Genomic DNA, 72089 nt, shown 5'->3' on the forward strand with positions numbered 1-72089 from the left:
TCTTCATGGATGCCTTTTTAGTATTTGGAGACTCATTCAGCTCCTGTCTTGACCATCTAGCACTTGTTCTAAAGAGGTGCCAAGAGACTAACCTCGTTTTAAACTGGGAAAAATGTCACTTTATGGTGACTGAAGGAATTGTTCTTGGGCACAAAATTTTGAACAAAGGAATAGAGGTGGATCAAGCTAAGGTAGAGGTAATTGAAAAATTACCACCACTTGCCAATGTTAAGGCAATCAGAAGCTTTCTGGGGCATGCAGGATTCTATAGGAGGTTTATAAAAGATTTTTTGAAAATCGCCAAACCTCTGAGTAATCTGCTAGCTGCTGACACGCCATTTATCTTTGATAAGGAGTGTCTACAAGCGTTTGAGACTCTGAAAGTTAAGTTGGTCACAGCACCAGTTATCTCTGTACCAGACTGGACACTACCATTTGAATTAATGTGTGATGCCAGTGACCATGCCATTGGTGCAGTGTTGGGACAAAGGCATGACAAGCTTCTGCACGTCATTTATTATGCCAGTCATGCTCTAAATGGCGCACAGAAGAACTTCACAACCACAGAAAAAGAGTTACTTACAGTGGTTTATGCCATTGACAAGTTCAGATCTTATTTAGTAGGATCAAAAGTGATTGTGTACACTGACCATGCTGCTCTTAAATATCTACTCACAAAGCAGGATTCAAAACCCAGACTCATAAGATGGGTGTTGCTTCTGCAAGAGTTTGATATAGAAATAAGAGACAGAAAAGGGACAGAGAACCAAGTAGCAGATCACCTGTCCCGAATAAAACCAGTAGAAGGGGCGTCCCTCCCTCTTACTGAGATTTCTGAAAACTTTCCGGATGAGCAACTCTTTGCCATTTAGGAAGTACCATGGTTTGCAGACATTGCAAACTACAAGGCTGTGAGATTCATACCCAAAGAATATAGTAAGCAGCAATCAAAGAAATTGATCACAGATGCAAAGTACTATCTTTGGGATGAACCATATCTCTTTAAGAGATGCGCAGACGGAATAATCCGTAGGTGCGTGCCTAGAGAAGAGGCACAGAAAATCCTATGGCATTGCCATGGATCACAATATGGAGGACATTTCGAAGGTGAGCGAACAGCCACCAAAGTCCTCCAATGTGGCTTCTACTGGCCTACAATCTATAGAGACTCCCGAGAATATGTACGTAACTGTGACAGTTGCCAGCGAGCTGGTAATCTGCCTCACAGTTACGCCATGCCTCAACAAGGAATCTTAGAGATTGAGTTGTTTGATGTATGGGGTATTGACTTCATGGGGCCTTTCCCACCATCTTACTCAAACACTTACATTTTTGTGGCAATAGACTATGTATCTAAATGGGTGGAGGCAATTGCAACACCCACTAACGGTACTAAGACAGTACTGAAGTTCCTCCAGAAATATATCTTTAGCAGATTTGGTGTCCCTAGAACACTAATCAGTGATAGAGGCACTCATTTCTGCAATAAACAGCTTTATACTGCCATGGTCCGATATGGAATCAGCCACAAGGTGGCAACTCCATATCATCCACAGACCAATGGGCAAGCTGAAGTCTCTAATAGAGAACTAAAAAGAATCCTGGAACAGACTGTAATTGCCTGTAGAAAGGATTGGGCAAAGAGCTTGGATGATACTCTATGGGCATACAGAACAGCATTCAAGACTCCTATAGGAATCTTTTCATACCAGCTTATGTATGGGAAGGTGATGAGCGGATAATTTGTACGCTTTTTGGCATCGTTTTTAGTATGTTTTTAGTATGATCTAGTAAGTTTTTAGTATATTTTCATTAGTTTTTAGTTAAAATTCACTTTTCTGGACTTTACTATGAGTTTGTGTGTTTTTCTGTGATTTCAGGTATTTTCTGGCTGAAATTGAGGGACCTGAGCAAAAATCTGATTTAGAGACTAAAAAGGACTGCAGATGCTGTTGGATTCTGACCTCCCTGCACTCAAAGCGTATTTTCTGGAGCTACAGAAGTCCAATCGGCGCGCTCTCAACGGCGTTGGAAAGTGGACATCCTGGGCTTTCCAGCAATATATGATAGTCCATACTTTGCCCAAGATTTGATGGCCCAAACCGGCGTTCAAAGTCACCCTCAGAATTTCCAGCGTTAAACGCCGGAACTGGCACAAGAATGGGAGTTAAACGCCCAAACTGGCATAAAAGCTGGCGTTTAACTCCAAGAAGAGTCTCTACACGAAAATGCTTCAATGCTCAGCCCAAGCACACACCAAGTGGGCCCGGAAGTGGATTTTTATGTCATTTACTCATCTCTGTACACCCTATGCTACTAGTTCTCTATATATAGGACCTTTTACTTTTGATCTTTGAGAGCTTTTGATCATGTTTTTATGATTGAACCCTCTTTGGGAGGCTGGCCATTCCGCCATGCCTAGACCTTGTTCTTATGTATTTTCAACGGTGGAGTTTCTACACACCATAGATTAAGGTGTGGAGCTCTGCTGTACCTCGAGTATTAATGCAATTACTATTGTTCTTCTATTCAATTCCGCTTGTTCTTGTTCCAAGATATCACTTGTTCTTCAACTTGATGAATGTGATGATCCGTGACACTCATCATCATTCTCACCTATGAACGTGTGCCTGACAACCACCTCCGTTCTACCTTAGATTGGGTGAATATCTCTTGGATTCCTGATACACGATGCATGGTTGATCGCCTGACAACTGAGTGCTCGCCTGACAACCGAGCCAGCCATTCCGTGAGATCAGAGTCTTCGTGGTATAGGCTAGAACTGATGGCGGCATTCAAGAGAATCCGGAAGGTCTAACCTTGTCTGTGGTATTCTGAGTAGGATTCAATGATTGAATGACTGTGACGAGCTTCAAACTCCTGAAGGCGGGGCGTTAGTGACAGACGCAAAAGAATCACTGGATTCTATTCTGGCCTGATTGAGAACCGACAGATGGATAGCCGTGCCATGACAGGGTGCGTTGAACATTTCCACTGAGAGGATGGGAGGTAGCCACTGACAACGGTGAAACCCTTGCATAAGCTTGCCATGGAAAGGAGTAAGAAGGATTGGATGAAGACAGTAGGAAAGCAGAGAGACAGAAGGGACAAGCATCTTCATACGCTTATCTGAAATTCCTACCAATGAATTACATAAGTATCTCTATCTTTATCTTTATGTTTTATTCGTATATGATCATTTATATCCATTTGAGTCTGCCTGACTGAGATTTACAAGGTGACCATAGCTTGCATCATACCAACAATCTCTGTGGGATCGACCCTTACTCGCGTAAGGTTTATTACTTGGACGACCCAGTACACTTGCTGGTTAGTTGTGCGAAGTTGTATTTATGCCATGGTATTGAACACCAAGTTTTTGGATTCATCACCGGGGATTATTTGTGTTGTGAAAAGTATTGATCACAATTTCGTGCACCAAGTTTTTGGCGCCGTTGCCGGGGATTGTTCGAGTATGGACAACTGACGGTTCATCTTGTTGCTTAGATTAGGTATTTTTTCTTCAGAGTTCTTAAGAATGAATTCTAGAGTTTCATGATGATCGGTTGAAATCTGGCTGGCTGTGAAGCCATGTCTAATTTCATTGGACCGAGGTTTCAACTTATCATCACAAGAGCTTGTTGATTTCTATCAATCTTGCTATTGGAGCAGTGATCTGCTAAGGCTTGGCTGGCCTTTGGCCATGTCTAGTGTTTTGGACCGAAGCTTTCTTTGAAAGCTTGGCTGGCTGTGAAGCCATGTCTAATTCCTGGACCGGAGTCTTAGACTAAACATTGCATGATTCCTGGAATTCCCATTAAGAATTTTGATACCTTCATTTTCTTTTTCCACTTAATTTTCGAAAAAGCAAAAAAAAAATATTTAGAAAATCATAAAATCCAAAAATTTCTTGTTTGAGTCTAGAGTCTCATTTTAAGTTTGGTGTCAATTGCATGTTTCTATTTTTCTTGCATTCATTCATGTGTCTTAGTGATCTTCAAGATGTTCTTGATGATTTCATTACTCGGATCTTTAATTCCTCTTGACTTGAGTGTTTATGTGTCTCATATGCATTCTCATTAGTGTCAGTAGTATACAAATTGCTAAGTTTGGTGTCTTGCATGCATTATTATTTGATTTTAGTTGCATTTTGATTATTCCTCACAATTAAAAATCCAAAAATATTTTTAATTTGTGTCTTTTCAAGTCAATAATACAGAGAATTGAAGATTCAGAACATACAGCAGAGGAATTATACAGAAAAAGCTGGGCGTTCAAAACGCCCAGTGAAGAAGGACAGACTGGCGTTTAAACGCCAGCCAGGGTGCCTGGTTGGGCGTTTAACGCCCAAAAGGGTAGAGTTTTGGGCGTTAAACGCCAGAATGTGCACCATTCTGGGCGTTTAACGCCAGGATGGCACAAGAGGGAAGATTTTGTTTTCAATGCAAATTTTTTTCAAGTTTTCAAAATCTTTTCAAAATCAAATCTTTTTCAAATCATATCTTTTCAATCAAATCTTTTTCAAATTCAATTTCTTTCTATTTTCAAAGATACTTGCTATCAATTAATGATTTGATTCAACATTTCAAGTATGTTGCCTTTTCTGTTGAGAAAGGTTTAATGTTTGAATCATATCTTCTCTTGATAGCCAAGTCATTAATTTTCAAAATCAAATTTTTTTAAAATGTTTTTCAAATCATATCTTCTCAATCACATCTTTTTAAAACCAATCATATCTTCTGAACCACATCGTTTTCAAAATAACTTTCAATCAAATCTTTTTTATTTCTAATTTCAAATTCTTTTTCAAAAATCACTTGATTTCTTTCCCACTTTTATTTTCGAAAATCAATTAGTGTTTTTCAAAATGTTTTCAAAATCTTTTACTTGATTTTCGAAAATTACTTCCCCTCTTCTCACATCCTTCTATTTATGGACTAACACTATTCCTTAATGCAAAATTCGAACTCCATCTTCTTTGATAAGTTCGAATTTTCTACTTCTGCCTTCTATTTTTCTTTTCCTTTGACACCTCAAGGAATCTCTATACTGTGACATAGAGGATTCCACATTTTCTTGTTCTCTTCTCTTTCTTATGAGCAGGAGCAAGGACAAAAGCATTCTTGTTGAGGCTGATCCTGAACCTGAAAGGACCTTGAAGCGAAAGCTAAGAGAAGCCAAGGCACAACTCTCTGTAGAGGACCTAACAGAAATCTTCAAAGAAGAAGAACCCATGGCAGCCGAAAACAACAACAATGCCAACAATGCAAGGAAGGTGCTGGGTGACTTTACTGCACCTACTCCCGACTTCTATGGGAGAAGCATCTCTATCCCTGCCATTGGAGCAAACAACTTTGAGCTTAAGCCTCAATTAGTTTCTCTAATGCAACAGAATTGCAAGTTCCATGGACTTCCATTGGAAGATCCTCATCAGTTTTTAGCTGAGTTCTTGCAAATCTGTGACACTGTCAAGACTAATGGGGTTGACCCTAAAGTCTACAAACTTATGCTATTCCCTTTTGCTGTAAGAGACAGAGCTAGAATATGGTTGGACTCACAACCTAAAGAAAGCCTGAACTCTTGGGAAAAGCTAGTCAATGCCTTCTTGGCAAAGTTCTTTCCACCTCAAAAATTGAGTAGGCTTAGAGTGGAAGTCCAAACCTTCAGACAGAAGGAAGGAGAATCCCTCTATGAAGCTTGGGAAAGATACAAACAATTAATCAGAAAGTGTCCCACTGATATGCTTTCTGAATGGAGCATCATTGGAATTTTCTATGATGGTCTCTCTGAACTATCCAAGATGTCTTTGGATAGCTCTGCTGGAGGATCTCTTCATCTGAAGAAGACGCCTACAGAAGCTCAAGAGCTGATTGAAATGGTTGCAAATAACCAATTCATGTACACTTCTGAAAGGAATCCTGTGAACAATGGGACCAATCAGAAGAAAGGAGTTCTTGAGATTGACACTCTGAATGCCATACTGGTTCAGAATAAAATATTGACTCAACAAGTCAATATGATTTCTCAAAGTCTGTCTGGAATGCAAAATGCACCAAGCAGTACTAAGGAAGCTTCATCTGAAGAAGAAGCTTATGATCCTGAGAACCCTTCAATAGAAGAGGTGAATTACATGGGAGAACCCTATGGAAACACCTATAATCTTTCATGGAGAAATCATCCAAATCTCTCATGGAAGGATCAACAGAGACCTCAACAAGGTTTCAACAACAATAATGGTGGAAGAAACAGGTTTAGCAATAGCAAGCCTTTTCCATCATCTTTTCAGCAACAGACAGAGAGTTCTAAGCAGAATACCTCTGACTTAGCAACCATGGTCTCTGATCTAATCAAAACCACTCAAAGTTTCATGACTGAAACAAGGTCCTCCATTAGAAATTTGGAGGCACAAGTGGGTCAGCTGAGCAAGAAAATTACTGAACTCCCTCCTAGTACTCTTCCAAGCAATACAGAAGAAAATCCAAAAGGAGAGTGCAAAGCCATCAACATGGCCAAATTTGGAGAGGAGGAAGATGCAGTGAACGCCACTGAGGAAGACCTCAATGGACGTCCACTGGCCTCCAATGAGTCCCCCAATGAGGAACCATGGGAATCTGAGGCTCAAAATGAGACCATAGAGGTTCCATTGGACTTACTTCTGCCATTCATGAGCTCTGATGAGTATTCTTCCTCTGAAGAGGATGAGTATGTCACTGAAGAGCAAGTTGCTAAATACCTTGGAGCAATCATGAAGCTAAATGACAAGTTATTTGGAAATGAGACTTGGGAAGATGAACCCCCTTTGCTCACCAAGGAACTGGATGACTTGTCTAGGCAGAAACTGCCTCAAAAGAGACAGGATCCTGGGAAGTTTTCAATACCTTGTACCATAGGCACCATGACCTTCAAGAAGGCCTTGTGTGACTTAGGGTCAAGTGTAAACCTCATGCCTCTCTCTGTAATGGAGAAGTTAGGGATCTTTGAGGTGCAAGCTGCAAAAATCTCACTAGAGATGGCAGACAATTCAAGAAAACAAGCCTATGGACTTGTAGAGGATGTTCTGGTAAAAGTTGAAGACCATTACATCCCTGCTGATTTCATAGTCCTAGAGACTGGGAAGTGCATGGATGAATCCATCATCCTTGGCAGACCCTTCCTAGCCACAGCAAGGGCTGTGATTGATGTTGATAGAGGAGAATTGATCATTCAAGTGAATGAAGAATCCTTTGTGTTTAAGGCTCAAGGATATCCCTCTGTCATCATGGAGAGGAAGCATGAAGAGCTTCTCTCAAAACAGAGCCACACAGAGCCCCCACAGTCAAACTCTAAGTTTGGTGTTGGGAGGCCACAACCAACTTCTAAGTTTGGTGTTGAACCCCCACATTCAAACTCTAAGTTTGGTGTTGGGAGGTTCCAACATTGCTCTGAGTATTTCTGAGGCTCCATGAGAGCCCTCTGTCAAGCTACTGACTTTAAAGAAGCGCTTGTTGGGAGGCAACCCAATGTTATATTTTATCTATTTTCCTTTGTTATTTTATGTTCTTTTGTAGGTTGATGATCATGAGAAGTCACAAAATCAATTGAAAAAGCAAAAACAGAATGAAAAACAGAAAGAAAAACAGCACACCCTGGAGGAGAGCGTGCTGGCGTTTAAACGCCAGTAAGGCTAGCTGTTGGGCGTTTAACGCCCAGTCTAGCACCATTCTGGGCGTTTAACGCCAAAAAGGGGCACCAGACTGGCGTTAAACGCCAGAAAAGGGCAAGCATTCGGCGTTAAACGCCAGAAATGGGCACCAGCCCGGCGTTTAACGCCAGAATTGGCTCAAAACACATTTTTGCTTGCCACTTGGTGCAGGGATGACTTTTCCTTGACACCTCAGGATCTGTGGACCCCACAGGATCCCCACCTACCCCACCACTCTCTCTCTTCTTCACCCATTCACCAATCATCTCAACACCTCTTCCCCAAAAACCCTTCACCTATCAAATCCCATCTTTCTCTTCACCACTCACATCCATCCTTCATAAAACCCCACCTACCTCACCCTTCAAATTCAAACCACTTTCCCTCCCAAACCCACCCATACATGACCGAACCATGAGCCCCCCCCCCCCACTCCTATATAAACCCATCTTCGCTCCTTCATTTTCACACAACCAAACCACCACTTCTCCCCCTTTTTGGCCGAACACAAAGCCATTCCCTTCTTCCTCATTTCTTCTTCTTCTCCTCTCTTCTTTCTTCTTTTGCTCGAGGACGAGCAAACCTTTTAAGTTTGGTGTGGTAAAAGCATTGCTTTTTGTTTTTCCATAACCATTTATGGCATCCAAGGCCGGAGAAACCTCTAGAAAGAGGAAAGGGAAGGCAAAAGCTTCCACCTCCGAGTCATGGGAGATGGAAAGATTCATCTCAAGGGTGCATCAAGACCACTTCTATGAGGTTGTGGCCTTGAAGAAGGTGATCCCCGAGGTCCCTTTTTCACTCAAAAAGAGTGAATATCCAGAGATCCGACATGAGATCCGAAGAAGAGGTTGGGAAGTTCTTACCAACCCCATTCAACAAGTCGGAATCTTAATGGTTCAAGAGTTCTATGCCAATGCATGGATCACCAAGAACCATGACCAAAGTGTGAACCCGGATCCAAAGAATTGGCTTACTATGGTTCGGGGGAAATACTTGGATTTTAGTCCGGAAAATTTAAGGTTGGCATTCAACTTGCCCATGATGCAAGGAGATGAACATCCTTACACTAGAAGGGTCAACTTTGATCAAAGGTTGGACCAAGTCCTCACAGTCATATGTGAAGTGGGCGCCCAATGGATGAGAGATTCAAGAGGGAAGCCGGTTCAACTGAGAAGGCATAACCTCAAACCCGTGGCTAGAGGATGGTTGGAGTTTATCCAACGCTCAATCATTCCCACTAGCAACCGGTCCGAAGTTACTATAGACCGGGCTATCATGATTCATAACATCATGATTGGAGAAGAAATAGAAGTTCATGAGGTGATATCCCAAGAACTTTATAAGGTGGCGGACAAGTCCTCTACCTTGGCAAGGTTAGCCTTTCCTCATCTCATTTGTCACCTCTGTTATTCAGTTGGAGTTGACATAGAGGGAGACATCCCTATTGATGAGGACAAGCCCATCACTAAGAAGAGGATGGAGCAAACAAGAGACCCTTCTCATCATCAAATCCCTGAGATGCCTCAAGGGATGCACTTTCCTCCACAAAACTATTGGGAGCAACTAAACACCTCCCTAGGAGAATTGAGTTCCAACATGGGACAACTAAGGATGGAGCACCAAGAACACTCTGTTCTCCTCCATGAAATTAGAAAAGATCAAAGAATCATAAGAGAGGAGCAACAAAGACAAGGAAGAGACATTGAGGAGCTCAAGCACTCCATAAAATCTTCAAGAGGAAGAACAAGCCGCCATCACTAAGGTGGACCCGTTCTTTAATTTCCTTGTTCTTTATTTTCCTGTTTTTCGAATTTTAGTGCTTATGTTTATCTATGTTTGTGTCTTGTGATCATTAGTGTCTTAGTGTCTATGCCTTAAAGTTATGAATGTCCTATGAATCCATCACCTCTCTTAAATAAAAAAATGTTCTTAATTGAAAAAGAGAAGAATTGCATGAATTTTGAATTTTATAACAGTTTAATTATCTTGATGTGGTGGCAATACTTTTGTTTTCTGAATGTATGCTTAAACAGTGCATATGTCTTTTGAATTTGTGGTTCATGAATGTTGGCTCTTGAAAGAATAATGAAAAAGGAGACATGTTACTGAGGATCTGAAAAATCATAAAAATGATTCTTGAAGCAAGAAAAAAAAAAGCAGTGAATACGAAAAAAAAAAGAGAAAAAGAAAAAGAAAGAGAAAAGAAAGAAAAAGAAAGAAATAAAGTTGTGATCCAAGGCAAAAAGAGTGTGCTTAAGAACCCTGGACACCTCTAGTTGGGGACTCTAGCAAAGCTGAGTCACAATCTGAAATGGTTCACCCAATTATGTGTCTGTGGCATGTATGTATCCGGTGGTAATACTGGAAGACAGAGTGCTTTGGGCCACGGCCAAGACTCAATAAGTAGCTGTGTTCAAGAATCATCATACTTAACTAGGAGAATCAATGACACTATCTGGATTCTGAGTTCCTAAAGAAGCCAATCATTCTGAATTTCAAAGGATAGAGTGAGATGCCAAAACTGTTCAGAGGCAAAAAGCTAAAAGCCCCGCTCATCTAATTAATACTGATCTTCATAGATGTTTTTGGAATTCATTGCATATTCTCTTCTTATTATCTTGTTTGATTTTCAGTTGCTTGAGGACAAGCAACAATTTAAGTTTGGTGTTGTGATGAGCGGATAATTTGTACGCTTTTTGGCATTGTTTTTAGTATGTTTTTAGTATGATCTAGTTAGTTTTTAGTATATTTTCATTAGTTTTTAGTTAAAATTCACTTTTATGGACTTTACTATGAGTTTGTGTGTTTTTCTGTGATTTCAGGTATTTTCTGGCTGAAATTGAGGGACCTGAGCAAAAATCTGATTCAGAGACTAAAAAGGACTGCAGATGCTGTTGGATTCTGACCTTCCTGTACTCAAAGCGGATTTTCTGGAGCTACAGAAGCCCAATCGGCGCGCTCTCAACGGCGTTGGAAAGTAGACATCCTGGGCTTTCCAGAAATATATGATAGTCCATACTTTGCACAAGATTTGATGGCCCAAACCGGCGTTCAAAGTCACCCTCAGAATTCCCAGCGTTAAACGCCGGAACTGGCAAAAGAATGGGAGTTAAACGCCCAAACTGGCATAAAAGCTGGCGTTTAACTCCAAGAAGAGTCTCTACACGAAAATGCTTCAATGCTCAGCCCAAGCACACACCAAGTGGGCCCGGAAGTGGATTTTTATGTCATTTACTCATCTCTGTACACCCTAGGCTACTAGTTCTCTATATATAGGACCTTTTACTTTTGATCTTTGAGAGCTTTTGATCATGTTTTTATGATTGAACCCTCTTTGGGAGGCTGGCCATTCGGCCATGCCTAGACCTTGTTCTTATGTATTTTCAACGATGGAGTTTCTACACACCATAGATTAAGGTGTGGAGCTCTGCTGTACCTCGAGTATTAATGCAATTACTATTGTTCTTCTATTCAATTCCGCTTGTTCTTGTTCCAAGATATCACTTGTTCTTCAACTTGATGAATGTGATGATCCGTGACACTCATCATCATTCTCACCTATGAACGTGTGCCTGACAACCACCTCCGTTCTACCTTAGATTGGGTGAATATCTCTTGGATTCCTGATACACGATGCATGGTTGATCGCCTGACAACCGAGTGCTCGCCTGACAACCGAGCCAGCCATTCCGTGAGATCAGAGTCTTCGTGGTATAGGCTAGAACTGATGGCGGCATTCAAGAGAATCCGGAAGGTCTAACCTTGTCTGTGGTATTCTGAGTAGGATTCAATGATTGAATAACTGTGACGAGCTTCAAACTCCTGAAGGCGGGGCGTTAGTGACAGACACAAAAGAATCACTGGATTCTATTCCGGCCTGATTGAGAACCGACAGATGGATAGCCGTGCCGTGACAGGGTGCGTTAAACATTTCCACTGAGAGGATGGGAGGTAGCCACTGACAACGGTGAAACCCTTGCATAAGCTTGCCATGGAAAGGCGTAAGAAGGATTGGATGAAGACAGTATGAAAGCAGAGAGACGGAAGGGACAAGCATCTTCATACGCTTATCTGAAATTCCTACCAATGAATTACATAAGTATCTCTATCTTTATCTTTATGTTTTATTCGTATATGATCATTCATATCCATTTGAGTCTGCCTGACTGAGATTTACAAGGTGACCATAGCTTGCTTCATACCAACAATCTCTGTGGGATCGACCCTTACTCGCGTAAGGTTTATTACTTGGACAACCCAGTACACTTGCTGGTTAGTTGTGCGAAGTTGTATTTATGCCATGGTATTGAACACCAAGTTTTTGGATTCATCACCGGGGATTATTTGTGTTGTGAAAAGTATTGATCACAATTTCATGCACCAGAAGGCCTGTCACCTGCCCGTAGAATTGGAACATAAAGCCTATTGGGCAACCAGATTCCTAAACCTTGATGCCAAATTAGCTGGAGAGAAAAGATTGCTCCAGCTGAATGAGTTAGAGGAATTCAGACTCAATGCTTTTGAAAATGCCAAAATTTACAAGGAGAAAGCAAAGAGATGGCATGATAAGAACCTGTCATCCAAAGTCTTTGAGCTAGGACAAAAGGTTCTGCTGTTTAACTCTAGGCTCAGGCTATTCCCTGGGAAACTAAAATCTCGGTGGAGAGGATCATATGTGATTACAGGTGTGTTACCATATGGATATGTAGAGCTTCAGGATATTGATTCTGACAAAAAGTTCATTGTTAATGGACAGAGAGTCAAACAATATCTTGAAAGCAATTTTGAGCAAGAATGCTCAAAACTAAGACTATATTAAAGCTCAGTAAGGTCCAGCTAAAGACAATAAAGAAGCGTTTGCTGGGAGACAACCCAGCCATTACTGTAGTTTATTTGTTATTTAAATAATAATTATAGGAGTTTAATAAATTATCATTAGAACTAATTCTCATTTACAGGAGTTCACAAAGTTACAGAAGAATTCAGAGCAGAGAGCAGAGAAAAGAAGCTCACTGGCACAAAAACGCCAGTAAGAGGCACTTTTGGGCGTTAAACGCCAGAATGGGCACCATTCTGGGCGTTTAACGCCAGTAAGGATATCTTTCTGGGCGTTAAACGCCAGCATGGGTGCCATTCTGGGCGTTTAACGCCAGAACTGCAGCATCCTGGGTGTTTAGAAAAATGCCCAGTGATAAAGACTTTCTGGCATTTAACGCCAGCCAGGTATTCTGCGTTTAACGCCAGTTGGGCGTTAAACGCCCAAAACAAGCAGCAAATGGGCATTAAACGCCCAAAAAAAGCAACTCCTGGGCGTTTAACACCAGGAATGTGGAGGGGAGGTAGTTTTGTTTTCCAACTCAATTTTTTTATTTTTTCATATTTTCATCCATAATTTCTTGCATAAACATATTACAAATCCTCATCTTTTAATTTCAAATTTCAAAAATAACTCTTAATCCTAAAAATCTTTTCTTCTTTTCAATTTTTCTTTCATATATCTTTTTTATTTCTTTTCAAATTTTTTGCAAAACCCATCTATCCTTTTAATATCTTTTCAAATCTTTTTCAACTCATCATAATATCTTTTCCAATTTAAATTTATCTTTTTCAAAATTCTCTTATATCTTTTCAATTTTAAAATTATATCTTTTACGTTTCATACTTATCTTTTACAAATCATATCTTTTATCATATCTTTTTCAAAAAATTTCGAACCCACCCCTTCCTTTTAAACTAACATTCGGCCAACCCCTCTCCTCCATAATTCAAATTTGGCTCTCCTCCTTCTCCTCTCCTTTCCTTTCTTTTGCTTGAGGACAAGCAAACCTCTAAGTTTGGTGTGTTTTGCGTGATCACTGAGCTAAGACTCACTAAGATCATGGCTCCTAAGGGAAAACAAACAACTTCAAGAGGCAAGAAAGAGAATAATCCAAAATCACTTTGCAATCAAGAGAGGTTCTTAACCAAGGAACATTCGGACCATTACCACAAAATAATAGGTCTAAGGTCAGTGATCCCGGAAGTTAAATTATATCCAAAAGAAGACGAATATCCGGAGATCCAAGAGCAAATTTGAAACAGAGGCTGAGAAATTCTAGCTAATCCTGAGACAAAGGTGGGTAGAAATATGGTTCAGGAATTCTACTCAAATATGTGGCAAACAGAGAGGCAGAGAATGACTGGAACCGCTTTTTATACCTTTCGAACCATGGTCAGAGGGAAGATTATTTACTTCCACCTTGACAAAATAAGAGAGGTCTTCAAGCTGCCTCAACTACAAGATGATCCGAAATCCTTTAATAGGAGAATGGTGTGTGATGATAAGTGCTTAGACTAAATTCTAGAGGACATATGCATCCCTGGAGCCAAGTGGATAACCAGTACAAAAGGTGTTCCAAACCAACTCAAGAGAGGGGATCTCAAACCAGTTGTTAGGGGCTGGCTAGATTTCATTGGGCGTTCCATACTGCCTACCAGCAACCACTCCGAAGTCACTATCAAGAGAGCAGTGATGATCCATTGTATTATGCAAGAAAACAAAGTGGAGATTCATCATCTGATTTCTTGTGAGCTCTACACAATTGCAAATAAGAACTCCAAGGATGCCAAATTGGCTTACCCAAACTTGATTTCACTGCTATGTAAAGAGGCTGGGGTAAAGATGGGAGTAGATGAGTTCATCCCAGTCGAACATCCAATCACGAAGAAGTCAATGGAGGGACAACAAGTACAAGAAAACTCCATCAAAAGGAGGGTGCAGGAGTTCCTCCTAGAAAACCCTCAGATTGACTACTGGACCCGCCTAGAAGCATCTGTCACCAAGCTACAAGAAACTATGAATCAACTCAAGGAAGAACAACAGAATCAAAATAGTATGATCTGCAAACTGCTTAAGGAACAGGAGAAGCAAGGGCGTGAACTATAGGAGCTGAAGCGCCAGAAGCTTTCTCTTGAAGGTCCAGACAACCCACAAATTGAAGGAGCATCCATCTCCCAAATAAAGATTGTTGAGTCCTAATCTTAACTCTGTGATAACTTCTGCTATTAGAAGTCTATTTTAGGAGTCATATGAGTAGTTGTAGTTAGTATTTTTATTTTTATTTTTATCATCTCTAAGTAAGCTATAATTTATTTTTCTCATCATCATTAAACATGAATGAAATAGCAGATATTTTTAGAATAAGGAGGCAAATTTTTTGAGTTCTTAATAAGAAAAATTCAAATTATTTATATGTGGTGGCAACACTTTTTATTTTTTGAAAGAATGCTTAAACAGTGCATATTTTTTATCTTGTTGTTTATGAATGTTAAAACTGTTGGCTTTTGAAAGAATGATGAAAAAGAGAAATGTTATTGATAATCTAAAAAATTATAAAATTGATTCTTGAAGCAAGAAAAATCAGTGAAAAAAAGGAGAGAAAAAAGAAAAAGCAAGCAGATATACGCTTTTGGGGGTATTTTCATATAGTTTTTAGTAGGATCTAGCTACTTTTTAGTATATTTTTATTAGTTTTTATGCAAAAATCACATTTCTGGACTTTGCTATGAGTTTGTGTATTTTTCTATGATTTCAGGTATTTTCTGGCTGAAATTGTGGGACCTGAGCAAAAATCTGATTCAGAGGCTGATAAAGGACTGCTGATGCTGTTGGATTCTGACCTCCCTGCACTCGAAATGGAATTTTTCGAGATACAGAAACCCAAATGGCACGCACTCAATTGCGTTGGAAAGTAGACATCCAGAGCTTTCCAGCAATATATAATAGTCCATACTTTTCTCAAGCTTAGACGATGCAAACTGGCGTTCAACACAAGTTTTCTGCCCCATTCTAGCGTTAAACGCCAGAAACAAGTTGCAAGCTAGAGTCAAACGCCAGAAACAAGTTACAAACTGGCGTCAACTCCAAGGAAGGCCTCTACACATGAAAGTTTCAATGCTCAGCCCCAACACACACCAAGTGGGCCCCATAAGTGGATTTCTGCACTATCTATCTTAGTTTACTCATTTTCTGTAAACCTAGGTTACTAGTTGAGTATAAAAGCTACTCTTAGAGATTTATTTTGTACCTCATGACATTTTACATCTGAATTTGTATCTTTGACGGCATGAGTCTCTAAACCCCATGGTTGGGGGTGAGGAGCTCTACTGTGTCTTGATGAATTAATGCAATTATTTATGTTTTCTATTCAATCACGCTTGTTTCTATTCTAAGATATTCATTCGCACTTCAACATGATGAATGTGATGATCGTGACACTCATCACCATTCTTAACCTATGAACGCGTGCCTGACAACCACTTCCGTTCTACCTTAGATTGAATGCATGTCTCTTGGGTTTCTGGCTCACGAGTTTGACTGCCTCTCCTGACAACAGAGCATTCAAATCCGTGAGATCAGAGTCTTCGTGGTATAAGCTAGAATCAATTGGCAGCATTCCTGAGATCTAGAAAGTCTAAACCTTGTCTGTGGTATTCTGAGTAGGATCTAGGAAGGAATGACTGTGACGAGCTTCAAACTCATGAATGTTGGGCATGGTAACAGACGTAAAAGGATCAATGGATCCTATTCCAACATTAGTGAGAACCAACAGATGATTAGCCATGTACATGGACCCTTTTCACTGAGAGGACGGCTGGTAGCCATTGACAACGGTGATCCACCAACATACAGCTTGCCATGGAAGGAGACCTGCGTGTGTGAAAAAGAAGACAGTAGGAAAGTAGAAATTCAAAGGACAGAGCATCTCCAAAACTCCAACCCGTTCTCCATTACTGCGTAACAAGTATTCATTTCATGCTCTTTCACTTTTCACAATTAAAATTAAGAACCACTATTGATATCCTAACTAAGAATAATAAGATAACCATAGCTTGCTTCAAGCCGACAATCTCTGTGGGATCGATCCTTACTCACGTAAGGTATTACTTGGACGACCCAGTGCACTTGCTAGTTAGTTGTGTGGAATTACATAGTGTGAGTGTAATTTTCGTGCACCAGTCCCTAAATGAGCTTTTATCTCACTGTGTGCAAGAAGAAGAGAGGTTACAACAAGATAAGACTAAAAGTGTTCACATAGTTTTATCTTCTCAGTATAAAAGAAAGTGTGATACTACTACGGATGCGCCTTCTCAGCAGAAAAAGGCTAAGAAACAGGATCAAGTTTCAACCTATTTTTTCTATAAGAAGGTGGGACACATGAAGAAGGATTGTACCAAATATGCCACTTAACGTGTAAAAATGGGTATGATTCTTACTTTCTTTGGTTCTTAGGCTAGTTTGTTATGCACCTATTGATACTTGGTGGGTAGATTCTGGTGCTACTACTCATGTAAATGTTACTATGCAGAGTTACTTGTGGAGCCGACCGCCAAGTGATGCTGAAAGATACATCTATGTGGCAGATGGCAATATAGTTACAGTCGAAGCTATAGGAACTTTTAGGTTATGTTCCACGAGTGTATTTTTACTTGGATTTATTTGAGAAATTTTATGTACCATTGTTTAAATGGAATTTAGTTTCTGATTTTTATTTGGACAAATCAGGTTATTTTTGTTCATTCGAAAACAATAAAGTCAGTCTCTTTTATAATTCGAATAATATTTGCTCTGGTCATTTGATGGATAATCTATATAGGCTTGATTTGAATTCTTATAATAATGAAATACTGTAAATAGGTACAAAACAAAAACTAAATAAGAATTCAGCATCATTATGGCACATCACATCTCTAAACAGAGAATTCATAGGCTTGTGTCGGATGGAATTCTTGGACTGCTAAATTTGACAGACTTTGAAGTCTGCATTGAGTGCATAAAGGAAAAAAGGACAAACTAAAGGAAATTAGGTATCGAGAGAGCTAAAGATGTCTTAGAACTAATACATACCGATATATGAGGCCCATTACCTACCGTCTCTTGGAATAGACAATGGTATTTTATTACGTTCATAGATGATTACTCTCGTTATAAGTATCTATATTTAATTCATGAAAAGTCCTAAGCCTTGGATGTTTTCAAGTCTTTCAAAGCTGAAATTGAACTTCAAGTTATGAAAAAAATTAAAGCTGTCAAATCTGATCGTGGTGATGAATACTACAAAAGATATGACGGTTCAGGTGAGTCACATCCCGGGCCTTTTGCTCTTTTCTTAGGAGAGTGCGGTATTGTTCCACAATACACCAGGCCAGGAAAACCTAGCATGAATGGTGTTGCAGAGTGAAGGAACCGAACTTTTAAGGACAAGGTGAGAAGTATGATTAGTGATTCTTCCTTGCTTGAATCACTTTGGAAAGAAGCCTTAAAGACTGTAGTGTACATTCTTAATAGGGTGTCAAGAAAAGAAGTTAACAAAACCCCTTATGAAATTTGGACTAGAAAAAAGCTCAGTATAAAGCATTTGCACATTTGGGGATGTCCAGTTGAAGCGCGAACTTATAGGCCACAAGAAAAAAAATTGGACTCATGAACAATTAGTTACTACTTTTTTTGTTATGTTGAGCATTCACGGGGGTACAAATTTTGCAATCCTACATCAAGGTCTATTTTTTGAAATGGAAAATGCAAGATTTCTTGAGGATGTGGAGTTTAGAAGGGAAGGAAATATTAGGAATGTTGCTTTTGATGAAGATTCTATAACTAATAATGATCAGGTCTTTGTACCTATTATTGTTCATGATGCAGTTATAGTACAAGAGCACAATGAGAATCTTACTGTAGATTCAGTTACAGTACAAGATAACAATGAGAACATTGTTGTTGCTCAAGATACTACTACAGTACAGGAAAATAATGAGAATCCTCCTCAACTCCAACGCATACAGCAAGCTCAACAACCTCAAGAAGTACCATTAAGGAGATCCAATAGAAAAAGGAGAAGTGAAATTTCATTTGAATATATAGTTTATCTCTAAGAACATGAGGATGACATTAGTATGACAGAAAATGACCCAATCAATTTTCTTCAAGCCATGCAAAGTTCGAATTTTAAAAAGTCGATTGATGCCATGAAAGAATAGATGAAGTCTATAAAAGACAATGACATTTGAGATCTCGTAGAATTACTTAAAGGTGTAAAATCAATTGGTTGTAAATGGATAATTAAAACCAAAGGAATTCTAAGGGTAATGTCGAGAGATATAAAGCTTGTCTAGTCGCTAAAGGATTATTTAAAAGGAAGGCATAGACTATAAAGATACTTTCTCTCCAGTATCATCGAAAGACTCTTTTAGAACCATAATGGCACTAGTAGCTCATTTTGACTTGGAGCTACATCAGATGGATGTGAAGACAGCGTTTCTCAATGGTAACATTGATAAAACGATGTATATGGTACAACCAGAAAATTTTGTATCCGGTGATTTAAAATCTATGGTTTGTAAGTTAAAAAAATTCTTCTATGGCCTCAAACAAGCTTTCTGTCAATGGTATCACAAGTTTCATCAAGTCATTACCTCATATGGTTTTGAGGTAAATATTATAGATGAATGTGTATACCTCAAGTTCAGTGGGAGTAAATACATATTTTTAGTCTTATATGTTGATGACATTCTACTTGCCAGTAATGATATAGGCTTGTTTCATGAAACTAAGAAATTTCTATCAAACAAATTTGAAATAAAAGTTCTTGGTGATGCCTCTTTTGTATTAAGAATCGAGATACTAAGAGATCACTCTCAAGGTATTCTTTGATTATCAAAAAAGAACTATATCGAAAAAAATTTAGGTAGATATGACATGAAAAGTTGTAGACCAATGGACACACCTGTAACTAAAGGAGACAAGTTTAGTCCCAAGCAATGCCTAAAAATGATCTTGAGAGGATAGCAATGCATTATTATCCTTATACATCAGCACTAGAAAATTTAATGTATGCTCAAGTCTACACACATCCCAATGTATCATTCATAGTGGGAATATTGGGTAGATACTAGAGTAATCTTGTCATGGATCATTGGATAACTCTTAAACACGTAATGCGTTATCTAAAGAGAACAAAGGATTACATGCTTACTTATCAGAGATCAGAAAATTTGGAGATCATTGGGTACTCTAATTCCGATTTTGCGGGATGTCAAGATAGTAGACGCTCTACTTCAGGCTGTATCTTCATGTTGGCTGGAGGTGCTATTGCATGGAAGTCTAACAAATAGACTCTTGCAGCTTCCTCAACGATGGAGGTAGAGTACATTGCTTGCTTTGAGGCATCCAAACATGGTATATGGTTGCGAAACTTTGTCACTAAATTTCGTATAGTAGATGACATTGAAAGCCTATTGAAAATATTTTGTGACAATAAGTCAGCAGTACTATACTCGAACAACAATAAGAGTTTGACAAAATCAAAGCATATATAAATCAAGTTTTTAGTTGTCAAGGAGAAAGTTCAAGAAAAAGAGATTCTCATAGAAGATATAGAAATAGAGTATATGTTAGCAGACCCATTAATCAAGGGATTGATCCCTAAAGTCTTTCATGAACACACTACTCGAATGGTGTCAATATTTTTTATGCCTTGGTTTAGTGGGAGTTTATTTTATACTATATGTCATATGACAGATATTGAATTATCTTTCTGCAAAATTAATTTGATGGTTGATTTCATGTTATGTGCAACGTTTATTTTGTAATATTTGTTTTATTTTTTTATCTCAATAAAATTTTAAAGTTAGACTAGCTGGAAATAGACATGTACGAGATCACTTGGCATGTAATTTTCATATTACTCATCCAAATTTGATCTATGTCGTTAAATATATTAGTATGATGATCATCGTAGTTTAGTCATGACACTAAGGTGATAAAAGTTGCAGTAATTCCATATCTAATATATGAGACGGACGAGAAAGTTAAAGTAATAAGAAAAATAGTATTCAGATATGCACATAAAGTTTATAAGATATATATATATATATATATATATATATATATATATATATAGCTCAAGTGGGATTATTAGGAAATTATTTAATTTTTTAATTTGTTATGGTGATCTCATTTATTGTTATACATGCTAAATTGAAAAAGTCATAATTATTTTTGATTTGAAATTAAATGAGAATAAAACTAAATATTATCTTTTAGATTTTAGATATTATTTTTATTTGCATTTTAAGGTTTAATGGATGTCATGCTCAAATATAAATAGTGACTTTAGGATTTCGATTCCAACATACTAAAGTCGCCTCAGCAACTATTTTTTTATTAAAGAAGTTACAATTCAGCCGCTTTACAATTCAACAACCCTATTAAAAATATAAAAGATTTTGATTAAAAAAGACTGAGACAACTTTTTATTAATTTCTATAAATAAAAATACATTTTCGCACTATAATATATATTTTTGGTAATTTAATATCAATGATCTGAATTAATAAAATAATTTATTCTAACATGAATTTCTAAATTTCGAAACCTAACCTAGGCCCCTGCCGAATCACCCACCGATTTGCCTCAGGAATCTTAATTCACATTTTCTTTATCGCCACTGCAAAAATGTCAATTGGAATCAGGGTCCACCCAAAATGGAATGGAATTAATCACTTTATTCAAAGCTAATAGATCCTAATTCTGAGAGTATTATTCTTCATCAAGTTCTCTTCTAACATTATTATTATTGTAGCATGAGCTGAAAATACTCAAAAGAAGATCTCAGTTTTTCCAACAGAATCATACAGCCAACTATTGGTCCCTTAAAAACACACCCAAATATATACTCTAAATCTCCATATTTCTGTTCATAAACAGCATCCCCACTACCCTAATTAGGTCATCGTATCTACAATTATCAGCTGATGATCAAGACATCTCTGTAGAATTCGTTATTTCCTCTTACAAATTTGTTCTTGTTAAATATTTTTTTAATGCTATCCACCAAATATCTTTATGGGGTTCCTTACATGTGCTGCCATCCACTAATTTTCTTTTTTAATTTTTATGTACATAGAGGATTGGTTAATTACCTCCAATAATTATTTGAAGCCCTGATTAATTGTACATGTTAGGTACTAGTGCTCATCAGTGCCTAACTTCTAACATTCTAAAATGGGTAATTTAATTATTTATAGTTTGCGTGGCTCAAAATTATATCGATTATACACTTGCCCAAAACGAAATTATTGATTATTGTTCAAAACTTGAATTTATACCCCTTTAAAGGATAACAAATTTAGGCTTTGGTTGAGTGAGTTTTTAATTAAAAAAAAAAATCTGTTTTTAAGTGCTGTTTTGAAAAAAAATAATATGATGTTTTAAAATTTAAAGTATTTTTTATTTATCAGTTATATTTTACTTCTGTGTTTTGCAGTTAGGATTATTCTATAGAAGATGGGATTCAATCACTTTTAGATTTTGTTATTCTCTCTTCGGATATATTGTTTAGGTTTCTTCCCTGTATTTTGCAGAAGAATCCTATTCTTCTCTTGTTACTAACCTTCAAAGTTGTTTTTGCATTTTTCAAATTGGGAAATTTAAAAAACCTAATCAAATTTATATATTGCATAAAATTTTGTAATTAGATTCTCAGTAATTTTCCATGTGAAGCAAATTTTATAATTTTTTTACTAAAAATGTTAAACTTCTAATATTTCCCTTTTTTTAAACAAAACAACACAACAATAAATTTATCTAAAAGACAAAACATCTCTCAATAATTCGAAAATCTCTAATTGATTTCTAACCATTTAAATAATTGGCTTAAGCGGCTCTTCTTACTAGTTTAAGCAATTTCTAATATATGAATATGTCACCATTTTCATTTTATAACGACCACTTAGGTCAATTACTTAAATAGTTAAAAATTGATTAAGAATTTTTAAATGATGTAGGATTAGTTTATTTTTTGGACAAATAATCTAAAAATGACGTTTTTAGTAATAAAAAGGAGTCTTACAATTTTATTTAAGATTTTAAATTTTATTAATTGCCTATCTTGATATAACTGTGTGCACATACATACATATAAAGCAGTAGAAGTGTAGAACTGTATCGTCCATAAAATTTTCTAAGAATTCATCATGCATCAACATTAAATAATAATAATTACCACATACATATTCCAATGGTAGGTTATATGAAACTAGAATCCTTTTAGTTGTATTTAAAATATGAAAACCACACGCATTTAGATCCAAAAGAGAAATAACAGTATGATACGGAGATAGATTTCATAGATATGGAAAGCTCCTTCAGCATAAGATTTTATAATGTTTCGAGACTTTGGGGCACACTTCACTTTGGTATGGCTGAGCTAATTTTGGTGGCGACTGGCGACAACCCACTATCAAACCTACTTTGCATGGCTCTTTAATTTATATCAAACATATAATAGTATGCATTAACACCCTCTAGTTCTTCTTAAATAATAATGAAAATTTAAAAGCTATTTCAAAAGCTTAACCAACGCAAGTTGGTTTGAGAGGTACATGGCCATTTAATTTCTCCTTTAACAATGTATTAGGTTTCAGTTTTGTGAATACAAAAAGGTTATCGTTTAAAAATTTACAAATTAGTATGTCTTTTACAAATTAAGTAATATACTGTATTTTATTTTCTGTTCTTTGTTTTTTAATTTATTATCGAAATTTTGGTTCCTCCTTCAACCTTTCTCTTCTTTTGTCCGAATATGTCAATATATTTGATTAAAAATTAGTTATTTTTAATGATATAATTATATATAATTAAATGTTTGTGTTAATTTTTTACACAGTCAATTAATAAAAAGTAAATTGTTGAATGATATATAATATAGGTAAAGTAAATAAATAATAGAGATATAATTAAATTTCACGGATTATACTACGTGTAAACCAAAATCAGCCAACCAGCAAAGTTAGCCATCAGTATAAAACACATGCTGGAATATAAATATATTATGAAAATAAATTAAACTAGACATATATTTATACATAAATATATTAGTGGTTAATTTTAGTGACTGTTTTTGGTGTACAAATAGCATTTCTCAAAATTCACACTAAGTTGATTTTTAACAATATTAATTTTTGCAAAAGTAGTTTCGAACAAAATAAATGAATTGAACAAGATGATTTATAATCTTTTAGATTATTAGAAAAAACTATTCTCTAAAAAAATTAAAATAAAAACGAACGTTTATTAGTCATCTATTTATTTATGACAATTATTTTGACAGATTCTGAAAATTTGAGAATAAATTATTCTTTTTTATATAGTATCTCATAATAAATTTAATTGTACACGTATTTAATATACCAAATAAATCTCATTGTATATAGAATTTGAGAAATACTCGAGTAATTTTAGAGAATATTTAATCTATATTTTAAAAATTTATCTTTATTTAAACTTTAACTATGTACTAAATTTGGCTAAATGTGTTAGTGTTAATAATCAGTTCTGGGAAATTATTTTTAAATGATTTTATTAATTAAATTAATATTTTAAAGATTATAAATTAATCATTTTTATTATTTAGTCACTGTATTAATATTTTTGTTAATGAGAATATAAAATATTAATTGACAGCATATATAATACTATTATGTTCAATTAAATTAAATACTGATTAAATATATTTATAAAAATTTATTTTAAAAGTTTAGAGTCTAGTGTATTATTATTTTACGTGTGAAAAGTATGTATAATAAATTTATTGTACAAATACACGAGACATATAGATGTGTCTTTTAAGTAGAAAAAAAAATTATACTTCAAAATGACATGGTGTTTTTATCTTTATCTAAAGGTGTCCGATTCGAGTTTTACTATTAACTAAAAAAATAGAAGAAATTAAAAACATAGTTTGCGAAAAAGTGAAAACTCATGTGAAGTTGGCTTCAGGTGAAATTGATATCTGAGAGTCATTATATAAAAATTTAGTCAAATTAATTAAATTATGTAACAAACTCTCAAGTATCAACTTCAGGTGAAGTCGACTGTACATGAGTTTCGAGCTTGTAGAAAGGTTCTTCATCTGTGTAGTTTTTGTCTGTGTCACAATTCCATTTTCACGGTACAGTTCGTAGTCGTACTCCTAGCGCTGCTTCGGCTGCTTCCACTTCAATCTTCTTTCATTCATTCATTCACTCACTAGTCACACTATATATAACAACTCATCATTCGCTAACCCACATTCTCACCAAAAACACCATATCATTTCTCTGCTTTCTATTTTCTATTTATATTTATCCTCACGCTTTGCTCATTCATTGGCTCACCAACCGTTACTTCATTTTCTTTGTTGTCTTAGCGTCATGTAACTTCCTCATCTTCTTCTTGTGACTCTGGTATGCTCCATTCTCCTTGCAAAACACACAAAGTTTTAAGTAATTTTGAGTTTTTATTATTAAAGCACCCTTTTTCTTTCCTCATTTTGTTCCAAAGTTACTCGAAAGTGTTAGTTTCGATCAACTGCGCCATCTTCCTCGTGTAAATGTGTAACCGCTCTGTTATCCTCAAATGCTTCTGAAATTATAACTAATGCATGTGGCAATGATGAGTTTCCGTTAGAAATTTATGTTCATTTAATTTGTGTTTAGTTTGGTGGGTGTGTCATGTAACTTGGATACAGGTTAGCGAAACTTTCCATCACCCTGGTAACTATTAGAAGAGTTGTGCAATCCGTGTCGTTTTGGTTCAATTACTAACTCATTTTGTTATTAAGATAATATGATCTATTCATTCTTCCTATTGTTCTATGAAATGTAAATTATCCAAGTTGGTTCATTTATTTATTTCCCTCAATCATGACAAATGGATATCCATTTCCCCTGCTTTCCTCTTTAGGAAGAGTATGGCATATAGGGTTCTGGTTTCTTAGCCTAAACTTTTGATTGAGTTTTTTTTTTTCCAAATGTACAACTTTGATCACAATTTTTGTTTCTCAAGTCCTTTGAAGTGATTCGTTATCTTAGAATCACATATTCTGTTTCATTTCATTGTACTATAACGGATAAAGACCTTCATGGAAGAAACATTTGTTCCCTTTCGCGGGATCAAGAATGATCTCAAAGGAAGAATTCTCTGCTATAAGCAAGATTGGACCAGTGGATTCAAGGCAGGCATCAGGTATGTGATATTATGCAAATGGTGCAGATTCAAGCTTTGTCAAAGATTTATTTTTCATGTTTATGTTGTGTAGGATCCTTGCCCCAACTACATACATATTTTTTGCATCAGCTATTCCTGTTATCTCTTTTGGGGAGCAATTAGAGAGAAATACTGGTACAAAATTATTTTTCAGGTTCAGTCTCCGTTTTAGTATTTTCATGATCCTTTTGTTTGGTTAGTATAAGTAATGCTTTATTGGTTATATGTTGTAGATGGAACTCTAACTGCAGTGCAGACCCTAGCATCGACTGCGCTATGTGGCATCGTCCATGCAATCCTTGGAGGGCAACCTCTCCTCATTCTAGGTGTAGCTGAGCCAACTGTTCTGATGTATACATTCCTATACGATTTTGCAAAGGATAGAAAAGATTTGGGGCAAAGGCTGTTCCTCGCTTGGGCTGGATGGTATTCTTTGATATCCTTTTAGTGATTACTTAGTATAGAGGGAATTTAATGCTGCCAGGAGAACTATTCTTTACTATCTTAATGATGTCTAGGGTATGTGTTTGGACCGCCTTATTGCTTTTTTTGTTGGCCATCCTTGGTGCATGCTCTATTATTAACAGATTCACACGCCTTGCTGGTGAACTATTCGGTCTGCTGATCGCAATGCTCTTCATGCAGCAGGCCATAAGGGTAAGTACCAGAGAAATATACCACTTGATTTGTTGGTTCATAAAGTTAGTAGATAGGAATCCTACATAATCAAGCAAAATGATGCTCCAGTTGAATAAAAGGATTAAATAATATCTTTCCATCTTCAAGGGGCTAGTGGAGGAGTTTGGTGTACCACACCAAAGAGAAGGTATCAATCAGATTGCACACGAATCCTCTTGGCTGTTTGGGAATGGAATGTTCGCCTTGGTTTTGTCATTTGGCCTTCTGTTTACTGCATTAAGAAGCCGTAAAGCTAGATCGTGGCGTTATGGCACAGGTATTGAGTAAACTTCTGAATTCTGATGTAGGATTCAATGGGAAATTTAAAGCATTGCTAGTTAGATTGCAAGTTTGGTTAAGCTTAGGCAAACTACTTTCATGTCCTTCTCTGTCTGCTAGTCCTCTAGTCGGCTCCAGTTTTGAATTCTTTCAAAATTGCTTCCTTAATGCAATATGATGATTGGATTCTGTGGTAGTGGCTGATTAACATTATCTTATAGGTTGCTTGAGGGGATTTATAGCTGATTATGGAGTTCCTCTTATGGTTCTTATGTGGACTGCGGTGTCTTACATACCGGCTAATAATGTTCCAAGGGGAATCCCAAGGCGACTTTTCAGTCCAAATCCATGGTCTCCTGGTGCATACACAAATTGGACTGTAATCAAGGTATCTCTAATTACTTTGATGCATATATTTTTCTTATAGTTGACAACGGATAATATCATTTCAGAAAGAAAGAGTCTAATTCTTGCTTATGCTGGGTTTTACAGGATATGTTGAATGTCCCTCTTATTTATATAATTGGAGCATTTATACCAGCAACTATGATTGCTGTGCTTTACTACTTTGATCACAGTGTTGCATCCCAACTTGCTCAGCAGAAGGAATTTAATTTAAGAAGACCCTCTTCTTATCATTATGATCTTCTTCTCTTAGGCTTATTAGTAAGTAATTTATTTTGAATACTTGGAAACAATTTCCATACTGGAGAATAACATGTGACTTGTGCATAGACATGTTGCAAACAGTTTTGCTGTAATCTCATTCATATGATTGCACAAATTCCAGACCATATTGTGTGGACTTATTGGAATCCCTCCTTCCAATGGTGTTATTCCTCAATCTCCAATGCATACGAAAAGCTTAGCCACTCTAAAGCATCAGGTAATATAAACTATGCTTACAGTATTCCTGTTCGTCATTATTTTCCTTTACAAATGAACTAATTAAGTTTCATTGATATTTTGTTCTGTGTGGAATAGCTTTTGCGGAACAAACTTGTATCTAGTGCACGAAAAAGTATTCAGAAAAACCTGAACCTGAGTCAATTATACCGAAATATGCAAGAAGCATATGATCAAATGCAAACTCCATTATCCCACCAAATGCCCCCTTCATTGGTAAACATAATGCAATTTCCTATTGATTTGAAATTTGTGACCTGCCTTGCATTTATTCTTTATTTGTTTTGCATTTAGGGGCTAAAGGAGTTGAAGGAATCTACAATTCAACTAGCCTCAAGTCACGGATATATTGATGCCCCTGTAGATGAGGTTGTTTTTGATGTGGACAAAGATGTTGATGACCTTTTGCCTGTTGAAGTTAAAGAACAGCGACTAAGCAATCTGCTACAAGCAATGCTGGTTGTGGCATGTGTCGCAGCCATGCCTCTTTTGAAGAAGATACCAACTTCAGTGCTCTGGGGTTACTTTGCTTTCATGGCAATTGAAAGCTTGCCAGGAAATCAATTTTGGGAGAGAATATTATACCTGTTCACTGCTCCAAGCCGAAGATATAAGTATGTCCATGCTCATAGCCTATTTTGTTATTTCATGTTATTTGGTTGAAAAAAATTAACATTCTTTTTCTTTCGACTAGAGTTCTGGAGGAACAACATGCTGCCAATATTGAGATTGTGCCATTCAAAACTGTCGTCAAGTTTACCTTGTTCCAGACAGCTTACTTGCTTCTCTGCTTTGGTCTAACCTGGATACCAATTGCCGGGGTCCTTTTCCCATTGTTAATCATGCTTCTCATCCCTATAAGGCAATATTTCCTTCCTAAGTTTTTTAAAGGAGCTCATCTTCAAGATTTGGATGCTGCAGCGTACGAGGATATGCCTGCTATTCCTTTCAACTTTTTGTTTGAAGTAAGTTGTGTGAAGCATTATCAACTTATAATAAATGCAGAATTTTGGGAATTCAACACTAAATGGTATGAATTGTGACAAAAGTAATACCCTTCAAGTGAGAATACACAAAACCCTGCTCATGTTATTGTTATCCTATTTAAATATAACCATTTTCTGCATTTTAAAGGGATTTTGTTGGGTGGATTATAAACTTAGTAGGCTCTGATCTCAAAAGTCTACCTAGTACTACATTACATGCATAGTCTTGTTTTCAGCTTGATGTTTATGTACTTGACAACAGGATTCAAATATTGAGGCAACAAATTTCAACACTAATGGTGGGGAAATTCTTGATGGAATTATCACAAGGAGTCGTGGGGAAATTCGCATCACACAAAGCCCAAAAACATTAAGTTCAACTCCAACACCTTCTAGTGATATTATACCTGCTAATGGAAATACCTCAAAGCATACACAGCCCTCAAGTAACTGAATTGAGAGGGTAAAAAGCAGCATAGGATGAACCATGAAGCAGAGTAAACTGAAAGAAACTACTTGTTCATGGCATTTGATTTGTAGGGGCGTTTAACTAATTTCGAGTTAAAAATATCATTATGAGCTTCATTCATGTAACAAAAGTATTGGATCTAAACCTGTCTTGGGTTTATTTTATGTAGTTTACGTTATTAAGATTCAATGAAGAGATTAGTAAATTCCTTTTTAGTCTTACAAATATTTTTGTTACTATTAAAGCTTTGCATAATATTATGGTTGGCTCTGAATCATAAACCTTGGTTTTCCTAATTAGTGGAAATGGATTTTCTCAATTTTTTTTAACACTTGAGGGAATAAAGTGTAATCTCTTATTATTAATTTTATCAATTCAATTAGATATTTTTTAAAAATTGTACAATATTCAGCTTTTTATTACAATAATTTTAAAAAAAATAAAACGAACATATTTAAATAGATTTAGTGTCTTTCTAAAATTAAATACAAGTCTAAAATACAAACTAAATAAAACTAAAATTTAAAATTTCTGTTTCAGTTTTATTATTTTTAATTATTAACAAATTATCATTTAAATACACTTCCAAAAATATAAATTCAGTAAAATTGAAGATTTTAATTCGTCCGTGTGATTATTCGTCCACGCCGCCGTCCTCCCCGGTGCCGCCGCGTCATCCCCAGCGTCGTTCTTCCGCTTCGCCGTTCCTCTGCAATGCCGTCATCCGCCTCGCTCGTCTTTGGCATCGCCTTCCTCGTCGTCGCTCAGTCCGCAGCCTTGCTTCGTCCTACTCCTCGTCGCATTAGTCCTCATCAGCGTCGCTAATCCTTCTTCATCGGAAGTGGACCTCAGGTATTTTGGATGTGTTTAAGAGAAAGTGATTCATAGTTAACCGTATGTATCTGTTTAGTTATTCAATCACATTGATTTTGCATGCCATGTACAACATCCTAATTTGTATTATTGAAAAATGGTTTAGGTAAAACTGTAAAAGAACAACTTAAAGAATCACAATCTTCAAATTGTCAACACTGTTATATCTGGCCAATGCAAGAGTTTAAATTTTTTATTTATGATTTTGAATGTGTTTTAGAAATATTGTGTATCACTTCATAATTTTAGATGTGTTACAATTGTTTTTTAATGTTTAAATTTAAATTTTAAATTTTTTATTTTGGATGTGTTTTAAAAACTTTTTCTATATAAGTTAATAATTTTAGATGTGTTACAATTGAAAAAGAAATTACAGCCACTATAAGAGAGAAGCAGAAAACGAGATAGAAGAATAGAAAAAAGAAGAAAATCGTGTTAAAGAGAGAAGGAACGTAAAAGAAGGAAATAATAACTAATTATAAAGTAGGTAAGAAGTTAAAAAAATTTAGTTTTTAAAATTAAAATTAATCTTAATTATAAATATGTATTTACAAAATAGAAATATATTTTAATTAAAAAATAATTAAATAATATTATTAAAGGTTGATCAAAGGCTGAATTTTTGTTGTACAAGTAGTATTTTTCTAATTTTATAAGTGGGACAAAAAATAAATATATAAGAGAAGAATAAAAGATGAGATTAAACAATTGACAGTTTGACACCATTCAATTTGTTCTCCAGAGAGAATCCACTCCCCTAATTAGTTGCCAAATTTTCTGTGTGTGATCTTGACTCTTGAAAAGGCCAAATTTAGATTAAGCGATCATTTAGTTGTTAATTTGCTCACCTTTTCCTTTATCTCTGTTTTCTGATAGAACAAGGCTGATATTGGGAATTTCACGCATATGCATTTATTTATTCTTTGAAGGTATCTTCATGAAAAAAAATAGCGAAGTAAGGTGTGATAATGAAGGCATACAAAAGAGTGACAACACCATGATATGATATCACATATGAGACATGTGTGCTTTTATAGATAGGCGTTTGCTTTTCCTTGTTGGAGAACAAATATGACTGAATGAGAATAAGTGGCAACTTTCAAGGTATGCCTTTTTACTCAATAAGCTCTATTTTGCTTTTCCAATGATGAGTCGAGTGTCGTGAGTGAGTTGTTACAGGAGCACCCATCTGTGTTATTTGATTATAAAGTATGGTAAATACCAGGAGTGTTGTTTTATTTTTGCTGGCGATGGCTGAATGGATGAGTTTTATTGACTTACATGACCGAAGGAATGTTCATGGCAAATTTACATTCTAGAAAACCTAATTATATTCTATTGCATTTCCAAATAATTGTCTAATTGAATTGAAAAAATAACATACTAAACTCAGAAAACTTGAATATCTCTGTATGTCCCCTACTTCCTTTCGATGCCATTTGACTGTGAATATACCTGAATGATCATTTTGGTTGTGTACTTTGTATTCACACGTTTTCTTCGAGATAGAAAATAGAGAAGGATGTGTTACAACTTACAATCAAGTGGATGAGAAATATTCCATCCGTGGGGACCCATCTAGCTAGATAAGAAACATAATTTAGTGGAAATCATACGCTAATTGCACTCTCATATGTTACAACTTACAATTACAAGCAACGCAGCCAACACTACTATAGAATTTGAACCAAATTCTGTCGTTTTGCCCGTTAAAAAAGTATTTTTCTTTTCCAGTCTCTTTGAAAATTTTTAATGGTACAGGATTAAATTGAATTCTATTTAAAATTGAATTTTAGTTAGAATTGAATTGAGTTATACTATTTGAAATGAATTAATAAAACTATAAAATTAAATTAAATTTTAATGTTTAAAATATTTATTAGATAAATTAAAATTTTATAATAAACAACTTTATTCTTTATTAATATAACATTGTATTTAAATAATAAATATACTTATTTATTAAATTATATGAAATAATTAAAAAAATTATATCTTTCAACTAATTTTTTTAACTAAAATTTACTCACCTCTTTTAGAAAAACAAAAGTTAGATTAATCTAAAAATATTAAGTTTAAAAAATATCGTTATTAATTAAAAAAATTAAAAAGTTCTTCCTATTTATTCCAACAACAAAAAACAAACGGAATTATTAAGAACCAACTTATTTAATAGTCTAATAATATAGCAAGATAAGCTTTAGCTTTTAATCCACATATTTTTACCCTTCGTAATTCTTTCTCAGCCAGACTTGTGCAGAATAGCAGAACAAGTAAAGTATTTGTAGCATAACAAAAACAAAAATGCCTTCCTCGTCATTAATATGTTTGCTCGTGGCTATACAAGGTTTTTGTCGAGCCCATTTATATAATATCTAGTTAAGTCAATTTTTGATGCGGATTTGAATTCAAGGATCAATTAGGATCGGGTAGCATCTTAGTTTTTAAAATAAATTTTTACATGAATCAACATAAGCAAAGAAGGGAAGTTTTCAAACCATTGACTAAAATCCATTGTGGAACTTAATCCCACCGAGCAGAATATGGAGGTACTTATAGGAGAACGGGCTGATCTGGTCTTTCACAATAAAGTAATCGGTGGAACTGCCATTAAGCGACTTATTAGTACATTAATAGATCACTTCGGAATGGCATATACATCACATATACTGGATCAAGTAAAAACTAAAAACTTTGGAACTAATTAATGTTATTAAAATGAGACAAAATTATGCTACCTTGTGTTAATGTCATGATTAACACAGCTTCACTTAAAATATTCAGAGGTAGCAGTTTATAAATACTTGTTATCATTAATCTAAGATAAACACATAAAATCTATATGTATTGATATTTTTTTTAGATGCATATAGTAGATCTTTCAAAAAGAATAGGTATAATTATTAAGTGAGTTGAAGAAATAGGAAGGGAAGGAACCAAAACGGTCAGAGAAAAAAGATGGTGTTAAAAAATAGAAAGCCTCGATAGAAAATGAATAAAAAAAGTTAAAAAATAATTAGATTTGAAGAACATTTTAAATATTTTAAATTTTAAATGAAATTCTAATAAAATGAAATTCTAAATCAGACCTATTTGAATTGAAATTGATTTTGAGAGAAATCAATAAAATTGAATTGAACTCTATTTAAATTAATTTAATTATTTTTGTTTTAAATACTAAAATTAAATTTAATTTCCATAAAAATTAAATTTTAAGAGGTTTCTGTTATAAAATAACTAAATAAATAAATAAAGAAGAGGTAACAAATATAAAATAAAGAAATATAAAGAGAGAGAAAGAAGTATTGCAACATAAAGAGAGAGAGAATTGTTTATTACTTTTTGTGTGTGTAAAAGCCTCAGATTGCTTCACTATTTATAGGCGTGTGAAGCTTACAATTTCAACTTCTTTAATTTATGTTTTCCATGAGGAGTTGAGCCATTCAGCATTGAAATCAAACACCCTTAATTAATCATGGTCATCCACCTCATCTTTCATCCTTATCACAACACTCCCCCTTGGATGACCATTTAGGATTATTGTCTCGTTAAAACCTTACTAAAGAAAAACCAGTGGGAAAAAACCTTAGTGAAGGAAAAAGAGTACAATATTCTTTAGTGATAGGGACTGCCTCATTAAAAACCTTGTCAAGAAAAACCCAATGGAAAAAAACCTGACTAAGGAAAAAAGAGTACAGTCTCCCCCTCTTGCCGACATCATTTAATGTCTCGAAATCGGCGCATCCCAATCTCATGTACTAATCTTTCAAAAGAGGATTTTGGGAGTGACTTTGTGAACAAATATGCCAGATTGTCACTTGAGCAGATCTGTTGGACATCAATTGTCCCTTGATTTTGAAGATCATGAGTGAAGAAGAATTTGGGAGAAATATGCTTTGTTTTATCGCCTTTGATGTATCCACCTTTAAGTTGAGCAATGCATGCTGTATTATAAACAGGACAGTTGGAGCTATCTTATGATCAATCAGTCCACATGATGACAGAATATATTGGATCAAACTCCTGAGCCAAAAACACTCGCGACTTGCTTCATGAATCGCAAGTATTTCAGCATGATTAGAGGAGGTTGCTGCTATCGTCTGTTTCATGGACCTCCATGATATAGCTGTACCACCATATGTAAACAGGTATCCTGTTTGAGATCTCCCTTTATGTGGATCAGACAAGTATCCGACATCTGCATAGCCAACTAGTTGTGACTTGGATCCATAGGGATAAAATAATCCCATATCAATCGCTCCATGAAGATATCGAAAGATTTTCTTGATTCTGCTCCAATGTCTTCTGGTTGGAGAGGAACTATACCTTGCTAGTAAATTCACCGAGAATGATATGTCAGGTCGCGTATTATTAGCAAGATACATTAGCGCTCCAATGGCACTAAGATATGGTACTTCAGGACCAACGATCTCTTCATTTTCTTTCTTAGGATGGAATTGATCCTTTTCCACATCTAAAGATCTTACGATCATTGGGGTACTCAAAGGATGTGACTTATCCATATAAAATATTTTCAAGATCTTCTCTGTGTATGTCGCTTGATGAATAAAGATCCCATTTTTTGTATGCTCGATCTGCAGGCCGAGACAAAATTCAGTCCTTCCAAGATCTTTCATCTCAAACTCTTCTTTCAGAGTTTTTATAATTGTTGGAATCTCTTCAGTAGTCCTAATGATATTTAAATCATCAACATACACAGCAATTATAATGAATCCAGATGTGGTTTTCTTTATGAAAACACATGGACAGATATCATCATTCTTGAATCCATTTTTGGCCATATACTCAGTAAGACGATTATACCACATTCGTATAAATTGCTTTAGACCATATAAAGATCTTTGCAATTTAACTGAGTATAACCCTTGTGAATATTCACTGGATGGTTTAGATATCTTTAGTCCTTCAGGGACTTTCATATAGATATCTTTATCTAATGAGCCGTACAAATAGGCGGTTACCACATCCATTAAATGCATATGCAGTTTATGATATGCAGATAAACTGACCAAATAACGCAATGTTATCGCATCCACTACAGGGGAATACGTTTCTTCATAATCTATACCGGGCCTTTGTGAAAAACCTTGTGCCACAAGTTGAGCTTTATAGCGCACAACTTTATTTTTCTCATTTCGTTTTCTCACAAATACCCACCTGTATCCAACAGGTTTTACATCTTCTGGTGTACAGACTACAGGTCCGAAGACTTCACGTTTTGCAAGTGAGTCTAATTCAGAGGCTGACAAAGGACTGCTGATGTTGTTGGATTCTGACCTCCCTGCACTCGAAATGAAATTTTTGGAGCTACAGAAGTCCAAATCGCGCGATCTCAATTGCATTGGAAAGTAGACATCCAGGACTTTCCAGCAATATATAATAGTCAATACTTTGTCCAAGTTTAGATGACGCAAATTGGCGTTTAACGCCAGCTTTTTGCCCTATTCTGGCGTTAAACGCCAGAAACAAGTTGCAAAGCAGAGTTAAATGCTAGAAACAAGTTACAAACTGGCGTTCAACTCCAACAAAGATCTCTACATGTGAAAGCTTCAATGCTCAGCCCAAGCACACACCAAGTGGTCCCGAAAGTGGATTTCTGCATCATTTACTCATCTCTGTACCCCTAGTGACTAGTCTAGTATAAATAGGACTTTTTTCTATTGTATTTTCATCTTTGGATTATCTTTTGATCCTTTGATCATGTTTTGGGGGCTGGCCTCATGGCCATACCTGGACCTTGTTCTTATGTATTTTCAACGGTGGAGTTTCTACACACCATAGATTAAGGGTGTAGAGCTCAGGTTCCTCGAGTATTAATGCAATTACAATTGTTTTCTACTCAATTCATGCTTATTCTTATAATAAGATATTCACTCGAACTTCAACCTGATGAATGTGATGATCCGTGAAAATCATCACCATTCTCATTTATGAATGCGTGCCTGACAAACACTTCTGTTCTACCTGTAAAAGCTAGAGTGTGTATCTCTTGGATTCCTGGTCCACGACGCATGGTTGCCTCTCCTGACAACAGAGCCTTCCATTCCATGAGATCAGAGTCTTCGTGGTATAAGCTAGAATCCGTTAGCAGCATTCTTGAGATTCGGAAAGTCTAAACCTTGTCTGTGGTATTCCGAGTAGGATCTGGGATGGGATGACTCTGACGAGCTTCAAACTCGCGACTGTAGGGTGTGGTGACAAACGCAAAAGGATAGTAAATCCTATTCCTACATGATCGAGAACCAATAGCTGATTAGCCATACGGGAAACCGTAGAGGACCTTTTTCACTAAGAGGATGGAAAGTAGCCATTGACAAAGGTGACGCCCTACATACAGCTTGCCATAGAAAGGAGTATGAAGGATTGGATGAAGGCAGTAGAAAAGCAGAGATTCAAGAGGGATGAAAGCATCTCGATACACTTATCTGAAATTCCTACCAATGAATTACATAAGTATCTCTATCTTTATTTTATGTTTTATTTATATTTTAATCATTAAAACTCCATATCCATTTGAATCCGCCTGACTGAGATTTACAAGGTGACCATAGCTTGCTTCAAGCCGACAATCTCCGTGGGATCAACCCTTACTCACGTAAGGTTTATTACTTGGACGACCCAGTGCACTTGCTGGTTAGTTGTGCGAAGTTGTAAAAAAGAGTGATATTACAATTGTGCGTACCAAGTTGTTGGCACCATTGAGATCACAATTTTGTGCACCATGTTTTTGGCGCCGTTGCCGGGGATTGTTCGAGTTTGGACAACTGACGATTCATCTTGTTGCTTAGATTAGGTAATTTTCTTCTTGTTTCAACCTTTATTTTATTTTCAAAATTTTTTTCTTTGTTTTCATTTTTCTAAAAAGAAATTTTCGAAAAATCCAAAAAAATTAATAAAATTATAAAAACCAAAAAATATTTTGTGTTTCTTGTTTGAGTCTAGTGTCAATTTTTAAGTTTGGTGTCAATTGCATGTTTTAAAAAATTTGTGCATTTTTTGAAAATTTCATGCATTGCATTCTTCAAGATCTTCAAGTTGTTCTTGACAAGTCTTTTTGTTTGATCTTCATATTTTCTTGTTTTGTGTCTTTTCTTGTTTTTCATATGCTTTTTTAGTTTTAGTGTCTAAACATGAAAAATCTCTAAGTTTGGTGTCTTGCATTTTTTTTCTTTTCTTGAAAATTTTTCAAAAATAAGTCTTGATGTTCATCTTGATCTTCAAAGTGTTCTTGGTGTTCATCTTGACATTCATAGTGTTCTTGTTAAGAAAGGTTCAATCTTTAAATTCTAGAACCACATTTTTAAGTTTCTTGTTAGTCAAGTAATCAATTTTAATTTTAAAAATCAAATCTTTTTAATTTCCTTTCAAATCTTTTTCAAAATATCTTTTCAATCATATCTTTTTAACCATATCTTTTTCAAATCATATCTTTTTCAAAATCTTTTCTAACTTCTTATCTTTTCATAATTGATTTCCAAATCTCTTTCAACAAACTAATTGATTTTTTTAGTTTGTTTTCTAATTCTTATCTTTTTCAAAACCACCTAACTATTTTTCTCTCTCTAATTTTCGAAAATCACCTTCCTCTTTTTCAAAAATCTTTTTATTTAACTAATTGCTTCAATTTTCAATTTTAATTTTATTTCTTCTCTTAATTTTCGAAAATCACTAACCATTTTTCAAAAACAATTTTTGAAATTCTCTCCCTTTCATCTCCTTCTATTTATTTATTTATTCATTTTCTAACACTTCTCTTCATCTCAAAATTCGAACACTCTCTTCTCTTCTGTGTTCGAATTTTTCTCTTCTCCTTCTTCTATTCTTTTCTTCTTCTACTCACATAAAGGAATTTCTATACTGTGACATAGAGAATTCCTCTTCTTTTCTGTTCTCTTTTTTTTTATATGAGCAGGAGCAAGAACAAGGACATTCTTGTTGAAGCAAATCCAGAACTTGAAAGGACTCTGAAGAAGAAGCTAAGAAAAGCTAAAGCACAACAATCCAGAGAAAACCTTACAGAGAATCTCAACAAAGAAAGAGACATAACCGAATCCAATAACAATGGTGGAAGCGCAAGAAAGATGCTTGGTGACTTTACTGCACCAAATTCCAACTTACATGGAAGAAGCATCTCAATCCCTGCCATTGGAGCAAACAATTTTGAGCTAAAGCCTCAATTAGTTTCTCTGATGCAACAGAATTGCAAGTTTTATGGACTTCCATCAAAAGATCCTTTTTAGTTCTTAATTGAATTCTTGCAGATCTGTGATACTGTTAAGACCAATGGGGTTGATCCCGAGGTCTACAGGCTTATGCTTTTCCCTTTTGCTGTAAGAGACAGAGCTAGAGTATGGTTGGACTCTCAACCTAAAGATAGCCTGAACTCTTGGGATAAGCTGGTCACAGCTTTCTTAGCCAAGTTCTTTCATCCTCAAAAGCTGAGTAAGCTTAGAGTGGATGTTCAAACGTTTAGATAGAAAAAAGGTGAATCCCTCTACGAAGCTTGGGAGAGATACAAGCAACTGACCAAAAAGTGTCCTTCTGACATGCTTTCAAAATGGACCATCCTGGATATATTCTATGATGGTCTGTCTGAATTGTCTAAAATGTCATTGGACCATTCTGCAGGTGGATCTATTCACCTGAAGAAAACGCCTGCAGAAGCTCAGGAACTCATTGATATGGTTGCAAATAACCAGTTCATGTACACTTCTGAAAGGAATCCTGTGAATAATGGGATGCCTCAGAGGAAGGGAGTTCTTGAAATTGATGCTCTGAATGCCATATTGGCTCAGAATAAAATATTGACTCAGCAAGTTAATATGATTTCGTAGAGTCTAAATGGATTGCAAAATGCATCCAACAGTACTAAAGAGGCATTTTCTGAAGAAGAAGCCTATGATCCTGAGAACCCTGCAATGGCAGAGGTGAATTATATGGGTGAAGCCTATGGAAACACCTATAATCCATCATGGGGAAATCATCCAAATTTTTCATGGAAGGATCAACAAAAGCCTCAACAAGGCTTTAATAATGGTGGAAGAAACATGTTTAGCAATAGCATGCCTTTTCCATCATTTTCTTAGCAACAGACAGAGAATTATGAGCAGAGCCCCTCTAGCTTAGCAAACATAGTCTTTGATCTATCTAAGGCCACTCTAAGTTTCATGAATGAAACAAGGTCCTCCATTAGGAATTTGGAGGCACAAGTGGGCCAGCTGAGTAAAAGAGTCACTGAAACTCCTCCTAGTACTCTCCCAAGCAATACAGAAGAGAATCCAAAAAGAGAGTGCAAGGCCATATCCTTGCTTGGTGTGGCCGAACCTAGAGAGGAGGAGGAGGACGTGAATCCCAATGAGAAAAACCTCTTGGGACGTCATAAGGACAAAAAGGAGTTCTCAATTGAGGAACCTAAGGAATCTGAGGCTCATCTAGAGACCATAGAGATTCCATTGAACCTTCTTTTACCATTTATGAGCTCTGATAACTATTCATCTTTTGAAGAAGATGAAGACATTGTTGAAGGGCAAGTTGCCCAGTATTTAGAAGCAATCATGAAGCTGAATGCCAAGCTATTTGGTAATGAGACTTGGGAGGAGGAGTCTCCATTGCTCATTAATAAACTGAATACCTGGGTTCAGCACACTTTACCTCAAAAGAAATAGGATCCTGGTAAATTCCTAATTCCCTGTACCATAGGCACCAATACCTTTAAGAAGGCTCTGTGTGACCTGGGGTCAGGTATAAATTTAATGTCACTCTCTGTAATGGAGAAACTGGGAATCTTTGAGGTACAGGCTGCCACATTCTCATTAGAGATGGCAGACAAATCCATGAAAAAGGCTTATGGACAGGTAGAGGACGTGCTAGTAAAGGTCAAAGGCCTTTACATACCTGCTGATTTCATAATCCTAGACACTGGGAAGGATGAGGATGAATCCATCATCCTTGGAAGACCCTTCCTAGCCACAGCAAAAGCTGTGATTGATGTGGACAGAAGAGAGTTAATCCTTCAACTGAATGAGCACTACCTTGTGTTTAAAACTCAAAGATCTCCCTCTGTAACCATGGAGAGGAAGCAAGAAAAGCTTCTCTCGTTGCAGACTCAACCAAAGTCCCCACAGTCAAACTCTAAGTTTGGTGTTGGGAGGCCACAACGTAACTCTAAGTTTGGTGTTGAACCCCCACATTCAAACTCTAAGTTCGGTGTTGGGAGGTCCCAACAATGCTCTGAACATCTGTGAGGCTCCATGAGAGCTTACTGTCAAGCTATTGACATTAAAGAAGCGCTTATTGGGAGGTAACCCAATTTTATTTATCTATGTATTTTCTTTTTTTAGGTTGATGAACATGTGGAGTCACAAAAACAATTCCAAAAATTCAAGAAAAATAAAAAATAGCATTAAAAATAATACACCCTGGAGGAGGAACTTACTCTCGTTTAAACGCCAGTAAGGGCAGCAGAATGGGCGTTTAACGCCCAGTCTGGCACCATTCTGGGCGTTAAACGCTAGAAACAAGTAGCAGACTGGCGTTAAACCCCAAAAAGAAGCTACAATCTGGCGTTAAACACCAGAAACAGGTTGCATCCTAGCGTTTAACGCCAGGAAAGGAATAAAAGCTGGCGTTTAACGCAAGAAACAAGCAGCAATCTGGCGTTAAATGCCAGAATTGCACAGCAAGGGCATTTTGCACGCCTAAAAGGAGCAGGGATGCAATCCTTGACCCTTCAGGATCTGTGGACCCCACAGGATCCCCACCTACCCTACCCCTCTGTCTCTCTCTCACTCACCAATCAAATCATATCCTCTTCCCTATATTCTCTTCACCAATCACCAGCATACTTCTTCCCCAAAAACCCCACCTACCCCACTTTCATATTCAAACACTTTTCCCTCCCAAACCCAACCCTAATGATCGAATCCCAACCCTGCCTTCACCCCTATATAAACCCCTTACTACTCCTTTATATTCACACAATAAAAACACATTTCCCCTCTTGGCCGAACCACATATCTCCCCCCATCTCCTCCATTTTCTTCTTCTTCCCCTTCTTTCTTTCTTCTTTTGCTCGAGGACGAGCAAACCTTTTAAGTTTGGTGTGGTAAAAGCATTTCTTTTTGTTTTTCGATAACCACTTATGGCACCTAAGGCAAAGAAACCTCTAGAAAGAGGAAAGGGAAGACAAAAGCTTCCACCTCCGAGTCATGAGAGATGGAGAGATTCATCTCAAAGGTCCATCAAGACCACTTCTATGAAGTTGTGGCCAAGAAGAAGGTGATCCCTGAGGTCCCTTTCATACTCAAGAAAAATGAGTATCCGGAGATCCGACATGAGATCCAAAGAAGAGCTTCGGAAGGTCTTACCAATCCCATTCAAGAAGTCGGAATCTCAATGGTTCAAGAGTTCTATGCCAATGCATGGATCACTAGAAACCATGATCAAAGTATGAACCCAAATACAAAGAATTGGCTTACAATGGTTCGGGGGAAATACTTAGATTTCAGTCCAGAAAATGTAAGGTTAGCGTTCCACTTGCCAATAATGCAAGACAAGGCACACCCCTACACTAGAAGGGTCAACTTTGATCAAAGGTTGGACCAAGTCCTAATGGACATATGTGTAGAAGGAGCTCAATGGAAAAGAGAGCCCACTCATAGACCTCAACAAGAGCATGAGGAGGATCCTCATTAAGAAATCCCTGAGATGCCCCAAGGGATGCAATTTTCTCTACACAACCATTGGGAACAACTCAAAACCTCCTTGGAAGGCTTGAGTTACAACATGGACCAACTAAGGGTAGAGCACCAAGAGCACTCCATCATTCTCCATGAGATTAGAGAAGATCAAAGAGCTATGAGGGAGGAGCAACAAAAGGCAAGGAAGAGACATAAAGGAGCTTAGGCGTTCCATTGGTTCTTCAAGAGGAAGACGCCACCCTCACTAAGGTGGACTCATTCCTTAATCTTCTTGTCTATTTATTTTCTATTTTCGGTTTTTATGCTTATTGTGTCATCTATGTTTGTGTCTTCATTACATGATCATTAGTATCTAGTGTCTATGTCTTAAAGCTATGAATAATTCCATGAATCTTTCACCTCTCTTAAATGAAAAATATGCTTAATTACAAAAGAACAAGAATTACTTAGATTTCAAATTTTATCTTGAAATTAGTTTAATTATTTTGATGTGGTGGCAATACTTTTTGTTTCTGAATGAATGCTTGAACAGTGCTGATGAGCGGATAATTTATACGCTTTTTGGCATTGTTTTCACATAGTTTTTAGTAAGTTTAAGCTACTTTTAGGGATGTTTTCATTAGTTTTTATGTTAAATTCACATTTCTGGACTTTACTATGAGTTTGTGTGTTTTTCTGTGATTTCAGGTAAATTCTGACTGAAATTGAGGGATTTGAGCAAAACTCTGAAGAAGGATGACAAAAGGACTGCTGATGCTGTTGGAATCTGACCTCCCTGCACTCGAAATGGATTTTCTGGAGCTACAGAACTCCAATTGGCGCGCTCTCAACGGCGTTGGAAAGTAGACATCCAGGGCTTTCCAGCAATATATAATAGTCCATACTTTATTCGAAGAATGACGACGTAACTTGGCGTTAAACGCCAAGTACACGCTGCTGTCTGGAGTTAAACGCCAGAAAAACGTCATGATCCGGAGTTGAACGCCCAAAACACGTCATAACTCAGAGTTCAACGCCAAGATATGCCTTAGCTCGTGGAATGATCAAGCTCAGCCCAAACATACACCAAGTGGGCCCCGGAAGTGAATTTATGCATCAATTACTTACTCATGTAAACCCTAGTAGCTAGTCTAGTATATATAGGACATTTATCTATTGTATTAGACATCTTTGATCTCAGTTTTGTTTTATTCTTCATCTTAGGGGATCATTGATCACGTTAGAGAGGGCTGGCCATTCGGCCATGCCTGAACTCTTTGCTTATGTATTTTCAACGGTGGAGTTTCTGCACACCATAGATTAAGGGTGTGGAGCTCTGCTGTACCTCAAGTATTAATGAAATTCTATCTTCTTTTATTCAATTCTCTTTTATTCTTATTCCAAGATATTCATTCGTACCCAAGAACATGATGAATGTGATGAGTCAGATTACCCTCATTATCATTCTCACTTATGAATGCGCGTGATTGACAACCATGTCCGTTCTACATGCAACAGAGCTTGAATGCGTATCTCTTAGATTCCCCAACAGAATCTTCGTGGTATAAGTTAGATAGTTGGCGGCATTCATCTGGATCCGGAAAGTCCAACCTTGTCTGTGGTGTTCCGAGTAGGATCCTGGGAGTCCGGAAAGTCCAACCTTGTCTGTGGTGTTCCGAGTAGGATTCCGATCATGAGTGACCGTGACAGAGTGCGTTAGCATAGTTTTCACTGCGAGGATGGGATGTAGCCATCAGCCATGGGTGATGCCTCCAGACTGGTTAGCTGTGCGAGTGACAGCCGCACAGGTTATTTCCCCGTGAGGAATGAAAGTAGCCACAGTTGATGGTGAACCCCTATACAAAGCTTGCCATGGAAAGGAGTAAGAAGGATTGAGTAGAAGCAGTAGGAGAGCAGGCATGCTTGAGCCATGCAGCAGCTGTATATACTTAAAAGATACCTCTACCAATGAATCTGCATAAGTGTTCTATCCCTTTTATTATTTATTTCTTTTTATTATTAATTATTCGAAAACCCATAAACCATTTTTAATCTGCCTAACTGAGATTTGCAAGGTGACCATAGCTTGCTTCATACCAACAATCTCTGTGGATTCGACCCTTACTCACGTAAGGTTATTACTTGGACGACCCAGTACACTTGCTGGTTAGTTGAACGAGATTGTGAAGAAAATAAACAATGCCCTCAGAGTATACATCTTTTATAAATACATAACAAGTGATCACAATTTCGTCCACCAAGTTTTTGGCGCCGTTGCCGGGGATTGTTCGAGTATGGACAACTGACGGTTCATCTTGTTGCTCAGATTAGGTAATTTTCTTTTCAAAAATCTTTTTCAAAATTTTTTTCTTTTTATTTTTCGTTTTTCTAAACTTTATTTTCGAAAAAAAATCAATAAAATACAAAAAAATTAGAAAATCATAAAAATCAAAAATATTTTGTGTTTCTTGTTTGAGTCTTGTGTTAATTTTTAAGTTTGGTGTCAATTGCATGATTTTAAAAAAAAGTTTTCTTGCATTTTTCGAAAATCCCATGCATTCATAGTGTTCTTCATGATCTTCAAGTTGTTCTTGATAAGTCCTCTTGTTTGATCTTGATGATTTCTTGTTTTGTGTCTTTTGTTGTTTTTCATGTGCATTTTTGCATTCATATTTTCCATGCATTCAAAATTTCTAAGTTTGGTGTCTTGCATGTTTTCTTTGCATCAAAATTTTTCAAAATTATGTTCTTGATGTTCATCATGATCTTCAAAGTGTTCTTGGTGTTCATCTTGACATTCATAGCATTCATGCATGCATCTTGTGTCTTGATCCAAAATTTTCATGTTTTGGGTCATTTTTGTGTTTTTCATTCAAAATTTGATTTCAAAAATATCTTTTCCTTAATTCCCTCCAAAATTTCGAAATTTTGGGTTGACTTGGTCAAAAATTTTTAAAATTAGTTGTTTCTTACAAGTCAAGTCAAAATTTCAATTTTAAAAATCTTATCTTTTCAAAATCTTTTTCAAAAATCATATCTTTTTCATTTTTTTTCTATTTTCGAAAATTTCAAAATTATTTTTCAAAATATTTTCAAAAATCTTTTTCTTATCTTTATATCTAATTTTCGAAAATTAGCTAACAATTAATGTGATTGGTTCAAAAATTTTAAGTTTGTTACTTTCTTGTTAAGAAATGTTCAATCTTTAAGTTCTAGAATCTTATCTTGTAGTTTCTTGTTAGTTAAGTCAAATTTAAAATTAAATCTTCTTCAAAATATCTTTTTCAAATTTAATCTTTTTATCTTTTATCTTATCTTTTTCAAAAATTTTATCTTTTTCAAAATTTAATTTCAAAATATCTTATCTAACTTCTTATCTTCTTATCTTTTTCAAAATTTGAGTTCAAATCTTTTTCAATCAACTAACTAACTTTTTGTTTGTTTCTTATCTTTTTCAAAACCACCTAACTACTTTTCCCTCTCTAATTTTCGAAAATTCTCCCTCTCTTTTTCAAAAATTCTTTTTGTTTTAAATTTTAATCTTAAACTTATTTCATCTTTAATTTTCGAAAATCACTAACCATTTTTTTTAAAATTATTTTCGAAAATTTCTTTTTCTTTTCTTCTTCTATTTAATTATTTAATTACTAACACTTCTCTTCACCTCTCTTCATCCAAATCCGAACCTCCTTCTTCATTCTTCTACCCCCTTCTTCTTCTACTAACACAAAGGAATCTCTATACTGTGACATAGAGGATTCCTTTTTCTTTTCTTGTTTTCTTCTCTTTCTTATGAGCAGGAACAAGGATAAGGGCACTCTTGTTGAAGCTGATCCAGAACCTGAAAGGACTCTGAAGAGAAAATTAAGAGAAGCTAAATTACAACAATCCAGAAACAACCTTTAAGAAATTTTCGAACAGGAGAAGGACATGGCAGCCGAAAATAATAATAATAATGCAAGGAGAATGCTTGGTGACTTCACAAAGCCAACATCCAAGTTTGATGGAAGAAGCATCTCCATTCCTGCCATTGGAGCCAATAACTTTGAGCTTAAGCCTCAACTAGTTGCTTTAATGCAACAAAACTGCAAGTTTTATGGACTTCCATCTGAAGATCCTTATCAGTTCTTAACTGAATTCTTGCAAGTCTGTGACACTGTAAAGACGAATGGAGTTAATCCTGAAGTCTACAGACTCATGCTTTTCCCTTTTGCTGTAAGAGACAGAGCTAGAATATGGTTGGATTCACAACCTAAGGACAGCCTGAACTCTTGGGATAAGCTGGTTACTGCCTTCTTAGATAAGTTCTTCCCTCCTCAAAAGCTGAGCAAGCTGAGAGTGGATGTTCAAACCTTCAAACAAAAAGATGGTGAATCCCTCTATGAAGCTTGGGAAAGATACAAGCAGTTAACCAAAAGATGTCCATCTGACATGTTTTCAGAATGGACCCTATTAGATATATTCTATTATGGTCTCTCTGAATTTTCGAAAATGTCATTGGACCATTCTGCAGGTGGATCTATCCACCTGAAGAAAACGCCTGAAGAGGCTCAAGAACTCATTGACATGGTTGCAAACAACCAGTTCATGTATACCTCTGAGAGGAATTCCGTGAATATTGGGGTCCCTCAGAAGAAAGGAGTTCTTGAAATTGATGCTCTGAATGCCATATTGGCTCAGAACAAAATGTTGACTCAACAGGTCAACATTATCTCTCAAAATCTCAATGGATTGCAACATGCATCCAACAATACTAGAGAGGCAGCTTCTGAAGAAGCTTCTGATCCTGAGAACCCTGCCATGGCAGAGGTTAATTACTTAGGTGAACCTTATGGAAACACCTATAACCCATCATGGAGAAATCATCCAAATTTCTCCTGGAAGGATCAACAAAAACCTCAACAAGGTTTTAACAATGGTGGACGCAATAGGCTGAATAATAGTAAGCCATATCCATCATCTTCTCAGCAACAGACAGAGAACTCTGAACAAAATAATTCTAATTTAGCCAATATAGTCTCTGATCTGTCAAAAGCCACTTTCAGTTTCATGAATGAAACAAGATCCTCCATTAGAAATTTGGAGGCACAAGTAGGCCAGCTGAGTAAGAAAGTTATTGAAACTCCTCCCAGTATTCTCCTAAGTAATACAGAAGAGAATCCAAAAGGAGAGTGCAAAGCCATTGACTTAGTCAACATGGCCGAATGCATCAAGGAGGAGGAGGACGAAAATCCCAGTGAGGAAGACCTCCTGGGACGTCCTCCAAGCAAGAAGGAGCTTCCTATTAAGGATCTTGAGGAATCTGAGGCTCATACAGAGACCTTAGAGATTCCATTAAATCTCCTTCTGCCATTCATGAGCTCTGACTATTATTCATCCTCTGAAGAGGATGAAGATGTGACTGGTGAGCAAATTGCTCAATATCTAGGAGCTATCATGAAACTGAATGCCAAGCTATTTGGTAATGAGACTTGGGAAAGTGAACCTCCCTTGCTCATTAGTGATTTAGAGACTTGGATTCAGGAAACTCTACCTCAAAAGAAACAAGATCCTGGCAAGTTCTTAATACCTTGCACCATTGGCACCATGAGCTTTGAAAACGCTCTATGTGATCTTGGGTCAGGGATAAACCTTATGCCACTCTCTGTAATGGAGAAGCTAGGGATCATTGAGGTGCAACCTGCTTTGTTCTCACTGCAATTGGCAGATAAGTCAGTGAGACAAGCTCATGGGATAGTAGAGGACGTGCTTATAAAAGTTGAAGACTTTTACATCCCTGCTGATTTCCTAATCCTAGATACTAGGAAGGAAGATGATGAATGCATCATCCTAGGAAGACCTTTCCTAGCCATAGCAGAAGCTGTGATAGATGTCAACAGAGGAGAGTTAGTCCTTCAATTGAATGGAGAATACCTTGTGTTCCAAGCACATGGCCATCCCTCTGTGACAAAAGAGAGAAAGCATGAAGAGCTTCTCTCAGTTCAAGGTCAAGAAGAGCCCACACAGTCAGACTCTAAGTTTGGTGTTGTGAAGCCACAACCAAACTCTAAGTTTGGTGTTCAAACCCCATATCCAAACTCTAAGTTTGGTGTTGGGACTAGACAACATTGACTTGATTGCTCTGTGGCTCCATGAGAGCCACTGTCAAGCTATTGACATTAAAGAAGCGCTTGTTGGGAGGCAACCCAATTTTATTTATCTAATTTTATTTTATTTTGTTTCTTTGTTATTTTTGTGTTTAATTAGGTACATGATCATGAGGAGTCACGAAAAAATCAAAAAAATTAAAAACAGAGTCAAAAACAGAAGAAAAAAATTTTTCACCCTGGAGGACGCACGGGCCGGCGTTCAGCGCCCAGAAGATGCATCTGGCCAGCGTTCAGCGCCAGAACAGAGCATCTTCCTGGCGCTGAACGCCCAAAACAAGCAACATCCTGGCGTTTAACGCCAGGATGCGCACGCAGAGGACAATCTGGCGCTGAACGCCAGAAACAAGCTTGAAACTGGCGTTCAACGCCAGAAACAAGCATTACATGGGCGTTTAACGCCCAGAACATGCACCAATGGGCGTTTGAACGCCAGAATGGTGCATGAAGGCAATCTACACGCCTATATGGTGAAGGAATGGTATTTCTTTTCACCTCAGGACCTGTGGACCCCACAGGATCTCCACCTCAGGATCTGTGGACCCCACAGGATCCCCACCTACCCAATTCTCACCTTCCCTCTTAATCCTACTTTTGTGATTTGAATATCCATGTCACAATTCCCAATACCCTTCACCAATCACCTCAATTCCTCTTCCCAATTACCCCATGCACCATTCACATCAACCTCCTCTTCCCCAAAACCCCACCTACCCCCACTACATTCAAATTCAATTTCCCACCCATTCCCACCTAACATGGCCGAAACATAACCCTCCCCCTCTATAATTCCTTTTCTTCTTCATTTTCACACAACATAACCCCTTCTTCTCTACATAGCCGAACCCCCTCTTCTCCCTCTCTACTCAAATTTTCTTCTTCTTCTTCTTCTACTCTTCTTTTCTTTTTGCTCGAGGACGAGCAAATTTTAAGTTTGGTGTGGTAAAAGCATAGCTTTTTTGCTTTTCCATTACCATTACTGGCACCTAAGGCCAAAGAAACCTCAAAGGGAAGACAAAAGCTTCCACCTCTGAGTCTTGGGAGATGGAAAATATAAGCCGTCATAGCTCAGTGGTATAACATGTGACTGCAAATCAAGAGATCCCTGAGATACCTCAGGGGATAAGTTGTCCTCCACACAACTATTGGGAGCAAATAATGTTAAAAACACCAAAATCACTAGGGATCATGCAACAGAAACAAGGAAGAGGCATAGAGGAGCTCAAAAAAGCACCATTGGACCTTCAAAAAGGCGCCACCCTCACTCAGGTGGATTCATTCCTTGTTCTCTATTTTCTTTCTGTTTTCGGTTTTTAATACTATGTTTATTTATGTTTTGTGTCTTTACTTCATGATCATTAGTATGTAACCATGCCTTAAAGATTATGAATAATTCCATGAATCCTTCACCTCTCTTAAAAGAAAAATGTTTTAATTCAAAAGAACAAGAAGTACATAATTTTCGAAATTATTAGTGAATTTAATTTAATTATATTGATGTGGTGGCAATAATTTTTGTTTTCTGAATGAATGCTTGAACAGTGCATATTTTTGATCTTGTTGTTTATGAGTGTTAAAATTGTTGGCTCTTGAAAGAATGATGAACAAAGAGAAATGTTATTGATGAACTGAAAAATTCATGAATTGATTCTTGAAGCAAGAAAAAGCAGTGAAAAAAAAAAGTGGCGAAAAAAATATAAATAGAAAGAAAAAGCAAGCAAAAAAAAAAAAAAAACCAATAGCCCTTAAAACCAAAAGGCAAGGGTAAAAAGGATCCAAGGCTTTGAGCATCAATGGATAGGAGGGCCCAAGGAAGTTAAATCCAGGCCTAAGCGGCTAAATCAAGCTGTCCCTAACCATGTGCTTGTGTCATGAAGGCCCAAGTGAAAAGCTTGAGACTGAGTGGTTAAAGTCGTGATCCAAAAGCGTGTGCTCAAGAGCTCTGGACACCACTAACTGGGGACTCTAGCAAAGCTGAGTCACAATCTGAAAAGGTTCACCCAGTCATGTGTCTGTGGCATTTGTGTATCCGGTGGTAATACTGGAAGACAAAGTGCTTAGGGCCACGGCCAAGACTCATAAGTAACTGTGTTCAAGAATCAACATGCTTAACTAGGAGAGTCAATAACACTATCTGAAATTCTAAGTTCCTAGAGAAGCCAATCACTCTAAACTTCAAAGGAAAAAGTGAGATGCCAAAACTATTCAGAAGCAAAAAGCTACAAGTCCCGCTCATGTAATTAAATTAATATTCATTGATATTTTGGACTTTATAGTATATTCTCTTCTTTTTATCCTATTTGATTTTCAGTTGCTTGGGGACAAGCAACAATTTAAGTTTGGTGTTGTGATGAGCGGATAATTTATACGCTTTTTGGCATTGTTTTCACATAGTTTTTAGTAAGTTTAAGCTACTTTTAGGGATGTTTTCATTAGTTTTTATGTTAAATTCACATTTCTGGACTTTACTATGAGTTTGTGTGTTTTTCTGTGATTTCAGGTAAATTCTGACTGAAATTGAGGGATTTGAGCAAAACTCTGAAGAAGGATGACAAAAGGACTGCTGATGCTGTTGGAATCTGACCTCCCTGCACTCGAAATGGATTTTCTGGAGCTACAGAACTCCAATTGGCGCTCTCTCAACGGCGTTGGAAAGTAGACATCCAGGGCTTTCCAGCAATATATAATAGTCCATACTTTATTCGAAGAATGACGACGTAACTTGGCGTTAAACGCCAAGTACACGCTGCTGTCTGGAGTTAAACGCCAGAAAAACGTCATGATCCGGAGTTGAACGCCCAAAACACGTCATAACTCAGAGTTCAACGCCAAGATATGCCTTAGCTCGTGGAATGATCAAGCTCAGCCCAAACATACACCAAGTGGGCCCCGGAAGTGAATTTATGCATCAATTACTTACTCATGTAAACCCTAGTAGCTAGTCTAGTATATATAGGACATTTATCTATTGTATTAGACATCTTTGATCTCAGTTTTGTTTTATTCTTCATCTTAGGGGATCATTGATCACGTTAGAGAGGGCTGGCCATTCGGCCATGCCTGAACTCTTTGCTTATGTATTTTCAACGGTGGAGTTTCTGCACACCATAGATTAAGGGTGTGGAGCTCTGCTGTACCTCAAGTATTAATGAAATTCTATCTTCTTTTATTCAATTCTCTTTTATTCTTATTCCAAGATATTCATTCGTACCCAAGAACATGATGAATGTGATGAGTCAGATTACCCTCATTATCATTCTCACTTATGAATGCGCGTGATTGACAACCATGTCCGTTCTACATGCAACAGAGCTTGAATGCGTATCTCTTAGATTCCCCAACAGAATCTTCGTGGTATAAGTTAGATAGTTGGCGGCATTCATCTGGATCCGGAAAGTCCAACCTTGTCTGTGGTGTTCCGAGTAGGATCCTGGGAGTCCGGAAAGTCCAACCTTGTCTGTGGTGTTCCGAGTAGGATTCCGATCATGAGTGACCGTGACGTGCTTCAAACTTTAACCTGCTGGGCGTTGGTGACAGACGCAAAAGAGGGATTCTATTCCAGTAGGAGTGGGAACCAACCGGTGATTAGCCGTACTGTGACAGAGTGCGTTAGCATAGTTTTCACTGCGAGGATGGGATGTAGCCATCAGCCATGGGTGATGCCTCCAGACTGGTTAGCTGTGCGAGTGACAGCCGCACAGGTTATTTCCCCGTGAGGAATGAAAGTAGCCACAGTTGATGGTGAACCCCTATACAAAGCTTGCCATGGAAAGGAGTAAGAAGGATTGAGTAGAAGCAGTAGGAGAGCAGGCGTGCTTGAGCCATGCAGCAGCTGTATATACTTAAAAGATACCTCTACCAATGAATCTGCATAAGTGTTCTATCCCTTTTATTATTTATTTCTTTTTATTATTAATTATTCGAAAACCCATAAACCATTTTTAATCTGCCTAACTGAGATTTGCAAGGTGACCATAGCTTGCTTCATACCAACAATCTCTGTGGATTCGACCCTTACTCACGTAAGGTTATTACTTGGACGACCCAGTACACTTGCTGGTTAGTTGAACGAGATTGTGAAGAAAATAAACAATGCCCTCAGAGTATACATCTTTTATAAATACATAACAAGTGATCACAATTTCGTCTACCAAGTGCATATTTTTTATAGTGAAGTTTATGAATGTTAAAATTGTTGGCTCTTGAAAGAATGATGAACAAAGAGAAATGTTATTGATAATCTGAAAAATCATGAAATTGATTCTTGAAGCAAGAAAAACAGTGAAAAAAAAAGAAAGATAAAGAAAAAGTAAGCAAAAAAAACCAATAGCCCTTAAAACCAAAAGGCAAGGGTAAAAAAGATCCAAGGCTTTGAGCATTAATGGATAGGAGGGCCCAAGGAAATAAAATCCAGGCCTAAGCGGCTAAATTAAGCTATCTCTAACCATGTGCTTGTGTCATGATGGTCCAAGTGAAAAGCTTGAGACTGAGTGGTTAAGGTCGTGATCCAAAGCAAAAAGAGTGTGCTTAAGAACTCTGGACACCTCTAACTGGGGACTTTAGCAAAGCTGAGTCACAATTTGAAAAGGTTCATCCAGTTATGTGTCTGTGGCATTTATGTATCCGGTGGTAATACTAGAAAACAAAGTGCTTAGGACAACGGCCAAGACTTATAAAGTAGTTGTGCTCAAGAATCAACATACTAAACTAGGAGAATCAATAACACTATCTGAAATTCTAAGTTCCTATAGATGCCAATCATTCTAAATTTCAAAGGAAAAAGTGAGATGCCAAAACTGTTCAGAAGCAAAAAGCTACTAGCCCCGCTCATCTAATTGGGACTAAGTTTCATTGATAATGTGAGATTCATTATATATTCTCTTTTTTTTATCCTATTTTGTTTTCAGTTGCTTGGGGACAAGCAACAATTTAAGTTTGGTGTTGTGATGAGCGGATAATTTATATGCTTTTTGGCATTATTTTTACATAGTTTTTAGTATGATTTAGTTAGTTTTTAGTATATTTTTATTAGTTTTTAAGCAAAATTCACATTTCTAGACTTTACTATGAGTTTGTGTATTTTTCTGTGATTTTAGGTATTTTCTGGCTATAATTGAGGGACCTGAGCAAAAATCTGATTCAGAGGCTAACAAAGAACTGCTGATGCTGTTGGATTCTGACCTCCCTGCACTCGAAATGGAATTTTTAGAGCTACAGAAATCCAAATGGCACGATCTCAAGCATTGGAAAGTAGACATCCAGGGCTTTCCAGCAATATATAATAGTCTATACTTTGCCCGAGTTTAGACGACGCAAACTGGTGTTTAACGCCAGCTTTCCGCCCTATTCTGGCGTTAAGCGCCAGAAACAAGTTGCAAAGCAGAGTTAAATGCTAGAAACAAGTTACAAACTGGCATTCAACTCCAAGGAAGACCTCTACACGTGAAAGCTTCAATGCTCAGCCCAAGCACACACCAAGTGGGTCCGGAAGTGGATTTCTGCATCATTTACTCATCTCTGTACCCCTAGTGACTAGTCTAGTATAAATAGGACTTTTTACTATTGTATTTTCATCTTTGGATTATCTTTTGATCCTTTGATCATATTTTGGAGGCTGGCCTCATGGCCATGCCTGGACCTTGTTCTTATGTATTTTTAACGGTGGAGTTTCTACATATCATAGATTAAGTGTGTGGAGCTCTGCTGTTTCTCGAGTATTAATGCAATTACTACTGTTTTCTATTCAATTCATGCTTATTCTTATTCTAAGATATTCACTTGCACTTCAACCTGATGAATGTAATGATCCGTGAAACCCATCACCATTCTCACTTATGAACGCGTGCTTGACAAACACTTCCGTTCTACCTGCAAAAGCTAGAGTGTGTATCTCTTGGATTCCTGGTCCACGACGCATGGTTGCCTCTCCTGACAACAGAGCCTTCCATTCCATGAGATCAGAGTCTTCGTGGTATAAGCTAGAATCCATTGGCAGCATTCTTGAGATCCAAAAGGTCTATGGTATTCCGAGTAGGATCTGGGATGAGATGACTGTGACGAGCTTCAAACTCGCGACTGTAGAGCGTGGTGACAGATGCAAAAGGATAGTAAATCCTATTCCTACATGATCGAGAACCAACAGCTGATTAGCCATGCGGGAAACCGTAGATGACCTTTTTCACTGAGAGGATGGGAAGTAGCCATTAACAACAGTGACGCCCTACATACTGCTTGCCATAGAAAGGAGTATGAAGGATTGGATGAAGGCAGTAGGAAAGCAGAGATTCAAGAGGGATGAAGCTTCTCCATACACTTGTCTGAAATTCCCACCAATGAATTACATAACTATCTCTATCTTTATTTTATGTTTTATTTATCTGTTAATCATTAAAACTCCATAACCATTTGAATTCGCTTAACTGAGATTTACAAGGTGACCATAGCTTGCTTCAAGCCGACAATCTCCGTGGGATCGACCCTTACTCACGTAAGGTTTATTACTTGGATGACCCAGTGCACTTGCTGGTTGGTTGTGCGAAGTTGTGAAAATGAGTGATATTATAATTGTGCGTACCAAGTTGTTGGCGACATTGAGATCACAATTTCGTGCACCAGAACCCTCGACGATGGTGGCTACTTCTCCTCTCTCGCACACACTCTTCTTCGTTTCCACACCTCCGGTTCGCACGACGATGGTGGCGGCAACAGGCAGGCAAGGCGCAGCGATGGCGCCCTCTTCTCCCTCTCCTTCCCTTCTTCTTCCCCGATTCCCCCTTCTCTTTTTTCCTTTTCTTTCTTTTCCCCTTTTCTTCTGTTTCGTTTTCTGTAACTGTGTTTAGGGATTCAGGTAACAAATTTAGGATTTTTATGAAATTAGGGTTTTATTTGGTAATTCTAAAATTAGGGTAAAATATATACTAGTAATATAATAATTTTACAAAATATTTAAGATAAAATAATAATTTAGAATTTAAATTTAATATGATAAAGATTATTTTCAAAACACATAAAATTTTATTCATCAATATATCAATGAGTTAAAATAATTATTTTAATTTAAATTATAAATTAAATATATTAATCACATTTTATAAAATACAATTTTAAATCTAAAAATATTAATTATTCAAATTAAATAATATAACTTTTCACCATTTTTTATCGCTAGAACTTTAATTTCAAATTATATGAAATAACCAATTAATAAAAACTACACAAGAATATTAATTAATTTAACTCCAACGGTTAGTAAAATTAATTTAATTATTCTTAATAAATTAGTTTATAAAATAAGGAGTTTAAATTAATAATAAGTCATAACTTTTTTTTATAATAAAAGTTACTTAAATTAAATTGTACAATTCTTTTTTATTTTTCAATTTCTAAAATTATACAAAATATTCCATTATAATAAAATTACTTAAGAATATTAATTGATTCAAAATGAATTTATCTTTAAATCTCTTTAATTATTTTCTAATAGAATAATTTCTAAAATTTTAAAATTTAAATTTAATAAGATAAAATCACAACTTATCTATATTTAAATTTTAAAAAATGTGAGATGTTACGTTATATATTTATAACAAAAATATATAATATTTATTATAAAATTATTTTAACTTTATTTTTTCTAAAAATAATATGTGTTATATATTTATAACAATAGTTTTTGAGTATTTTATAAATTTAGTATTTATAGAATAAATTGTTTAAATTTGTATGTTTATTTATAATTATTTTTATATGTATCTTTTTATTTGTATAATTATTTAAATAATATTAGAAAATTGTTGTTTGATAAACAACTGTTGTAATGGTTATAAAACCGTTATTTAAAATAGTCAAAGAGAACGGTTTTATTTTGTTACTATAATGTAATAAAAAATTGAACTTCATCAGCAACATTGTAAAAATCATTGTCTAAAACCATCAAATAGAACGGTTTTAAAGTGTAGCATTTTGACAACGGTTTTTATGCGTTTTTTTGTACAATTATTTAACAACAATAAAAAAGCATTTATTAAAAACAAATCATAGTAACGATTATAAAACCGTTCTTTAAAATAGTCAAAGAGAACGGTTTTAATTTGTTGCTATAAAATAATGAAAAATTGAATTCAACAGTAACACTGTAAAAAACCATTGTCTAAAACTATCTTAGAGAACGGTTTTAAGGCGTTGCAAAATTTGGCATTGCTAAAACCCATATTTGTTGTAGTGTGCATATATAACCAAATTCAATCACAATCCTAATATATATATTTATATATAAATATACCAAACTTCTTATATAAGTAATTTACAAATATTACAAGCATACATATCATTATAACTCTTATCTCTCTTACAAAAATATAATAATAAAGGCGAGGGGAATCTATAATATACGTATACAAACAGAAGTTTCATAGCTAAGAACTTAACAAAAACTTCATAAGCTTCCTCATCCGTCCTGAAAAGAGAAGTCTGTATGGGGTGAGAACATCATCCTCATAGGTTCTCAATAGAGGGTTTAAGAATTATTAAAGAAATTAATTTCAACTACAGTGATTATTGTTCGTCTTATGAATTTGTTAAAAACATTAACGATTAATTATCCCACAACAATATATGTACAAAAGTCACTTTTCCCTGGTAATAATTTCAAAAGTCAATTAATATCCCATAATATAAATAAGTACGGTTCCTGGCCCATTACCAAATCAAGTCACGGCCTCTGGCCCAAAACATATAAAAAAATCTTAGCCTCCGACCACATCTTTTGATAGAGGGTCAATAATTACCAACCTGGAACAAGCAGGACAAAATCACCATCCTTGCCTCCACCTGGGAAGCTCAAATTCCAACCAGGAGCAATCAGGACAAAACAACCACCCTTGCGTCTACCCTGGAAGCTCAAATACCATTCGGAAATAAGCGGGACAAAACCACAATCCTTGCGTCTACCTTGAAAGCTCAAATATCAAAATATCCTTCTAAATATAAGTTGAATCCATTTTCACTTTCATAAAACTCAGTTCCACCAAAATCCAAAAGTCTCAATCAACTTCAATAATCAATTCTTCTTTAAAAACTCAATTCTCACTTAATCAAAATTTTCCAAACTACCTCAAACTATTTCAAGTTCAAACCTCTTTCAAAAGACAAAAGAAAATCATTTATTAGTTAAACCCTCGGCAAGGCCTCTAAACCTTAAGGAAGTGACATATCTTCAAAAAGCATTTATCCTCTTATTTCCTGATTGAAAATCCCAAAAAGCATTTATCCTCAAATCCATTATTTTAATCATTCTAAAATCTTTAAAAGTACTTAAGACATATCTCTTTTGACAAAATTAATCGAACCAAACTCATTTTCCTTTAAATTCATTAAAACTCTTTAATCATAACTCTTTTCTTTAGCTAAATAAAAAATCAAATAAAACAATTCTTCAATCAAATTAACCAAAATAAAACTTCCAAAATTCTCATAAAAATTTTAGGAGTGCCTCCCTTAAAACTTAAACTTTGCCACCCTTCTCGGGTCCTAACCAAACCATTTCTCAAATTCTGTTCAAATCAATTAAAAAATGAGACCAATTCCAATATCTCAAATCGTTTCTAATTCTCAAAATCATTTCCGATGAATCAAACAAAACCAATTCCAATATCTCAAATCATTCTATCATAATCCAGAAACCAATTTCAAGAAATCGGTCTAACAATGACCAACTCAACAAACTAAATCAACAAATCAGAATAACCAACCTTCTCAATAATTCAATAAATCAATAAGATAAATATTCACATCCATCCAAAATAGTTCAGTTCAATCCATAAGACTAACGTAATCATAAAAATATATTTTTCATATTAATGTTGACTTGTAACAATTCTTGAAAGTAAACCGAGTTTAAGAAAATGCCCTTACCTCGGATATTTGAAACCCGAAAGTTATAAAACGCGTCAAAAGCTCTTTCTTCTTTTGGCATGCAACAGCAGTAGTGATGTGGTGCACGAAATTGTGATCATCAATGGCGCCATCAACATGGTACGCTCAATTGCAATCTCAACTCTTTATCACAACTTCGCACAACTAACCAGCAAGTGCACTGGGTCGTCCAAGTAATAAACCTTACGCGAGTAAGGGTCGATCCCACGGAGATTGTTGGTGTGAAGCAAGCTATGGTCATCTTGTAAATCTCAGTCAGGCAGATTCAAATGGTTATGGAGGATAACATAAAACATAAAATAAGGATAGAGATACTTATGTAATTCATTAGTGAGAATTTCAGATAAGCGTATGGAGATGCTTTGTCCCTTCCTCCTCTGACGTTAGGATTTTTGCCAGTAAAGAATGTCATAAAAATAGTCGCATTGTAGATATAGTCTCTAAACCGGCAAAAATCCCTTCGTACAAACGTTTTGGGTGTCACAAGTAACAAACCCCTTTAAAAATTGTTAACCGAGTATTCAAACCTCGGGTCGTCTTCTCAAGAAACTACAAAGAAGTACGTTCTTATTATTGGCTATAAAGGTTGTGAATTCGGGGTTTAGAAGGTGAGAAGCAAGTGATTTAAATGACAAGTAAAGTAAATGGCAATTAAAAATAAATAAATAACTGTAAAACCACTTTTGGCAAGATAAGGGAATTTAGAGGTCTAACTTAGTCATCTCTCTCAACTATAATAAAAGTTGAATCTAAACCCCACTTGGTCAACCTTTACCAGGCAAAGGAAAGTCAAGGGACTAATTAAATTGACCTATGAATCCTAATTATTTCCTAAAAAAAGTTGGGATTATTTATGTTCAGCTTAATTAGCAAGATAGCGATTATTAATTACGTTGGGTTCAATAACTGTTGAGTTACTAAATTCTTAATCAGAACCAAAAGGGGAAAAAGTAAAATTGCTGGAACAATAAAAATGTCTTCAAATCGTAAACAATGATAACCATAAATTAACAAGAGCGATAATAAACTGAAAATGCCTCAATACCATTAATTCAAATAATAATCTGTAACAGGGAATAATTCATAAATTAAATTATTAAAAGTAAATAATCAATTCAAATGCTGGAATAAATAATTATAGAACTAAAATAAAAGAACATTTAAAACCTGGATCCAGAGTTACTCTTGAAACAAGAAGAAATCCTAAATCCTAAAAGAGAGAGAGAGAACCTCTCTCTAAACTAGATCTAAATCATTGAAAACTAAAATTATGCCCTCCCTCTGAATGAATGCATTCCCTCACTTCATAACCTCTAGTCTATGCTTTCTAGACTTGGATTTGGGCCAAAAAGGGCTTTAGAACTCGCTGGGGCGTGTTCTGTAATTTTCTGGTGCGTGGCCTCTGTCACGCGTCCGCGTGGGTCACGCGGTCGCGTTATTCGCAGCTTTTCCTTGCCACGCGGTCGCGTCAGTCATGCGGCCGCGTCGCTGAATCTTTGCTTATGTCACGCGATCGCGTCGTCCATGCGATCGCGTGGATACCAGCTTCCTTATAGCTCCGTTTTGCTTTCTCCTTTCCTTTTAGTATGTTTCCTTTTTCATCCTTTAAGTCATTCTACCTTAGAAAATCTGAAACCACTCAACACACTAATCACGACATCAAATGGAAATAAAGGTAATTAAAATAATTAATTCTCAAAGCTTAGAAACATGTTTTTCACAATATGAGATAATAAGGAGGGGAAAGTAAAACCATGCAATTAATGTGAATAAGTAGGTGAAAGATTATATAAATCACTCAAATTAAGCACAAAAGAACTCATGAAATATGGGTTTATCAACCTCCCCACACTTAAACACTAGCATGTCCTCATGCTAAATCCAAGGTAAATAGTTAAGGTTAAAGTGATGGAAGGTAATGCAACCTAAATCAAATGCAACTACCTAAATGAATGATGCATCATGCAACTCTAATTTATTCACTCATATATAAAGCTTACATGTAGCTAAGTTAATTCACATTCTCAAGGAGTTATGTATATATATATAGCCAACCCTTAAATAATAAAGCAATTTAGCAAATGAGATGGGAAAGAAAATATTGTACAAACTTGCAAAACAATTAGTAAATTTCAAGCACAGACATATGTTGATGAGTTATTGAACCCTCACTGGATTTTGTGTTTACTCTCTAGTCACTCCGTGTTTACTGGGTTTATTCACTCTATTTTTCTTTTTATTCTGACTTTCTTATAACTTTGTTTTTCATCTAACCAATCAACAATTACAGAATATAGTCATACCAAAAAGTCATGAGGTCTTTAATTAAGGTTGTAATGGGGCCAAGGTAAAGGTAAGGATTTATGTATATGGTCAAGTGAGCTAATAAGTGAATCCTTAATTAGACTAAGATCTCACCTAACATACATATTTAGCAAGATAAAACTTCCTTACCTATTTTCCCATATTTCCCACTTATTGTTACATGTGCATTGTATTCATTGGGGGAATTTCTTTTTGTATCCCCTTTTATTTAGATGCTGAAATTTTTTTTTATGCACATGGTAATTGAATCACTTTGCTTTTCCCATAAGCATGCTTCCCAAATTTATTTTTTTATTTCTTTTTAATCTTCCTAACCCTTTGTTCTTATCACTCATGTTCCCACAAGGTTTCCCACATTTAACTCTATTCATGATTTTCTATCTTAAGCTAACCAAGGATTCACTTGGGGTTTTCTTTTGTTTTTCAGCTTAAGGCTATTAATTTGGCTATCTCAAGGGGGGCTAACAAGGGTGATGTAAAAGGTAGGCTAATTTGGGGTAAGTGAGCTAAAATCAAATGATGGCCTTAATCATTCTCTTGGTATGTATCTATTCTATATTCTATAATTGGACATATAGATTTAAGCAAAGGAAAGAACATCAAAGTAAAAAGAAACGTAACAGACAGAAATGAAATTATGGTTTGAATGCAACCATACAATTTAAGCTCAAGACTCACAGGCTGTGTGTTCTCTAACTCAAGCATCATATATCATTTATATATTGTATGCAGGTTTAGTTAAAATTTCCCATTATTCTCATAAAAAAAATTACTTAGGGTGGCTTTTAAAGTTTTAATGTTCCTCCTTGATGAAATGCTGTCAGCTTAACTACATCATGTAATGCTATATACAAGGTTTATGGATTTAAATCTGATATGTTCAATTTCCTAGCTTACTTCCTTTTTATATTTTTCTATTTAAACTATATTATCTTATGCTAAAAAGGGTAAACTATACTAATTAATCTACTAATAAATCAGAATTGCAAACTAAACTAAATAACTAAAATAAACTAAATGGCTAAAATATGAACTAAAGATGTAAAATGCAAAAAATAGAGTAAAAATACATAAAAGCAATGTATAAGTACTCAAAAAATAGCAGTAAAAAGAAAAATACAGAAAAATATCCAAAATAAAAAGAAAAAGTATGTAGTGGTTCACCAAAATAAACGCCAGAGATGGCGACCTCCCCACACTTAAAAGGAAGCATCGTCCCCGATGCTCAATCAAGCCGGGTATGAAGGGGTGTCATCACTGGTAGAGATGGCAGCTGGAGTCTCAGTGGTGGTGGGCTGGGAGTCTGGCTGCTGTATAGGTGAGACTGACTGGAGTGGGATCTCCAAATCTGCAACCTCAAGCTGGGGCATAACCTCCGGATGCGGGGCAGCCTGCTCTGTGGCTGCCTGCTGATGAGTCTCCTTCTGGAAATGAGTCTCCTTCTCGTGCTCATCCTCCTCCTCCTCTGATGGCTCTGATGGAGTGTCGGGCTCGGAGGGGATGTCGGCGCCCTGTCTGATCATCAGCTTCAGATGGGAATAGCGTCGCCTGCTGCGGCGCTCCAATCTCTCATACCGGCGCCGGTTACGACGCTCCATCTGATCAAGCTGGCGGAATAGGTGGTGCACGAGGTGGTATACGGGCTCAGAGGCAGGTGGAGGTGCAGTAGTAGTGGCAGGAGCAGCAGTGGCAGCTGTGGATGAAGAGGGTCCAGTAGACGGTGGGGTTGTCTCATCAGTAGCAGTGAAGGGTGGTGGTCTGTAGCCCAAAGCTAGGAAGTTCCTGCTGTGAGGAATGATCTTCCTGCAATCCGCTGCTGGTGGTCTCTCATCGACATTCTCCCATGGCTCGTCAGCCCGACGGCCACGTTGTGTAACCAGATACGGAAAAGGGAGGGTGCCTCGGACGTGGACCCTGGCCATATAGTGCCGGATAAAATGAGGCAAGTACAGGTCCTTACCCTCCAGCACACACTAGAGGAGGGTAAGCATGGCAACCGGGATCTCAGTCTCATGAGTACTCGGCATCACATAGTTGCTCAAGATCTGATGCCATAGTCGAGCTTCATCATTCAAGTGCACTCTCTTGATCCCTCTAGGCATGGTAGTGTCCTGACCCATCTCCCAAGGAACTGTTGGGTCGAGAGCTATCCGTGCCTTCATGGCATCCCAATCAAACTGCATCTGACTCATGTCCTCCTCAGCCTTTGAAAAACCATCAGGCTGATCGGATTTGGCTGGGAGCTGGAGGATGTCCTCTAAGGCCTCTTCAATGACCAGAATTTATTTTTCCCTCAGGTTTACTGCATCAAGGGTAGTAAGGTAGTAGTTGCAATAGAATTCCCAGACCCAAGATGCGTTGACCTCTGTCAGTGTTCTTTCTAGAAAGAACCAGCCCCTTTGTTTGATTTGCTCAGTGGTGTACTGCTGGAGGGCTTCTGGAATTTTCAGAGTTCGTTCCAGGTATAGATTTTTGGAGTTTGCAAAAGTCGGGTACTTCAGTTCACAGTACCGGTTTGCAAATTTTATAGGATCAGTCGAAGGGAGCAGCTGGTCAACTTTTTCCTGCTGTATGAAGTTCTTCTCCCGCCATGAAGAATCGTGCATTAGAGCAATGATAGACTGGGAGGAAGCTCCACGCTTGCGCTTGCCAGTAGCCTTGCCTTTGCCTTTCCTTTGTGAGGCAGACATCCTGTAAAACAGAAAACCAGGATATGGATAAAATAGGAAAGCAAATAGGCAATGCAAACAAAGGAAACTCAAAGCGCTAAGGGAGAAATAAAATAAGGAAAATGAGTAATGGAAATGTGGTTGAATGAATGTTAAATGGAAAGAGAAAAAATCAATATGCCATAGTGAGAAAGTTAGAGGAAAGTGAAAAAAAATCAGAAAAGAGATCAAAAGGGTTAGTATGGTTAGAATTTGAAAAAGAAATTAGTAAATTAAAATCAGTGAGTTAGTAAAGTGCGGGTTAAAGTAAGTGGCATAGAAAAATTCCATATAACAGTGATTCACAGGTAAGAATAGAAGTACTCATAATTGAACAAGCAGTTTATGAACCAGGAAATCAAAAAGGAGAAGAAAGTCTGCCATAGCATTCATGAAATGGTCTGGGTAAAGCAGAGTGAAATAGATTTCAGAAATGCCAAACCAAAACATGAATAAAAAAAAATTTTCAAAAAAAATTTGGGCAGCATTTCGGCTAAAATTGGATTGTCCCGAAAAATAAATAGCAAACATATCAGTGCATATGAATTTAAAAAAAATCAAGCTGCATGTACATAGATATAAAATAAACATAAAAACTCAATGTAAACAGCAGTGATATACAAGAAAGCAGCATATGAAACATGAATATAGCAGCAGCAGATTTGCACATAGGATAAAACAGAAGTAAGAACAGTGCAAGTAAACAGACCTATATCCATTAACCACAGCCTAAGCTACCTAACAACCTAAAAATCCACTACAACATGCAAGTCTAGCTATCCTAATTATGAACAGAAACGGAAAAAAATTACAGAAAAAATGACGAACGGATAAAAATGGTTGCGTGTTGCGGAACCTGGTAAGTGGAAGGGGTGGAACATGGAAGAAGTGGCTGCTGCGGCGTCCGGCGCGGTGGTGGGCGGTGCTCGCGGTGGCAGTGGCGGAGAGGGAAGAGGAAGAGGAGGAAGGGAGAAGAAGGGAGGGAAGGTTGTTGGGGCGGCGGCGTGCGGGGTGGTCGGCAGTGTCTGGGTGGTCGGCGGTGGCGGCCGGGTGGTGGTTGGAGGGAGAGGGAGCAGAGAGGGAGAATAGGATTGGGGGTGGGGGGGCTGCGCGACTGATAGGGTTCGCGTGGCTGAGGGGGTTATACTTTCGAATCCACGCGGCCGCGTGGGGCACGCGGTCGCGTGGTTGGGGCGAAAATGGGAGTGACGCGATCGCGTGGGGTGCGCGATCGCATGAGACGGAGGAAAGAAGGTTGACGCGATCGCGTGGGTCTCGCGATCGTGTCACTGGAATTTGTGCTAAGCGCACAACTCCAGCGCCGTTTCAGCGCAACTCTCTGTCTCCTTTTGCGGTGATGTACAATCCATGCGACGTGTTCGCGTCGCTCACGCGGTCGCGTGGGATTGTTATTGGGTAAGTGATGCGATCGCATGGGGCATGCAATCGCGTGGACCAATTTGTGCGAAGCGCACAAGGGTCGCAGGATTCCAGCCTAACTTTCTGTTCGTTGGATCCTTACGCCAATATATATCACGCGGCCGCGTGGTTCACGCGGTCGCATGAGTGGTGTTTTTCGCGATATGACGTGAACGCATAGGGCATGCGGTCGCGTCGTGCAACCCTTTTTTTTTTTTGAAAAATGCAGAATGCAATGACTATCATGAATGCTTATGCATGATTCCAGGTTTAATAAATTAAAATGAAAAAGGAAAAATGAAAGCAATTAACAAGAAATAAATTGAAAAAGAAGCGACCATACCATGGTGGGTTGTCTCCCACCTAGCACTTTTAGTTAAAGTCCTTAAGTTGGACATTGGAGGAGTATCCTGTTATGGTGGTTTATGTTTAAATTCGTCCAAAAACCTCCACCAGTGCTTGGAATGCCAATAGCCTCCGGGGTCCCAAACTAGGCATGTGAAGCTTCTGAGCAGCTTTAAATATATTGTTCGGCTCCTGAGACGACAAATGTCAGAATAAACTCCAGGATTCCAAGCCTTGCTTTTAAATCCGCCTCCGTCCTGATCTACATGTCTCCATTCGGGCGGTTTAAAAAGTAGAATCTCACCGTGGTGACCAAATGTTCTCCATGATCCGTGCAATTGAGTATGATACCAATCCGTGTACTTCGAGGTGAAGCGTGGAACCTTATTGAACCTTGTGCACCAGCTCTGAGTACGAGCCATTTCCCTCTTACTCTTAAAGCCGTAGAGAGCTCTAAGCTGGCCATCTGTTTCAGGTAAACCATCATCAAGTGAATAAGTAAAATTGTAAGTTAAGGATTGTACCCACTTGAAGCTTGTATTAGGTGGTAGTGGCCTTGGGATAGGTGTTTCTGGTGGTTCTGTAAGTTTTACTCCCTTATGCTCTTCTGTGAATTCCTCCACATCCTTGCAAGAGTCCTCAATTGTATCTGTGTCTGAGTCAAAGTCTTCTATGTCTTCCTCATCACTCAAGTCATAGATTGGAGGTTGAGAGAAATCCACCTCCGCATCATTTTCATATTCACTTGGGGAAGATTCTTCGGTTTCAGAGAATTCACTTGCGGACGCAAGTTCATCACCAAGAGAGCTAGACTTGTGAATATCATCATCAAGGGAATTTGCTTCTTGGATTATTCCGTCTGATTCCTCGTAAACGACTTGCCTTGGAGATTGTAAAATATCTTCCTTAGCATCAAATGTAGCATCCTGGACGGAGTTTTCCTCAATTCTGGATACCCAAGGAAGTTCAGCATCGCCTAGATCTTCAACCAACTCTTCTTCTTGAACAATGACAGCTTCTTCCACTTGTTCTAGTACGAATTCATTCTCTGCCTTGTCCACTGGAGTCTCTAGTATTTCTTTCATGCTACGCTCTTCATCGGGTTGTCCACATGGAGCTGTGGTTGATCCTTGTATATTTGAGCATTTAGTGGCCCATTGGATTAGTGCGTACTCCAGTTGTTGAATGGTTGTTTGAAATTTAGTTATTGTTTCTTTTAGACGATCTTCTGCTTCGTGGTTTGCTGGACTTAGACATGATACATAGGGAAGTGGTAATGACTGGGAACGATTGGATTGGTATTGGGGTAAGGAAGGATCATATGATGGCAAATGGTGAAGAGAAGCTTGTGAGTGTGGTGGTTCGAGGTTATGTTGAAAGGACGGTTCGTATGCACAGGGTGGGGCTTGTTGGTAGTTACAAGGTTGTCCACCATGTCTTTCAGCTGGGTATGCGCGGTAGAATGGTCTTTGTCCAGGATATCTCGGAGGGTGTTGCTGCCAAAAGGGTTGATTAGATCCTCTTGGTTCCATCCATCCTTGATTGGTCTGACCTTGATGCACATTTCTGCTGTAACTTCTATTTCCGCTAACAATATTAGAACCAAACTCAAAGCGAGAGGGGTGAGAGTTCATAGTAGCAAATAAAGATAAAAAGGAAGAACGAAAATAAATAAACAAGCAAAAGAAAAATATTTACAATAACCAATAATAAGGCACACGTTAGCAGTTCCCCGGCAACGGCGCCATTTTGACGTTAGGATTTTTGCCAGTAAAGAATGTCATAAAAACAGTCGCGTTGTAGATATAGTCTCTAAACTGACAAAAATCCCTTCGTACAAACGTTTTGGGTGTCACAAGTAACAAACCCCTTTAAAAATTGTTAACCGAGTATTCAAACCTCGGGTCGTCTTCTCAAGGAACTGCAAAGAAGTATGTTCTTATTATTGGCTATAAAGGTTGTGAATTCGGGGTTTAGAAGGTGAGAAGCAAGTGATTTAAATGACAAGTAAAGTAAATGGAAATTAAAAATAAATAAATAACTGTAAAACCACTTTTGGCAAGATAAGGGAATTTAGAGGTCTAACTTAGTCATCTCTCTCAACTATAATAAAAGTTGAATCTAAACCCCACTTGGTCAACCTTTACCAGGGCAAAGGAAAGTCAAGGGACTAATTAAATTGACCTATGAATCCTAATTATTTCCTAAGAAAAGGTTGGGATTATTTAGGTTCAGCTCAATTAGCAAGATAGCGATTATTAATTACGTTGAGTTCAATAACTGTTGAGTTACTAAATTCTTAATCAGAACCAAAAAGGGAAAAAGTAAAATTGCTGGAATAATAAAAATGTCTTCAAATCGTAAACAATGATAACCATAAATTAACAAGAGCGATAATAAACTGAAAATGCCTCAATACCATTAATTCAAATAATAATCTGTAACAGGGAATAATTCATAAATTAAATTATTAAAAGTAAATAATCAATTCAAATGCTGGAATAAATAATTATAGAAATAAAATAAAAGAACATTTAAAACTTGGATCCATAGTTACTCTTGAAACAAGAAGAAATCCTAAATCCTAAAAGAGAGAGAGAACCTCTCTCTAAACTAGATCTAAATCATTGAAAACTAAAATTATGCCCTCCCTCTGAATGGATGCATTCCCTCACTTCATAACCTCTGGTCTATGCTTTCTGGACTTGGATTTGGGCCAAAAAGGGCTTTAGAACTCGCTGGGGGCGTGCTCTGTAATTTTCTGGTGCGTGGCCTCTGTCACGCGTCCGCGTGGGTCACGCGGTCGCGTCATTCGGAGCTTTTCCTTGCCACGCGGTCGCGTCAGTCATGCGACCGCGTCATGTTCGTTCTGCTTAAGGCGCGCAGTCGAGTCAGTCATGCGGCCACGTCGCTGAATCTTCGCTTATGTCACGCGATCGCGTCGTCCATGCGATCGCGTGGATACCAGCTTCCTTATAGCTCCGTTTTGCTTTCTCCTTTCCTTTTAGTATGTTTCCTTTTTCATCCTTTAAGTCATTCTGCCTTAGAAAATCTGAAACTACTCAACACACTAATCACGGCATCGAATGGAAATAAAGGTAATTAAAATAATTAATTCTCAAAGCTTAGAAACATGTTTTTCACAATATGAGATAATAAGGAGGGGAAAGTAAAACCATGCAATTAATGTGAATAAGTAGGTGAAAGATTATATAAATCACTCAAATTAAGCACAAAAGAACTCATGAAATATGGGTTTATCAGTCTCTCTGCTTTCCTACTGTCTTTATCCAATCCTTCTTACTCCTTTCCATGGCAAGCTGTATGTTGGGTATCACCATTGTCAATGGCTACAGTCCCGTCCTCTCAGTGAAAATGTTCAACGTGCTCTGTCACAGCACGGCTAATCATCTGTCAGTTCTCAATCAGGTTGGAATAGAATCCAGTGATTCTTTTGCGTCTGTCACTAACGCCCAGCCTTCAGGAGTTTGAAGCTCGTCACAGTCATTCAATCCTCGAATCCTACTCAGAATATCATAGACAAGGTTTAGACCTTCTGGATTCTCTTGAATGCCGCCATCAATTCTAGCTTATACCACGAAGATTCCGATTAAGAAATCCAAGAGATAAACATTCAAGCCTTGTTTGCTTGTAGAACGGAAGTGGTTGTCAGGCACGCGTTCATAAGTGAGAATGATGATGAGCGTCACATAATCATCACATTCATCATGTTCTTGGGTGTGAATGAATATCTTAGAACAAGAATAAGCTAAATTGAATAGAAGAATAGTAGTAATTGTATTAATACTCGAGGTACAGCAGAACTCCACACCTTAATCTATGGTTTGTAGAAACTACACCGTTGAAAATACATAAGAACAAGGTCTAGGCATGGCCGAGAGGCCAGCCTCCCAAAGAGGGTTCAATCATAAAAACATGATCAAAAGATGATCCGAAGATTGAAAGATGCTTAATACAATAGCAAAAGGTCCTATTTGTAGAGAACTAGTAGCTTAGGGTTTATAAAGATGAGTAAATGACATAAAAATCCACTTCCGGGCCCACTTGGTGCGTGCTTGGGCTGACATTGAAGCTTTCATGTGTAAAGACTTTTCTTGGAGTTAAACTCTAGCTTTTGTGCCAGCTTGGGCGTTTAACTCCCATTCTTGTGCCAGTTCCGGCGTTAAACACCAGAATTCTTGAGCTTATTTGGAACGCCGGTTTGGGCCATCAAATCTCGGGCAAAGTATGGACTATTATACATTGCTGGAAAGCACAGGATGTCTACTTTCCAACACAATTAAGAGCGCGCCAATTGGGCTTCTGTAGCTCTAGAAAATCCACTTCGAGTGCAGGGAGGTATCCAATAGCATCTGCAGTCCTTTTCAGCCTCTGAATCAGATTCTTGCTTAGGTCCCTCATTTTCAGCCAGAAAATACCTGAAATCACAAAAAAACACACAAACTCATAGTAAAGTCTAGAAAAGTGAATTTTAACTAAAAACTAATAAAAATATAATAAAAACTAACTAAGACATACTAAAAACATACTAAAAACAATGCCAAAAAGCGTATAAATTATCCACTCATCACAACACCAAACTTAAATTATTGCTTGTCCCCATGCAACTGAAAATCAAATAAGATAAAAAGAAGAGAATATGCAATGAATTCCAAAAACATCTATGAAGATCAGTATTAATTAGATGAGCGGGGCTTGTAGCTTTTTGCCTCTGAACAGTTTTGGCATCTCACTCTATCCTTTGACATTCAGAATGATTGGCTTCTATAGGAACTCAGAATCCAAATAGTGTTATTGATTCTCCTAGTTAAGTATGATGATTCTTGAACACAGCTACTTTATGAGTCTTGGCCATGGCCCAAAGCACTCTGTCTTCCAGTATTACCACCGGATACATACATGCCACAGACACATAACTGGGTGAACCTTTTCAGATTGTGACTCAGCTTTGCTAGAGTCCCCAATTAGAGGTGTCCAGGGTTCTTAAGCACACTCTTTTTGCTTTGGATCATGACTTTATTTTTTTCTTTTTTTTTTTGCTTTTTCTTACTTCAAGAATCATTCTTACGATTTTTCAGATCCTCAGTAACATGTCTCCTTTTTCATCATTCTTTCAAGAGCCAACATTCATGAACAACAAATTCAAAAGACATATGCACTGTTCAAGCATACATTCAGAAACCAAAAGTATTGCCACCACATCAAAATAATTAATCTGTTATAAAATTCAAAATTCATGCAATTCTTCTCTTTTTCAATTAAGAACATTTTTCATTTAAGAAAGGTGATGGATTCATAGGATATTCATAACTTTAAGGCATAGACACTAAGACACTAATGATCATGAGACACAAACATAGATAAACATAAGCATAAAAATTCGAAAAACACAGAAATAAAGGACAAGGAGATTAAAGAACGGGTCCACCTTAGTGATGGCGGCTTGTTCTTCCTCTTAAAGATCTTATGGAGTGCTTGAGCTCCTCAATGTCTCTTCCTTGCCTTTGTTACTCCTCTCTCATGATTCTTTGATCTTCTCTAATTTCATGGTACTCCACCCTTAGTTGTCCCATGTTGGAACTCAATTCTCCTAGGGAGGTGTTGATTTGATCCCAATAATTTTGTGGAGGAAAGTGCATCCCTTGAGGCATCTCAGTGATTTCATGATGAGTGAGATCTCTTGTTTGCTCCATCCTTTTCTTAGTAATGGGCTTGTCATCATCAATGAGGATGTCTCCCTTTATGTTAATTCCAACTGAATAACAGAGGTGACAAATGAGATGAGGGAAGGCTAACCTTGCAAAAGTAGAGGACTTGTCCGCCACCTCATAAAGTTCTTGGGATATAACCTCATGAACTTCTACTTCCTCTCCAATCATGATGCTATGAATCATGATAGCCCGGTCTATAGTGACTTCGGACCGGTTGCTAGTGGGAATGATTGAGCGTTGGATAAACTCCAACCATCCCCTAGCCACGGGCTTGAGGTCATGCCTTCTCAGTTGAACCGGCTTCCCTCTTGAATCTCTCTTCCATTGAGCGCCCTCTTCACAAATGTCTATGAGGACTTGGTCTAACCTTTGATCAAAGTTGAACCTTCTAGTGTAGGGGTGTTCATCTCCTTGCATCATGGGCAAGTTGAATGCCAACCTTACATTTTTCAGACTAAAATCTAAGCATTTCCCTTGAACCATTGTAAGCCAATTCTTTGGGTCTGGGTTCACACTTTGATCATGGTTCTTGGTGATCCATGCATTGGCATAGAACTCTTGAACCATTAAGATTTTGACTTGATGAATGGGGTTGGTAAGAACTTCCCAACCTCTCCTTTGGATCTCATGTCGGATCTCCGGATATTCACTCTTTTTGAGTTTGAAAGGGACCTCGGGGATCACCTTCTTCATGGCCACAACTTCATAGAAGTGGTCTTGATGCACCCTTGAGATGAATCTCTCCATCTCCCATGACTCAGAGGTAGAAGCTTTTGCCTTCCCTTTCCTCTTTCTAGAGGTTTCTTCGGCCTTAGATGCCGTAAATGGTTATGGAAAAACAAAAAGAAATGCTTTTACCACACCAAACTTAGAAGGTTTGCTCATCCTTGAGCAAAAGAAGAAAGAAGAGAGTAGAAGAAGAAGAAATATAGGAGATAGAGGTGGCTTTGTGGTTCGGCCAAGGGAGAGAAGTAGTGTTTAGGTTGTGTGAAAATGAAGGAGTGAATATGGGTTTATATAGGAGTGGAGAGGGGGTGTATGGTTCGGCCATAATGGGTGGGTTTGGGAGGGAAAGTGGTTTGAATTTGAATGGTGAGGTAGGTGAGGTTTTATGAAGGATGGATGTTAGTGGTGAAGAGAATAGTGGGATTTGATAGGTGAGGGGTTTTTGGGGAAGAGGTATTAAGGTGATTGGTGAATGGGTGAAGAAGAGAGAGAGTGGTGGGGTAGGTGGGGATCCTGTGGGGTCCACAGATCCTGAGGTGTCAAGGAAAATTCATCCCTGCACCAAGTGGCGAGCAAAAATGCTCCTTTTGCCAATTCTGGCGTTAAACGCCAGGCTGGTGCCCATTTCTGGCATTTAACGCCAGCTTCTTGCCCCTTCCTGGCGTTTAACGCCAGTCTGGTGCCCCTTTCTGGCGTTAAACGCCCAGAATGGTGCCAGACTGGGCGTTAAACGCCCATTTGCTGTCTTCACTGGCGTTTAAACGCCAGCAAGGTTTCCTCCAGGGTGTGCTGTTTTTCTTTGTTTTTCATTCTGTTTTTGCTTTTTCAATTGATTTTGTGACTTCCCATGATCATCAACCTATAGAAAACATAAAATAACAAAAGGAAAATACATAAATATAACATTGGGTTGCCTCCCAACAAGCGCTTCTTTAATGTCATTTGCTTGATAGTGGGCTCTCATGGAGCCTTACAGATACTCAGAGCAATGTTGGAACCTCCCAACACCAAACTTAGAGTTTGAATGTGGGGGTTCAACACCAAACTTAGAAGTTGGTTATGGCCTCCCAACACCAAACTTAGAGTTTGACTATGGGGGCTCTGTTTGGCTCTGTTTTGA

General features: G+C 37.1%; 1 protein-coding gene, 1 long non-coding RNA gene and 2 other non-coding genes across 7 annotated transcripts; 2 read left to right on the top strand and 2 right to left on the bottom strand.

Moving 5' to 3' along the window:
- Positions 1 to 5638: 5638 nt before the first annotated feature.
- LOC112713248 (small nucleolar RNA R71) lies at positions 5639 to 5746 on the bottom strand. The gene has a single exon (XR_003158227.1). It is a non-coding gene; the product is annotated as a small nucleolar RNA R71 (small nucleolar RNA).
- An 18901-nt stretch (positions 5747 to 24647) lies between these two features.
- Positions 24648 to 29288, top strand: LOC112695400 (probable boron transporter 2). 4 transcript variants are annotated; one of them, XM_029298633.2, is made up of 13 exons: positions 24648 to 24943; positions 25615 to 25724; positions 25798 to 25880; positions 25979 to 26171; positions 26264 to 26402; positions 26532 to 26700; positions 26924 to 27090; positions 27195 to 27368; positions 27493 to 27588; positions 27687 to 27824; positions 27903 to 28222; positions 28303 to 28573; positions 28857 to 29288. In XM_029298633.2, the coding sequence occupies exons 2-13, from the start codon at positions 25621 to 25623 to the stop codon at positions 29046 to 29048; spliced, it is 2046 nt and encodes a 681-aa protein (XP_029154466.1). In that variant the 5' UTR covers positions 24648 to 24943; positions 25615 to 25620; the 3' UTR covers positions 29049 to 29288. The 4 variants fall into 4 exon arrangements, with proteins under 4 accessions (XP_029154466.1, XP_029154464.1, XP_072055154.1 ...); XM_029298631.2 differs by having other exon boundaries at positions 24648 to 25724; XM_072199053.1 differs by lacking the exon at positions 25798 to 25880 and having other exon boundaries at positions 24659 to 24943.
- Positions 29289 to 30758: 1470 nt separating this feature from the next.
- Positions 30759 to 43017, top strand: LOC140183970 (uncharacterized). The gene is made up of 2 exons (XR_011880565.1): positions 30759 to 31040; positions 42344 to 43017. It is a non-coding gene; the product is annotated as an uncharacterized lncRNA (long non-coding RNA).
- A 2947-nt stretch (positions 43018 to 45964) lies between these two features.
- On the bottom strand, positions 45965 to 46068 carry LOC112717084 (small nucleolar RNA R71). Its single transcript, XR_003160572.1, has one exon. It is a non-coding gene; the product is annotated as a small nucleolar RNA R71 (small nucleolar RNA).
- Between the last annotated feature and the right edge of the window lie 26021 nt (positions 46069 to 72089).

Source organism: Arachis hypogaea, chromosome 1, assembly GCF_003086295.3.
Source record: "Arachis hypogaea cultivar Tifrunner chromosome 1, arahy.Tifrunner.gnm2.J5K5, whole genome shotgun sequence".
Classification (NCBI taxonomy): Eukaryota; Viridiplantae; Streptophyta; class Magnoliopsida; order Fabales; family Fabaceae; genus Arachis; species Arachis hypogaea.

Bases quoted from the DNA above. Each gene is read 5' to 3' on its own strand.
- LOC112695400 (XM_029298631.2), top strand. From the start codon at position 25,621: ATGGAAGAAACATTTGTTCCCTTTCGCGGGATCAAGAATGATCTCAAA. The intron at 27,589-27,686 runs GTAATATAAACT...TGTGTGGAATAG, and splicing joins TAGCCACTCTAAAGCATCAG to CTTTTGCGGAACAAACTTGT. The intron at 27,825-27,902 runs GTAAACATAATG...TTTTGCATTTAG, and splicing joins ACCAAATGCCCCCTTCATTG to GGGCTAAAGGAGTTGAAGGA.